Source organism: Urocampus carinirostris, chromosome 4 (genome assembly GCF_059441175.1).
Source record: "Urocampus carinirostris isolate Australia breed hairy pipefish chromosome 4, RoL_Ucar_1.0, whole genome shotgun sequence".
In the NCBI taxonomy this organism is placed as follows: domain Eukaryota; kingdom Metazoa; phylum Chordata; class Actinopteri; order Syngnathiformes; family Syngnathidae; genus Urocampus; species Urocampus carinirostris.
The window spans coordinates 42,894,788-42,956,158 of NC_142352.1; the positions used below are offsets into that span (position 1 = coordinate 42,894,788).

The 61,371-nt window shown below is 39.1% G+C and overlaps 1 protein-coding gene across 1 annotated transcript; it reads right to left on the reverse strand.

Annotated features, from left to right (window-relative positions):
* Window positions 1–304: 304 nt before the first annotated feature.
* On the reverse strand, window positions 305–31,376 carry syt9a (synaptotagmin IXa). Its single transcript, XM_088334629.1, has 7 exons — window positions 30,937–31,376; window positions 20,025–20,523; window positions 17,685–18,240; window positions 11,640–11,760; window positions 11,384–11,555; window positions 11,124–11,253; window positions 305–4,278 (listed from the first exon to the last, which is right to left on the reverse strand). Exons 1-7 carry the CDS (start codon window positions 31,082–31,084, stop codon window positions 4,210–4,212), a joined length of 1,695 nt encoding a protein of 564 aa, XP_088190755.1. The 5' UTR covers window positions 31,085–31,376; the 3' UTR covers window positions 305–4,209.
* Between the last annotated feature and the right edge of the window lie 29,995 nt (window positions 31,377–61,371).

The window sequence follows — 61,371 nt, forward strand, 5'->3', positions numbered from 1 at the left end:
GATTGATAAACAGTATGATAACAGTCACAAATAAACCCTGTACTTGTATTCCCCCATTTCTATTGATTACATACATAATGATGTAATTATCATTAGATCTCACAATGTCATGCAAATAAAGTTACATAAATCAAGTATTGAATACTTTTTGCCAAATCTAAAATAGTGTGGTATCTATTGATAGTGTTTTAATGTAACTAAAAATATGTCAAGTGTGTCTCTATTCACGCTAATTTCTGATCATAATTGACTGTAATTGAGTGGAGCATCAGTGATTTAAAAAAAAAGAAGAAAAGTCCTCTGATTGCAATTACAATGCTTTATTCTAACAGCTCTCCTTTAAACAAGTAAAACAGAACAGCACGAGCCTAAAAAGACCATCCGCAGAGGCACAGTAGAGAAACGTGGCAATCGGTTTATATAAATAAAAGAACAATTGTCCGTGAACTGGAAGGGAAAAAAAATGACTTTATGATGTTCTGTCATATGTAGTTATCTTTAAATTCATCACAGTGGGGGAAAAAAAATCCATTCCGACAAGAGGATCACCTTCAACCATATCATGTTTGCATGCAAAAGAGAACAAACACAAGCCCCTTCCATAGATAAAACATCTTGACAACCTGTTTGATTGTGCTCATAGCATACGTACTGAAGTCCAACTGAAGACTTTTACAATGCGTATGTTTTGATGCAGTTCCATGTTTTAGGCTTTAAATTAGTCTTTGAAGACCTAACTTGTTTTCAATAGCAGACGTCCCAAAGACCCGTATATTCATTTGGAATATACTGGACTGTCCCAGAAAATTAGAATATTGTGATAAAGTTCTTTATTTTCTGTAATGCAATTAAAAAAACAAAAATGTCATACATTCTGGATTCATTACACATCAACTGAACTATTTCAAGCCTTTTATTATTTTAATATTGCTGAATTTGGCTTACAGCTTAAGAAAACTCAAAAATCCTATCTCAAAATATTAGAATATCATGAAAAAGTATACAAGTAGGCTATTCAACTAATCACCTGAGTCATCTAATTAACTCGAAACACCTTGCGAGGGTTTCCTGAGCCTTAAAAACACTCAGCTTGGTTCAGTAAACTAAATCACAAGTATGGGGAAGACTGCTGTCCAGAGGACCATCATTGATACCCTCCATCAGGAGGGTAAGACACAAAAGGAAAATTCTCAAAGAGCAGGCTGTTCACAGAGTGCAGTTTCAAAGCATATCCACAAAAAGTCTGTTGGAAGGGAAAAATGTGGCCGGAAATGCTGCACAACCAAGAGAGATGACCGCAGCCTTAACAAAATTGTGACGAAGAGCCGCTTCCAGAATTTGGGGGAGCTTCAAAGACAGTGGGCTGAAGCTGGAGTCCAGGTATCAAAAGCCACAGTTCACAGACGTGTCCGGGAAATGGGCTACAATAGCCGTATTCCCATGGTCAAGCCACTTCTGAACTCAAGACAACGGAAGAAGCGTCTGACTTGGGCTATGGAGAAGAAGCACTGGACAGTTGCAGAGTGGTCCAAAGTCCTCTTTTCAGACGAAAGCAAGTTTTGAATTTCATTTGGGAGTCAAGGCGCCAGAGTCTGGAGAAAGGCTGGAGAGGAGCAAAATCCAAGTTGCTTGAAATCCAGTGTGAAGTTCCCACAGTCAGCAATGGTTTGGGGAGCCATGTCAGCTGCTGGTGTTGGTCCACTGTGTTTCATCATGTCCAGAGTAAATGCAACTGTGTACCAAGAGATTTTAGAGCACTACATGCTTCCATCTGCTGAAAAGCTCTATGGAGATGAGGATTTTATTTTCCAGCATGATCTGGCACCTGCCCACAGTGCCAAAACCACCAGTAACTGGTGCACTGACCATGGCATCACTGTCCTTGATTGGCCTGCTAATTCCCCTGACCTGAACCCCATCGAGAATTTGTGGGGTATAGTTAAGAAGAAGATGAAAGACACCAGACCTACAAATGCAAATGAGCTGAAGGCCGCTATCGAAGCATCCTGGGCATCAATAACACCTCAGCAATGCCACAGGCTGATTGCCTCCATGCCACGCCGGATTGATGCAGTAATCCGTGCAAAAGGATTCCCAACCAAGTACTGAGTGCATCAATGGACATTTTCAAATGTTTGATTTAGTTTTGCTGTTATAAAATTATTTTTTTACTTGGTTTGAGGAAGTATTCTAATATTTTGAGATAGGATTTTTGAGTTTTTTTCAGCTGTAAGCCAAAATCAGCAATATTCAAATAATAAAAGGCTTGAAATAGTTCAGTTGATGTGTAATGAATCCAGAATGTATGACATTTTTGTTTTTTTAATTGCATTACAGAAAATAAAGAACTTTATCACAATATTCTAATTTTCTGAGACAGTCCAGTATACTTATGCTCCTACAACCTGACTAATGTTGACAAATATTTTAAACAAATTAGATGTGACCTTTAATGGGCTGAAGATACTAATAAAAATGGAATAATTATTTTCATATTTGTGTGAGATTGAAGCATAGCACCACAAGTACTGAAGAATCATACTTGGTTCTGCTGATGGCAGATGTATGGTGAGGCCTCCTACAGATCAAAGTAAGTTTCAAACTACTACAAAGGTAAACTGATAATTTTCTTCATACATAAACACTTGTGTTTTAATCTTGTGACACTCAAATGTGGATTTTGGCTCCGACCTTCCATCTCCGGCCAAAAATGTTTTTGTTTGCTAGTATTAAAAAACTAAAATATAAAAAAAAACCTAGAGAACATTTTGAAAGCGGAAGTCAATCAAAGGATGATTTTCCCAATAGTCTAAAGCAGTTTTCTAGTTATCCTGTTTGTGGATATGAAAATAAAAAACACCAAGACCTACTGTCACGGTTGCCGTGGCGACAAGTCTGCCGCGCCCCCGAACTCAAGCTGGAGCAGATCAGCTGATTGCTGGTCTGCTACTTAAGGCTGGGTTGTGGGTTTGGCGAGCGCTGGCTCATTATATACACATTCCCCGGTCTGTTATGCCTTGTCCTGTTGAGTTCGTGCCGGAGGAACTCTGTATTGTTCTGTTTTGTCCCGGAGTATTGGGCGACTTTTATTTTGTTAAATAAAACTTATGGATCGTCACGCAATTGAGTTCTCCCTTCCTGCCTCCTGCCTCCGTTCTGGTCCGGTCACCCCTTCCACTCCACCCCGCCTCGTGACACCTACATTGTTTTTAACTCTCTCTATGGGCAGCTATTTTGAAAGTTGACAAAAAGCAAAGATAAAGGTATCAGATAATGACTAATAATGGCCCCGTTTCAGAAAGAAGGTGATTTGCAATTGGTTGTTACCTGGTCCTTGGGCAACTGTGTTGTCAATGGATATTTCTTCCAAAGGAATATTTCACAGACGTACCAATTAGAATAGACTAAAACCCATAGAGAGTATTATTGTTTAAAAAAAATCCTTTGGATTGGCTTCACCCTCAATTGATCAATTAAAAGACGATTTGCGCTTAAAACATTAGAAGTTTTCTTAAACTTTTTGGTTGAATATTACCAGTTGTTTCATTATTTTGAGTTTAATCTAGGCCCAATACAAGTGAGTATAATGTATATTAGAGTTATGACAAGGGATAAAAAAGCATCAGTGTCGTCAAAAAAGTATGCTGGTAACTTGGATGAGAGATGACTATTTTTTAAATTTATTTAGACTTATTGACAATATTCATTAGTTTTTTTTTTCTTCACTGACAACACGTTCTTGAAAAAAAACAACTCCCACTGCACATTGACAAACAGAACAACACATAATAGGCCCAAAGTAGAGGCAAAAAGAAAAAAACAAAGGGACTCAACCCAACCAACAAGCAAGACTTTCATGCACCAATCACCACCAAATGAGAAAAGAGAAAGGCAAGTTTGACTCGTTGTGAAGAACAGTGTGCGTTTCTGACTCACCTCAGAATGAGACAAAGACAATGCAAAAAGACAGACTTGTGTAAACCCAGGAAGACAGATTTCAAATGTTTTCATATACTAATTTTTTCATTATTAAAAAAAATAAAAGAAGACATCCATCACTATGATCATTCAACATGCAAGTGATCCAGTTGTATCTCTCCATCTGAGATCACCTTGAATGGCTGCACTAATCGCTCCATTGTGCATGTGCCGTAATCCACAGTAGTACTACAATGAACCAACAATGTTACGTAAAATGTTCTTTGGGGGTTATGGAGATGGAAGGGCCTTCAGAGAGTTGCAGGATCCCCCCTGGCTACTACCTGTGGTTCCCTGGTACTGCAAAAAAAGAAAAAAACATGTTGTTTTGTGATATTCACAGGCACAGGCAAACTCTAAAACAAGGTTCACCATTCAATGGATTCCTTTGGACTGCATTGATTTGGGTTATTGACAAACCAATGCACAGCAAAAATACGTGAATATGTAATTATTTGTTTACAGCAATGAGCAATAATTAAGAACTGCAGTATCTTGTGGTTTTAAACCCCAAAATCTAGATATTTGACGCTATACAGCAGAGGTGGGCGACTATTTAGTGATGGGGCTTTTTGGGATTAATTATTATCTATTGTTTTTTTAATGAAAAAATATAAATGCAGAAATCTAGATGTTATATGTATTCACATTTGTTTTTAAATAGATTACTTTCATCAAAACTATTTTTAAACGCACACAATTAAAGCAAATGAATATAATACGTCCGTTTAAGCACGAATTTTGATATTCAGTTTTGTAGTAATACTGTAGTTCTATTTTTGTAGTATTTCTGCAGTCAGATGTTTGTATTATTACTGCAGTAATCTCATGCTAGTACTGCATTTTATGTTTGATGTATTTTTTAAGTGTTTCTGCAGTAGTATTTTTGTAGTATTTCCATAGCACTATGTTTGAAGTATTTCTGTAGTATTTTTTAGGATTTTCAATGTACATTTTTTTAATATATTTGTAGTTTTCTGTAGTATTACTGTCTTTGTTTTTGTTGTTTTATGTCTATCATAATATCTCTAGTATCTATGTAGTCCTATTTTTTGTAGTATTTCTGTAGAATTTTTCCGACCATTTTAATAGTAGTATGTTTGTAATATCTCTTTATTCTTTTAGTATTACTATTGTTGTTTCACCATATATATATATATATATATATATATATATATATATATATATATCATCTCATTAGCTACACCGCGTATCCTCAGTAGGGTCGCGGGGGTGCTGGAGCCCATCTCAGCAATCATCGGGCAGAGGGCAGGGGACACCCTGAACCGGTTGCCAGCTAATCGCAGGGCACACGGGGACAGACAACTCATTCGCTCATTTACACCTAGGGACAATTTGGACCGACCAATTCACCTGAAATGCATGTTTTTGGAATGTGGGAGGAAACCAGGATGCCCGGAGGAAACCCACGCAAGCACGGGGAGAACATACAAACTCCGCACAGGAAGTCTGGAGCTGGATTTGAACCCATATATATATATATATATATATATATATATATATATATATCTATATATATATATATATATATATATATTACCCGGTAGGTTTTTAGCGGATCCAGGAAGAGACTGAGGCAGGAGAGAAAACATTAGGGGTGCAGCAGGTACACCCCACTGTGACTAGGCTACATACAACTCTCACAAGCAACCCCAGCTGAGCCTAGATAGATAAAAAGATAGATAGATAGATGGATAGATAGATAGACACTTTATTGATCCCTGTAGGGAAATTCACACTTCCAGCAGTATCCTTGTGTTGAAAAATAAAATAATAAAATAAAGATATAGAATACAACTTTTGTGAAACTGCTGCATTCGTGACTCTTCTATGTTAGTCATCACGGAGACCTGACTTAGTCCGAAGATCACTGATGCTAGTGTCCAGCTAGCCAGCCGCTCACTACAATTTCTTACACTGAAAGGAAAAGACCTCCAATTTTATTGTACTTTTGTATAATGACGATATAGACCATTCTTTTAACTACAAATCTGAATTCTGTGTTTTTATTTAGAGATCTGTATTCGATGATTTGTAAATCCGTACATATTATATTTTACTGATATCTAATAAATAGATCTATTACGTGAGTTTTGACTATCACAGTACTTTTTTGGTAGGGATTACTGTATATTCTAATATGTTAACTACGCTTTACTGTGATTTTAAACAAAAGGTGATTTTAAAAGAAAATTGTGAATTATTTGTAACTCTTATTTTCAAATTAACATTCAACTATGTGACCTGACTATGGGAAGTTGATTGTATTTAGGGTGGAAGAAAATCCTTCTCGTCTCGCCTTAGGCCAAATCACGACATGGCATTGTCTTCTTCTTTGCCTCTCGTTAGTTTCCCCCTGCGCTTTTAAAATAAGAATGTTGATAACAATTTCAAATGACGTAACTAGTACAAGCCAGCAAGAAAGCAGGGACTGTTTTTGAGGAGAGCAAAACACGAGAAGCTTTTAATGATGTTGCGAGGCGAGCATGCTATTCACTAGTCCCCTCAGATCAGTCACTCTTTTGTTATATTGGACTTATTTTGGTCGATTGTCCCAAAGAAATAAAGCCTCTTTTTCTTAGTTATATCAAGACCATCTTTTTCTTTTTGATTTTTTAAAACCAAATATTCGAAGTAATGCTATTATGTGGAAGATAGTCTTTTCCACTTTTTTTTTTCAAATTTTGTGATTTCACTGCTCATTTTGCTGGGCCCCTTTATGAAAGAACCATTTAGCGGTTGCATATTTCAAGGACGTTTGCGAGATCTAATACAATCTGTATTGCTTTAAGATAAGTGAAAGTTTCCGTTTTTCAAACTTGGCACTTACTGCACCCTTAAAACAGGACATACCCAATAGTTTGTCAATTTGCCTCATTTTTTGGGGTATTTTTACATAAACACCATACTTATTTAATACAGTCTAAATAAAATAACACAGACAGTCTAGTATAATATTAACTTTTTTTTCTTTTTACCAAAAATACTTGGTTTTGCACAATTATCCCGTACATATATTTTTGGAGACCAATGTTTATATTGAAGGAATGTGGGGCTAAAATGTGACAGTTTTGGTTTTACAGGTATTCAGCACAATGCCAGCAATATTTTTACAGTACAACTTTCTATATTTACTAGATTTTTTTTTATCTTTAAAGATTGCCATCGAAAAATAAAACGAACACAGAAAAACAGACAAATATACACCAAAAAAAAAACTTGCTGATGCCAATATTCACATACATTATTATAAATGCTACAGTATATCCCTATTATCTGCATACATACATGTGGTGTCTTAACCCTAGCCTACAATAGTTAAGTGCACCTGATAGACAATGAGTAACTAGGCGCATTATGACGTTGAGGGATGGGTATTGCGAAGATTAGTGTATAAAATCTGTGATTATTGTAATTATTATAATTATTGATATCTGACTTATGTAATAAGTATATCCACAAGATTTTGTTATATTAGACATAAGAGGAAAGGAGGGTTTGTAAAATGTATTTAATAGGGAAGATAAAGGGGTAGGAAAAATAAGCATCTCCTTCTGACTACCCCTTTTCGAACATGTTATGTGACATTATTATGTTGTTGACTCATTGTTTTTATTTTAATGTTCGAAATAAAAGTTTTCATTCATTCATGAGTAACTAAAACATCGACCAATTTTTTTGTTGCAATTCAGCAAAGCAAAGCATCCATTTCCATTGCCTTACTGCCATCAGTATTGCCCTCAGAAACAATTTTGTATCTTAGTCACAGGGATTTGCTGTATCAGCTTTAGGTTCCCTTTTTTTAAATATCTGTTTTTTTATAACTCAGTCCAAACATATCTTAATACATTGGTGAGTTAGCCATCCTAGTTAAGTAATAAAATGCATGCCTATCTTTTTTGTCTGCACTTGTGTCCACTTGATACCACTTAGAGTGACAATAGAATCTGACCAGCTGCATACCCTTTCTCATTTAGGAAGTTAATGAGGTGATGAATTCTTTCACTGCCTCTTTGCCTTCAGACAAAAGACTTCCTACATTTTGCAGATAGTTTATCTGACATAGACTCTAGAATTAAAGGCTGGCTGGCTAAGTGATTTTTTTCCCTTGCTCCACTTTAAGCCTTCACCCCAGAGGCAACACATTGAAACCTGTCTTGCCAGGGGTTAAACTCCAAAGTACGTCCACTGAGCCCAAGCCTCAATTACATTGACCTATTCTGCACATTGCAGGAATAGACTCACTTGTCTTTGCAATGGGAACACCAGAATCCTAATTTCAGCCTTCGTACGGGTGCTTGAAATCCTTGAAAATGCTTGAATCTTAATGTTGTGTTTTCAAGGATTAAAAGGCGCATGAATTTTCGGTAAAGTGCTTGTAAAGGCTTAAAATAGTTGCCATGTTTCTTAACGAGTCTGCTTAAAAAATGACGCCTACATTACTCTCTTGTGATTAACTGGAGCTTGCATTAGTCTGTACGCTATGTCCTATGAAGCATTATTGCCTTCTATTTGTCGCATGATACGTGTATGCTACACCTAAACAGTGTACTATAAATTATGGATTAGTGGACCGATTACACATAAATTACGGACAATTATTATTGGCTATACAAAAAAAAAATAGGTAGCGTCTCCCAGTGGCAAATTATAATGGGAATACCTTCCTGAAAATGTAGGCTACTTACTACCGCCATTTTTACCCAACACCTGTACGGGAAGAAATTTGGCTCAAAAACACATATATTCACGATTTACTCAATATCTAAAAATCACCAGTTTACAAATTGCACATGTATATTGTTGGTATATCTGTGGCTCTGAACAATACCAGAAATTGGAAAATTTGAATTTGGCCATGACATAGGTGTAAAAAAAAACCTTCATTTTCTTGTGGTGCTATGCTTCAATGTAAATTTGATCATCAATAAACCCTGGGCTTTAAAATGAAAAAGAAAAGCGTGTTATCATTGAAAATGTCATTGTTGTCTAGTCAAAATGTCACTTTTGTGCTGAAAAGAGCACTCAGTATACTGCTGCTCCACATTGCTTCAATGATAATGACAATGATACATAATTGCTGGAGGAATACCTCTCAAACAGTGTCAGTCTTAACTAAGCACTATTGCAATTATTACACACCAGCTAATTGAAGAAAGGTAGACAAAATATAACGATTTGTCCCAACTGAGGAGCATTGATGTTTTTTTCTGAGATTGACAAGATTAATAATAGACAGGGTTGGGTAGGGTTACTTTAACTTGATTACTTTCAATTACTTTTGGTTTACTCCAATACCAAATATGTTAATAAAAGACAAAAGAAACTAAATACAAAGAAAATTATGACTCACGACACGTGGTAAGCTTTCTCTCCTGGCTTTGATCTCTTTGATCTCCGGCAAAACTAACATAAAATGCGACGGAAACAAAATGAAAATAAATCCAAACAGGTAACCCTACCCAACCCTGATAATAAATTGCATAAAATTCACTAATAAAGGTCAGGAAATGTTAGCGTCAATACAAAGCAATTAAATGTCAGATAGAAAATGGATGATGTCCGTAACTGAACTTTGTCCGACTGGATGATTAATGATTTGTGGCTGAGACCACATATCCTTTCACGATGTGGCATTTATTTGCTTGGACAGTCATAGCTCTATAGAGAGATGAATGTGAAATATGTCCTCCATTATGATATCTTGACAGTTTTCTCGTGTTGTATTTTCCAGAATATCAAACCTACTTCAGTCCTAGCATCATCTTCTTTTACATGACACTGTAGCTTTCTCTTTTTGCCATAAAATAGCATTATAATCCAGTTGGTTGTTAACTCTATCATACTTTTTCACTGAAAAGAAAAAACCCAAGCGTATCCACACTAAAAGCAAGCGTCAATTGTTATTAAGATGCAAACTATTATATTTTTCCTGACTAAAAACTAGCATCATTTTCTTCGGCTCCAGAAGCTGATACTGCTTTGTTTTCTTCCATGCCAAAAATTATTTTCTTTTTTTTTTGCTTATAATGCACCATTGCATAGTTTTGTGTTGGAAATTAGTCTCTTTCACTTTGATGAAAACTAGGTAATCCTCTTAAGTGCCCTCCATCAGGTTTTTATCAACATTAAAAAATAGCATTATTCTATCAGTCGTCAGTTGGCCACATCTGGTGTTTCTATGAAGACAACTACATTTGTTTTTGAATTTTATATTATATTGTATAAAAAGCATCTATCATTTCGTTTTTTAAGCGAAAGGTGACATATTTTTTTTACTGAAAACTAGATTGTCTTCTGTCCGTAAAGTTCTACATTGAAAATTAGCTTTTTTTGCCTTGCCAAAAAAGTTTGGTCTTTTTTCTATGCCAGGGGTTGTCACAGTTTTACAGCATACGAATTACTCAAAAATGAGAAAGTTAAAATGATCTACCTATCACAAAAATACTGCAAAACATCCAACTATTTAAGAATGCTTTAAGGATTCATTTCACATTCTTTGATTAAACCAAAAACTAACTGAAACGGATAGAGATTTAGGTCCAGTAGCCATTAAAAAGCAAATTTGTAATTTGTGTAATTGAATGCTGTCAATATTTCTCAATGTAACGCTAAATAAACCGTACAATTACAAAGTGCTGAATTGTTTCTTATGATCTACCAGTACTACTTCTAGGATCTACTGGTAGATTAAGATCAATGTAATCAGCTCTCCTGTTCTTCTACCTTATATTTTTAATTTATCCATGCTGAACACAAACATTGTCTTCTTCTGCACCGATTTTTACACTAGTCATATACTTTTATGCTAAAATTGGCATTGTTTCTTCTTGGAATCAAACTAGCATTGCTTTTCTGTACTTTAAAAAATGTCCTCTTCTGCACTAATGAATGTCGCGGAGTCTTGTTTTATTATTTAGCTGCTTTGTTAGACAGGCTGCAAAAAAAATAATTATACTCCTGTGTGAGTTACTATATTTGTTTTCGACCTAATTATGGATTTTGAGCAGAGTGCAATTTTTACTCCAAACTGAATCATTTTGTGGTCAAGAACATATTAAAATATTTGTCAGTTTTGCTACTTGCACAAACATATAACATTCAAATCATTTTCAAATTCTCACCTCCACAAGGGGATGCCAGTGGGCGACAGGTTTTCGGGGGTACGTGAGCATTTCGCTCCAGTGGTCCCGACCGAGGTTATCTGCGTCATTGCCAACCCGGCACACTCCGATGACCTCATTATGACCGACTCTGTGCACACAGGAGAAAAGACAAAGACGAGAAGGTCTGTTCACCAGCTGCCATGATGTTTAAAATGTTGAAAGGTTCTCAACAAGAAAACCAGGTCAACATGAAGTGTGGTAGAAGAAAAAAGCCTCACCGATCATAATCCATCACAGCAATCAACAGGCTGATCTGCTCGATGTTCTCCGGGGGAACGTCAAAAACAATGGCCTCGTTATAGACCGGGTTCAAAGTGTTCCTCTTAGTGGAAGTTTTTCTCTTCTTCAGTCTGCGACCGTCGCACATGAGCGAAACCTTCACGTAGGGATCTGGAGGGTAGGTGGAGACGGAAGTCATTAAGAAGATTCACGACACGTGGCAGGTCAACTAAACAAAATGCGACTTGTGATTACCAGAGGCGCCTGTAATGTCCATGGCTTTCAGATTGCGTGCCTTAATCATGGTGATGGTCAGTCTTCCGGCAGTGGGTAGGTAACAGAGGGAAAACATGAGATCACCCAGGTCCACGTTATCCTAAAACAAAAAAGAATGATTAGGGCATTCTTCGTTATTCTCCCTAAATGGAGACTTACAGTATGCTAGCAAATAGTGGCAGGCGATATTGGGTATTTTAGAATTGATCTAATCCAAGTAAACACATGGTAGTATCTATCAATACCGTTCTGATACAGAAACGTTTTGCTTGGAAAATTCATGATGATTGAATATTTGAACTTTACCCTTTGAGTTGATTCATATTTATGAAAAAGCACAGATTTTGGGCAATACATTGTTTCATTTTGTTTTTTAGATAACTACAACTCACACGTTTGCAGTATAAAAACATAAATAGCGTTATCTCATTACAACTGTTTCAGAACAAAAGTCAAGACAGTCAAATAAAAAAAATCCTCTATGTGAGCAAAATACAAATACAACAATGTCAATACATCAACTGCTTTTTGTTGCACAGTAGTTTCATAATAAAGTTAGAAAGTGCAAATAGTGTAAAGATAATATTTAAAAAACTTTGTCAGTAAAGAAAAGAAAATAATTCCAATACAACAAATGCAACAGAGCAAAAGTTAAAAAAAAATCTGCAATGTACGCAAGAAGCCCCTTTGTCATTTACAGATTTTTGTTAAGGAACAGTAACACATTTACATTTTTAGTTGCAGTCCTCGCTCTGTAGCGTGATTTTCTTTTATGTGTTTGTGTAAATTTGCCACAGCAGCAGACTACTTTACAACAAAACTGTCACTGTCAGAGAAGCGGTGCTTTGAAGAAATTGGTGGAGGGTTGAAGTATCAATCCAGGGACAATAGTATTGATTATATCGATATTCGGATCAATCTGCCCATACCTACTAGCGGACCCAACAGTGGAAGGACACATATCAATCACTCTTAAAAATAACTGGAATGTGCTCCCAACCTTTTAACTTGGTTTTAAGTCTTTTACAGGAGTTTTGTTTGTGACACGGTTGTATAATTCTGCAGTAGGATTGCACTTGAAATTTAGAAAGGTTTCCCAGGAAGTATCATGACTCAAACTTGGGAACTGGTATGCCGGCTAAGTCAGGTGTGGCTAGGTGTTTGAAGAATAGCCAAGACGTGAATGTCGTTATTTCACATTTATATGCAAAAATAATGCATTTATTTCTAGTATGCAACAAATAAGTGGGAGTAAATGCACCTAGTGTTAAATAGCAACCCTTTTTGTAATCCTTTTATGAGATGGCGCCACAGTTTTATTAAGCACACCGGATTAGGTATATATTTGTTTGAAAATGCTGAACCATTTGTTTGCAAGTATTGAATTGCTGACAAAAGGCTTTATGGTGATTACATTTTTCAATCCCCGGGCTGAGCTTTTACCAATATTTTGAGTTCTGGGCTAAAGAAGTTGTGTTTAAAGTATTAATTGTACATATCTATGATCCGGTTGTTTCAAAACAACGTGTTGTGTTTCCTTTGTAGTTAACAGGTTGTTTTTAGAGTTTTCCTTAACTTTCTTCACTTTCTGTCATTAATGAGATAAAATTGTTAATTTCAGGGTGAATGTTTTCATCATATGAATAAAACAGTTAAGTGATTCTTAATATTTTTTAAACCACGTCGTGCCCTGTGCGAGGAATTTTTTTTTTTTATCAGCACCTCTTACCCCACATAAAGGCTCCTAAATGTGTTTAGTAAGTAAAGATTTCAAAAAATAAAAATAAAATATTCGTGCACTGAAAAAAAAACCTTCAGAATGAATTGTCTGCCTTTGGGGTTTCACACCAGCTGGATTTAGGACCAAATGCCGGAATGGTTTAAGAATGAGAATTAAAGTAAAAAAAAAACAGAGAAGCAAAGCAAAACTTAAGAAAAAGAACAAAAATAACTGAATTGACACGAAACAAAGTGGGAGTGCCACGACAATTAATGACCTGACAAAGACAAAGATCATATTGGGGAACTAAATAAACAACATTTTACACAACTGGACAACACGCAATAGGCTAAGTGAGCTGATTGGCTCGGACAGAGGAAAACAATAATACGTAAGTGGACAGAAAAACTAGACAAGACAAAAGGCAGTAATGATACAAGGAAGCAGATTTTTCGTTAAGAAAAATAAAATAGAAAAATAAATCAGTAACCTAATTTCCAATAAAGATTTAATATGATTCAAAAGCCATGCCAAGCTGGGTTGAATGATTAAACTAAGACCTGACTGTTTTATTAATAAATATTCGGTAATTTTGTAAAAGGATTTTATTATTATTAATATTAATGAAACAATTTTGTTCAGAATACTGTTATAGATTATTTGAAAGATTCAAGACTGTCTTTATTGTTATAAAAATAAAAATGCCTATACATTTTTTCTCCACAGCCCTGGTGTAAGATATTGATATAATATGTTTAAAGCTATTATAAAATACAAAATATAATCAAATATGTACATATAAGAAGGTCTAGACTAGTGAGTACATACTTTCTGTGTTATCGTATACAGTATGTTCATATGTGTGGCCTGATTTCAACAAAACGTGTTGTGCTGTAGTGCACAGCCTATAGCTTTTTCTCCTGCAGTTAATCAACTCATGGACTTTAAAAAAAACTGTTCCTCAGTCTGATCGTAACGGCGTGGATGTTCCTGTACCTCTTTCCTGATGGAAGAGGTACAGTCTGTGGCCTATTTGGCTGGGATCAATGGTGATGGCCTTTAAATGTATTTTAAATTTCACATACTTAACGGAGTGACTGTACCTTCAGTTACTGCTGATGCACATTCTTATTTTTTGAAGCAAAGTCATGATAACAAATAAGATCAACATATAATTTCATACTGTCATCCCTACCAATCACATGCCCCTGACATGTGACATAGTTTTGTACTGCTGATTTAAAATCAATTTGTGGGAAATAGCCAGCCCCATAAAAAAAAACATCAATTTGCATTTTGTACACAAATCAATATTGTCACAATCAATACTAACTCAAGTCTTTCAAATGCACTGACAAGAAAACATTTCCAATCATCTTCGTGGAAGTTTATACTATTGACGCTCCATTGACCAAACAATAGGTTAATGTCAATCACACACCAAATTGCAGCAGGGATAAAGGTCAACAGCTATCTCAAAGTCATTTAAGTAAATTGAAGATGACAAATCTTCAATAGTTGACACTGATGACCAACTGCGCCCACTATAGAATTACTCAACTTTACAGCGCTGACAGTGTACATGTAAACACAAAGGCATATGATGTTGACTGTCCAGGTAATGATTGCAGGCTCTCATATACAAACCATTTGTGAAGCTAGCTCAAATGAGACAGAAAACGTTCAAATAAAATCTAGATCCAGAATTCAACCACTTGACACATAATCCTTGATATCAGCATCAAGAGCCAAGCTCAATATGGGATGTTAGCAAATGCTTAAATAACACTGCCTTGAGCACACAGTTCGTTTCAAATGCTTTGCCATTATGTTTGAATTCGTAAACAGGAAAATAAGGCATCCCAATGAGACGGAATTACACGGTTACATTTGGATGTGCTGGGAAAAAAATATTGGGATCCAGCAGAGGGAGCAGATCATTATACCGGCATGTTATCGTTTTTTGTTTTTGTTTTTTTTCCCTCATTTAAGCAAGCAAAAATATTTCGTAGGCCCTTCCAATCTATCAACAGCTCCATGTGCGAATGCAAAAAACGTTCAATACCTCTTGGAGACATTATAGTCAGGCGCTGCAGAGTTGTGATTGCTTCTGCTAAAGGTTGTAATTTCAGCAAATGAGATCGTGCAAATACATGAAACGATTGTACTCCTTTTTCTTTGAGTGAGACAAAGCACAACAGGCCTGGTTTGGCACTTATCGACATTTTCACAGAACCTACTTGGTGTCTTTATGTTCAAGGTATTTAATTTGTAAATTCTACAAAGAATATAATAAATACATCTGACAACTCTTGCTCCAAGGTATTTAATTTGTAAATTCTACAAAGAATATAATAAAATACTACTGACAACTCTTGCTGCAAACCCTAATTGCTGTTGAATGAAAATAACTGTGCCATTAAAACAAAATAAAAATATTGTATGCATATTGAAGCCTATTGCAGGCCTGTTACACTGACTGTTACCATTGCTGACAGGCTAAAGTACTTCTAAATCCATCTAAAGCCAACTTTCAAAAGGTTTACTTTACTTTTTCATATTTACTGGGTGTCTAGAATTCGAAACAGGGTATTTTGCTCTTGTAGAACATGAATTAAGAAGCAATTGTTAACAGATTGTGTTCATAGTTGGGGATGCCATTTGGAGTCTTGTTGTCAAGTGAAGATTTATTCACAAACACTCAGGCTTCAGTTTAAGACAGATCGGGGCTCCTTTTCAGAAAGCAAGTAAACTGTTCTTAGTTAGCTCAGCAATTTATGATGGCATCCTCATCCAACAGAATTCTCAAATAGTCATCCGCAAAGTTGTATGAAAAAGGGAGATTAGCCTGGGTCGTCCAGAACCACTTCCGGTGGCGTGTCTTGGGCAAGAACATCATGTAATAATAATATTATTGTTTGAAGAAAATGGACGTTTTTGTCTCTTTTGAAATGTAACACACTGAAATTTTGTCAGAGACTTCAATAATCACTGCATCTGCATTGAGTAATCTGAGTTGAAACACACAGAAATAGAAAGTTTTAATTCTCGTCTATTTATTTATTTTTTGCAATCAAATTCCTGCAGTTGAGTGTAGCATGGGCAACTGAGCTGGAAAAATGTGAAACAATAGCCTGAAGCCTTACCTGGTACCTAGTCAAATTTTACACTTTTTTCCAAGAGTAGGTCTAGGTGTTGCCAATGGTGGCCATTTAGAGATGACCAGTTTACAGGAGTAAAACCTTTGTAACTGTGCATTTTACCTCGGCCAATATTCTAGACATTTTTAAATAATTGTCTTTCTGTGTCTTTATTACTATTGTGCACACTTATATAATGCTGCGTTGCGCACACTTATTTTGGGGTCCAATTTGATCACACTCCGTGATCTGCATATCAATTGTTACGGAATTTCCATGGCTAACCATTGTGTCAATCATCATTCAATTGTATGTCTTGGAGTAAGAAAAAATCTACAGTTGGATTCACTGGACGGTCCTAGCTGAAAGAGGGTGTCGCCATATGCAGGCAATACACAAAGAGGTAAGTATTAGTTTCAGGAGCGAGCAGCAGCAAGTCAACTGCAGGAGAGAGATTGGGAAAGGTGAGATGGCACAACATTCATTTGGACAGGTAACTTAAAATTAGTTTTATCTGGTTATATCAGTATCAGAAATATTTTATTAACACTCCACTTATTGAAACATGAATATTTTGTTTGTTTGTTTGTACATGATTCAATTGTTTGTTTGTTTGTAAATGATTCAAATTGAATCTTTTCTTCCGGCGCCGTCACGAATGGCAGCCACTCCAGCAGCTCCCGTGTTATTTTCGATTGTTCTCGATTGTTCTCAGCTCAGGGATGCTGCTGGAAATGTGAATTTCCCTTCGGGGATGAACAAAGTATCTATCTATCTATCTATCTATCTATCTATCTAGTTGAACGATTCCATGTTTGCAAAGAATTATTTCATAAGCTGACTAAGTCCAGGGGACTTATTGGTGAACTATCTACAGTTATCTTGTTTTGACTGATCAGGATGTTTCTATGATGAGCATTTCATGAATCCTAATAATGTAGGCTTTTCAATGATATGTGGCATGACGTATTTCAGTAATTGGTGACATCTGAAACAGTCACATACGTTCGCAACGTTAAGGGGTTAAATGATTTTTCTGAGCAATCCCAGAAAGAGGACACGTGCTTAGAAAATATATTTAATGGGTCCATAGATTTTTTTTAAGCAATAGAGTAAAAATTAAATTCGTAACACCACTTCATTTTTAAAGGTCCAATTACTCACCGTGGAGACATATTTGATTTCCCTGCAGAGTTTTGTCTCCCGTGGGAAATCTGCCAAGTCCAGGAAGTTGTCCACAACCACTTGGCCGATAATGTCATGCCGCGAAAACCGATCGAAGTCGTAGACGCTGAAGTGCAGCTTTCGTGTTGGCAGCTCAGAGTAGGCCACGGGAAACAGGAAAACCTCATCAAACACTGGGTTCAGGGTCTTGCGGTGTACCTTGGTCTGGTGCTTGGTCATCCGGTCAGGCAGCAGGTAGATTTTAACGTAAGGGTCAGAAGTTCCAGAGAAATCCTTGGCTGGGAGGTCTTCGGCTTTATGGATCTTTACAATCAATTGCTCCAGGTCACAGTCAAACCTGAGGATGAAATGGAGGCACCCACATCCGCTGCCTCTGTGGCTCCCGTCGTCCCCTTCCAGAGAGCGCTGCTTGTAGAGCTCAGGTTTGAGGCGTCCCAGACCCAGGCCCATTCCGGTCAGGGAATCCTGCCTTTGGAACTGGGCCACGTTAAAGTCAGGATTTGATAAGTTCATGTGCCGGCGGATCGAGCCTTGCCTGTGCAGGGAGGGCGTTAGCAACAGACATGAATACAATTAGGGATGGTCGATACCATTTTTCCACACAAATAGAGATGTGTCATGAGTAGTCATGAGTAGTCATCAGTACAAATACCACAAACTGATATAATTGGTACTTGAAATTTCATCTCCTCTACAAAATAACACTTTAAAATAAATAGAATTTTCTTTACTCTTTCAGAGCGATTGGCAGCACAACAGTCAGGATGCGTGTTGAGTGTTATTGACAGTCATGTTTCTTCAAGTAACTTTTATGACTTGAAAAAGTGGTACAATGCCTTACGATGCCATCTGCTGTGAAAAAAGTCAGTTCCATGCTTTACTACATAGGTGGGCAACCTGGTCCTCGGGGGTGCATGTCCTGCATGTTTCGGTGGTTTACCTTCTCCAACTCATCCATTTCAAATCATTGGCTCATTGGCAAGCTGTGTATGAACTTAATAATGATCCTGGTGATTAAAATGACTTGTTTTGGAGCATGGTAGCTCCAAAAACATGAGAAGAAAGACAAGTGACTCTCGAGTACCTGGTTTACCAACCCATGCTTTACTGAGGAATACTGGCCATAAGATGCCAGTGGTGATGTTCTTTTGGGGTGATTTAATTTGAGACAATTATAAAAGTAGACAAAAGTAGAAAATACAAGGAGTTTAAGAGTTGGGGACTGTTTCAATGGAAGTAAAATTCCCTGAGTTCAAGCAGTACCCTCTTGGACATTTGTGCAGGGTTGGGTAGGGTTACTTTATCTTGATTACTTTCAATTACTTTTGGATTACTCCAATACCAAATATGCTAAAAAAAGACAAAATAAACGAAACATGAATAAAATTATGACTCACAACACGTGGTAAGCTTTCTCTCCTGGCTTTGATCTCCGGCAAAACTAACATAAAATGCGACAGACACAAAATGAAAATAAATCCAAACAGCTTGCCAACATCATTTTTGCCGTTCCGTGTATTCCGTTACTCCCCAAGGCTGCACAAAATTTAGTAATTTTATTCATATTTAGTTTCTTTTGTAACATATTTGGTATTGGAGTAATCCAAAAGTAATTGAAAGTAATCAAGTTAAAGTAACCCTACCCAACCCTGCATTTGTGATGTGATTAGTGAGCAAAAGAACATTGTGTGCAACCTGAACTTGACGTCAGATGTTGAGGAGTCTTCCAAATCATATTAAAATGATATCAGTTATATTTCTTGGATGTACACAACATGAGACCCTCTAGAAAAAATTTAGGTTACAGCTAACTTACAATAAATATATTGTTTCACAACTAGCTTGTTTTCTCTTATTCATTTTCTTTTTGAAAATGAAGGTCAAGTTCTTTATTTTGTTGTCCTAGTGGTTATTTAAGCCTAAAATAATATTATTTAGGCTTTGAAATCAGACCAAATGATTACAGACCCTAACCCTAAGTGTTTTTTAGTGAGCAGACGCCTTAAATGCAAAAACTGGAAATGCTCAATATACTGTAGTACTGCATTATACTGTATGTACAGCATAGTCATGCTTGAATTTCATTTTGAATGATCGAAATCAAGGGTACGAAACTCAAGTACTCATTTTATGAGTAAGCTCTGCAAAAGCTTGATAGCACTGTAATCATGTATGTTGGTGAAGAGAAAATTCGAAACCCCTCGAGGAACCCTCAATGCCCACAACCTATCTACATGATCAAACCCAACTTAAGAACATGTGGAGAATGTATTATTATGTTTTCAAATTGGTAAGAATAGATCTGATAAGAAGACTGACCCAATTTCCGCAATCGATTGCCCTGAGGACGAAGGTTCCGTCGTCTGTCTTTGAATACGAGGAATGGCGTGCACCCCGTTTTCTCGACTTTTTTCCTTTGCGTCTAGCTGAATGTCAGGAGAAGTGTGACTGATCTTCATGGCCGCCTCAGGTGCAGCCAGGACGACGGGAGGCGGTGAAACTGGTGTCAGCGGCGCCTCCACAGATACAACCGACGTGACGGGTGTTGGCTCCTTTGCAATGGAGCATTGCGACGATTCACGGCGGGCGTGAGCCGGGGGGTCCACCGCTGTGTACACCGGCTGCCTCGGGACAGGCTGCGAGGGCAGTGGGCTCATGGCGGGGTTGAGGTGACCACCATGGGGCTCCTTGGTTGTGGGGGAGAGGCCACGCTCCCTCCATGGGATCCAGCAGAGTTTCCAGGAAACAAAAAGGGAGACCCCAAAGAGAGCCAAGCCACAGGCCGTCACCACCAGAGACAGCAGACTCACTGACACATCTGGAGGAGAGAAAAACAACACAACTATTTTAGTTTTTACAAGCAAAACGGCCGGGTGTTGCTGGGTCCATAGAAGATTGGATTTGGTCGCTTGGAAAAGGCGGTGGGTGTGAGATTCAGTAATCCATTTGGCCGTCAGTTAGCTTTGGAAAAAGCAGAGCACCATAAGCAGATGTTTATCTATTTTGTTGGTCTTTATTGGGGGTGCCTTGACAAAAAAACAAGCTAATGACACATGCGGAGGCCTAAAGTACACCCGTGTCCATTGTCAGGGAAATCGGTTCAGCCGTACAAACACACTTATATACACAAATCGAGATTTATAAATTAACTTAGCTAGATTTAGATATTTATATCCATATGTATATATATATATATATATATATATATATATATATATATATATATATATATATATATATATATATATATATATATATATATATAATAATGTGTTGAAATGCAATTTATTTTCATTTTACAATAATATATAAAAAATAATAAATACGTAAACTTAGTAAAATTATTTGCCTACAGGAAAATAGCATTCTATTTGAAGTAATTATTATATTTCTAATTTTACTATTTTACCATATATTTCTCCATTGTATTTAAGTTAAGTTTTATATAGTACCTTGTATTTATTCTCACAAATGTACCTTTAAAACTGTTTTAAAAAATTTAAACAAAAAATATTGAAAAGTATTTCAAAAGCATTGGTTCTAAAGATATTCGTTGTTTGCACTTTGTGTTTGAATTTTTGTTTCAAATAAATTGTATTAGTATATTAATATGGTCCCAACATTTTTTTGTGTGTTTTTTGCTTTTTTTTTCCCCTTTTATTTTATTTGCTATTGTATGTGTTTGTCTTGCTGTCGGTCACCCCTCTTGAGAGATATGACCAAGGTAGATGGATTGATAGATAGATATTAATACAAAATTTGAAATTACATATGGACTTGCTAAAACAAAAAAAAAAACCTTTGCAGCATTCCATTGTGTGGTTCCAATTTTTATAATTCTTACTCCTTTGGCTGTTCTAAAACCATGTCCTCTCTCACTGGGACTGTCAAGAATTGGCGTTTAATTATTCTCTTTTGAAACAAATAAAGTGCTTAATATTATCTTATTACAATTTTAATCTTCATGTGCAGGGGCTCAACTGTTGCTCAGCAACAACTGTTGAGAAGAAGAGAAGAAACCAGCGTGGCTATTAATGAATATGATGCCTATATCTAATAATACTAAGGGAAAACAGAAAGCAATTCTTAGCTGGCAATTGTCCCGACCATCTCTATTGTCCTCAAGCTTGTGCGTCCTCATGCGCTCTTTCTTAGCTGCTGTAATAAAATCAGTCCGCTCACTTTTTCTGACAAGGCCTATTATTGGCCGGTTTTGCCTCGTTCCTGTGTGGGGGCAGTCAGGCCGAATTGAACTCGGGTCAGGCCTCAATTCCGCCGCAAGCTCTCAGTTAATAAAGTCACTACGTTTTATAGGGTATTAGTTTTAGAACAGATTTTGTCTGGGAACAATAATAAGCTACTGAAAGGATGATTAATCATAATGTCTTTAGTTTACCTAGTTCTAAGCAGCAATGAGGTCAACTCCACTTGCACTGGTAGACGTCTTTTATTTTTCTTTTGTGAATAAAAGTGCCTGTAAGGACCAAACTTGTCTGAATTGAATATTTTTGCAGCTCATTCACTGGTCCTGACAGTCTCTTAGTATATACTTTAACAATTGTTTTTTTTTCCATAAAGGAGATCATGTACACACTGGCACTCTTGCTCTTGCATGATAGATAGATAGATAGATAGATAGATAGATAGATAGATAGATAGATACTTTATTCATCCCCGTAGGGAAATTCACACTTCCAGCAGTCTACCCCGTTGTCTATTTACAGCTTAACATGATGCCCTAGGGGTGCTTGTAGCGGAGTGGATGACGTCACGGTAGTCCAAAAGTTCGACATCCCTGCGGCAGATGGAAATATTTTCTTTGTGAAAATCCAGGGATACACCACTTCATGTTAGCAAGTCCGCCTCCTCTCCGATTCCCCCCGGATTTCGTGTCTCTGTATAGCGGCGTTGAAGCCGGATAGCTCCGGGTAGCTCCGGGTGGCTACACGTTAGCGTCCGGAATGCTAAACGTGAGCCATGTTTCCGCAAAACACAGCAACTGCGCTCCCTGTGCGCTTCGATGTTTTCCACCAGCACTCGATGATCTTATTTGGTCGTGAGTTCACATTTGCCATGATTACGGATGGTACCGAAGACTTATAACACCGCTAGCCGCTTAGCTAGCTCCGGCTCTTCTTCCACGATAGGCCCCTTCATCACGCCGGCACGAGAATTCTTCAGGGCAAGGAGTTGATTCCTTGAATAAACGCATTTTCGTGCGCTAAAACCCATGTCCATAGGATAGAAGTAATCCATAGTGTAGTTGTCAAAACGGGAAGAAAAAACACCGAAGATAGGGGCAGACAATAAAACAATAGGGCAGCTGCTGGAAAAGGCTCGTGGCAGCGCCGCGTTGATCGTTATATGATAGTTCCTCCATGTGGTGATAACTGGCTTCATGACGATTAACTCGTTGAATGACAGATGTATCCCTCAAATGGGGAGAGCCGATGCCAGACATTTTTTTGCCATGTTGATTCATTTTTGAAGGTCAACAAAAAAAAAGTTCCCTAGCTATACAAGCAAAAGTAAGCTTTAACTCTGATCTGATGCTTTTATTATTGCTTCTTAAACAACAGTTGAACATTGACAAGTATCTTGAAAATACTCATTTCCAAGACAACTACTGAGAAAAAGTGCTTTTGATAAACGGATGCATTTCAAGCAGAACTTTCACTTTAGTGCCTTTTTTGTCTTTTTTCTCTTTTTAGTCTCTTTTTTTGTATTTGTGATACTGCCAATATCTAAACAATGCTTTCCATAAACAAAAGGGTACTTTGCTTGCAAATTAATATTTCATTGTTGGGGTCACACAGCTGTTTGCGTCTGTATCGCGGGTAAAATTTTGTGTTTTTTTTTGCCCGTGGTTGCCTGCGATGGAAAATGCGCAAAATTGGCCAACCCGCTGTTCATCGGTGGTATGCCCGCAAAACAGACGCCGGCGACTGTTTCGCTTCCTCATCGCGTCATTTTCGCGTCATTTTCTCGTGTGGACCACGGGTATAAAAGCTGCCGAGCCGGCGTTATGCCGAGAAATGCATCCCTGCCGAGATTTGCATCCTCTCGCTACTACAACCACTTTTACCTCGTTTTATCTCACTTTTATATCACTTTTAGGGAATTTAATGGCGAACATATAACCAAAACCACTTCCTCTTGCATTTGTTGGGAATGTAATACAACTTAAACCATTCCGTCTTTGTATTTGTTGTGAATGTAATCGAACGGTAATGCACGCCGTATACAAATCACTTTTGAGCAGGTAACATGTTTATTTTGCCTTTTTCTATTCAAATCGCTCGTATTGAAACTGTTATGCACTCTACCATAAAGCTTAATTCTGCATAATAAGCTTTACGGTAGAGTGCATAACAGTTCTCAAAAGTGATTTATATACGGTGTGCATTACCGTTCGATTACGTTCACAACAAAAACAAAGACGGAATGTTTTATGTTGTATTACATTCCCAACAAACGCAAGACGAAGTGGATTTGGTTATATGTTCGCCATTACATTCCCTAAAAGTGAGATAAAACGAGGTAAAAGTGGTTGTAGTAGCGAGGGGATGCAAATCTCGGCAGGGATGCATTTCTCGGCATAACACCAGGCTGTAGAAATCATAACCGCTCAAGACACAGTCCCGTGAAGATCAAGATTTCAAGCTATGGCACCGAAGAAGCCAATATGTTATTATTGTAATAGTTTTTCATTTTTATTTTCTTATCTTGTTATGAAATGAAAAGAAATGTCAAGAAATAAAAATGGATTAAGACGAGGTCACTACGCTGACGGGGATCCATGTTCACCCCCTTGACGTCTCAAGCACAACTGACGTGTGATCGGCAAATTGCGCTGTATATACGCGGAGAAAGGCGTTTGACCGTCACACGCGTAACACGCTAATTTCACGTAATAACACCGCGATACAGGCGCAAAACATGCTATGACCGTGCTCCACCCACGATTACGCGCTGAAATTTCGCGCCCTACCCATGTGTAACCACGCCCTGGCCGCGGCCAGAGCACGTCGTTCTGCGTCATTTCTGTGTCATTACCTCGTGTGGCGCCCGCGGTTACACGTGGTCTAAAGTTTTGAGCAGCGCAAAACTTTTTCGCGTGTGAATTTCCGACCGCGTGTAAAGCACTGCTGTATCTCGTCTATATGGCGATCTCAAAGCGTCCAACATCGTCTGCTTCACGGGCAGAAATTTCTGGCCGTGATTCAGCCTCGAAACGCCCGTGAAAGGCTTGGTGGCCGAGCCCTAAAGTTTTGAACAGCGCAAAACTTTTTGGCGCTGCCAACCGCGTGTGAATTTCCGACCGCGTGTAAAGCACTGCTGTATCTCGTCTGTATGGCGATCTCAAAGCGTCCAACAGCGTCTGCTTCACAGGCAGAAATTTCTGGCCGTGATTCAGACGCAAACGGCTGTGTGACCGAGCCCTTAGAACACTAAACTAATGCATGAAAGATACATGAACTTTGCAAGAACTTTTCCTCTGGTCATGCACAAAACGTCATCCCTCTTAGCCCCTACAATGAAAGATAAAAGAAGCACTTTTTTATTGATGATTTTATTCAAAAGGAGCACCGCATAGACTTTATTTATAAGTTAAGGGAAGACCGTAAAAAAATTATCTACTGCAGTTTATATATTGCTTTTTCGCTCTGCCAATCAAATGATGAATACGATGTAGGTTCATTTTTTTTCTAATCTGACTGTGCTTTGCCGCTCACGAATCTCATTGCAAGTCACTGTCAGAATGAATGAATGAATGAATGAATGAATGAATGAACGAACGAACGAAAGAACGAATGAACGAACAAACGAACGAACAAATCAATGAATGAATAAATGAATGAATGAAAACTTAGTGCGCTCAGTCATAAAAGGTAATCAAATTTTATTCAATAGACAATCAGATGTAATTAGTGCTAGCATGCGACTCACATTTAACAGAGGTTTGAAAATGGCTTATTTAAACCACCACTTTATAATTCTTATTCAATCCCCCTTCTAGTTTATTAATCTAAAAGACTCTTGTTGCCAAGCAGAGCTGTGTGGACTTTTCGATCCACACTCACAGATGGATATCCATGGATAAGGTAATTTCAGCCTGCAAAATCACAGCGAGCCAGTGAGAAAAAGACTTGTGTGTAGGCTCCGTCAGATAGCTTCACACGCCAACTGACAGAGTCGACTCCATGCTCCGAGATCCTGTGAATATCGAGCCGAAGATGCAGACAAATGGAGAGACCTGCCGTGTGAAGACAACATAATGTGGGCAGGCTGCCAGAGAGCAGCATACAAGTTTTTTTTTTTTTTTAATTCTATCGGCATCTGGAAGGCATCAGAAACTGTGTAACAACAACCAGAGTGAAGCAATTTTAGAGCACGGGGCCTCAAAGATGCGGCAGTGTGGGAGGCAACTTCGTGCTGAAAATGCCTCCCTCTTGAGATCTTCGTATTTGTCGGAAGGTTCCCTTAGCGTGATGCACTTTCTGACTGAAGTGAGTGCTGTGTACCTTTCGGATGCTAATTAGATTAATTCATAAAACAGTGTTAAATCAATGAGGCATTTACATAGGGCGGCATTTAGGGATGGGCGGAACTGGGGAATTTAGTATCGATACAATCCAAGTAGTTACATGGTAATATTGATGCCAATCCAATACCGATACTTTTCGCTTGGAAATAACATGATCGTTGAATAATTGAACCCTTTCATTCGATGCACAATATTTTAAAATAAAGCAAATAGTGTAAAAAAGAAAATTTCAAAACTTTTAACAGCATACAAATCAAAATAGTCACAACAGCTGTTAAGGAGCAGAGTTAAGAGAAACAAACCAAAAAATCAGCAAGTCAATGAAAAAGCTTTCTTTTTTGTACAGGAACAGTAGCATATTTATATTTTTGGTTGCAGCGTGTTGCTATCTGTAGGGTAAACTTTTCTCATGTATTTCTGTAAATTTGCCGCAGTAGCAAAACACTTTACAACACAAATTACCCCTGCTATAATCAATTTCTGTTGTTAAAAAAAAAAAAAAATCCATACCTGCACTTCCCCTTTGCCTCTGTCATATTTAGCTTCTGATGAAGGTGCATGCGAAGATCCCCCCCCAAAAAAAAAAAACCTCAATCTGTTTTTTGATGAACCATTCCATTGTAGCTTTTGCTTCATGTTTTGGATCATTGCCTTGTTGGAAGACAAATATCAGTCCCAGTTTCAGGTATTTTGCGGACTCCATCAGGTTTTCTTCCAGAATGGTCCTGTATTTGGCTCCTTCCATCTTCCCATCAATTTTAACCATCTTCATTGTCCCTGCTGAAGAAACGCAGGCCCAAACCATGATGCTGCCACCACCATGTTTGACTGTGGGGATGGTGTGTGGAGGATGATGAGCTGTGCCGTTTTTACGCCAAACAACGTCTTGCATTGTTGCCAAAAAGTTCAATTTCGGTCTCATCTGACCAGAGCACCTTCTTCCACATGCTTGGTGTGTCTCACAGGTGTCTTGTAACAAACTTTAAACAACACATTTTATGGATATCTTTAAGAAATGGCGTCCTTCTTGCCACTCTTCCCTAAAGACCAGAATTGAGCAGTATACGACTGATTGTTATCCTATGGACGGATTCTCCTACCTCAGCGGTTGCCCTCTGCAGTTCATCCAAAATGATCATGGGCCTCTTGGCTGCATCTCTGATCAGTTTTCTCCTTGTATTAGCTGATAGTTTAGGGGGACAGCCCGATCTTGGTAGATTTGCAGTGGTCTGATACTCCTTCCATTTCAATATTATTGCTTGCACAGTGCTCCCTGGGATTTTTGAAGCTTGGGAAATATTCTTGTATCCAAATCCAGCTTTAAACTTCTTCACAACAGTATTTTGGACCTGTCTGGTCTGTTCCTCGTTCTTCATGATGCTCTCTGCGCTTTAAACAGACCTCTGAGACTATCACAGTGCAGGTGCATTTATACAGAGACTTAATTACACAAAGATGAATTCCATTTATCATCGTTAGTCATTTAAATCAACATTGAATCATTCAGACATCCACACTGATCTTTGCTGAACTGAAAGTAAAGGGGCTGAATATTTTTGCACACCCACTTTTTTTGCTCATTTTAAAGGGACAACGTGTACCATTTGACTCCGATATGTCGCTCTGTTGTGTGGCGCACCAAATAATGAGTGCTACAAAGCACAAAGGAGATTGAAAGTGACCAAGTCGCACCATTTTTCTTCTCATTTTTTTGCCCAGCCTTTCACAAGGTTTTTAGCTTTTTGGGATACCCTTAGCAACAAGATGGCAGAGATTTTTGTAAGCTCTCTTTTGGTGATTTTCTTAAAACAAACAAACACGTTTTTATGTAAGTCATGTTTTTTTTTATTATTCCAAGAAAAGTATTTCTTAATTCAATATATTGTTATTAGAGAAAGAAGATACAAATTTGGGGCGGCAGTATCTAAGAATGTAAAGCGCTTGTCTAGGGATCAAGAGGTAGCAGATTCGATTCCCGGCTCCTTGTTATATGTTGAAGTGTCCTTGGGCAAGACACTGAATCCCTAATACCCCCGATAAGAAGGTAGTTTCCTTGCATGGCTGACGCTGCTATCGATGTGTGAGTGTGTGAACGGGTGAGTGTGAAGCACATTGTAAAGCGCTTTGGGAGGTCTTTATTGACTTGAAGAGCACTATATAAATGCAGACCAAATTATTTTAATACCAATCGCCAACTATTGTGTACTAATCACTATGAAATCCTGATAGTACATAATATCTATTAAGTCTGTGCCTCCAAAAATTACTTACAGTTTTAAGCCGTACCGTGTACCATGAAATACACTACAACACTTCACTACAAACCCAAACATTTATAAATTTTAATTTATTGAACTACTTTATACTGTTTTATTATTCATTAATATATTAATTAATTTATGTATTTATTTATTTATTTTGATAAAATACTGACAAGGGGTGAAGTAGAGCAAAGAGGTTAAACAGGAGGGAAGTCAATCAGGCAAAGAGCTGCAGCTGGCGCCAAACGGGCGGGGCCAAATGAGGGCAAGGGGCAACTGTGACAGTATTTATTCTTTTTTTTGTATCCAGAACAAAATGGAAATTTCTTAATGAACTCCTTAACTGTTAGCAACCGAAATTAAGCACAAAGCACCCATATTGTTACAATTGTTATTCATTTCCCAATGTTATATGACTCCTTAGTGTAACAATGTCTCATGTGTACATGGGCTGTGGTCTGATGCCAGGAGACCCTAAACATATAAAAGTTTCATAATAATATACTTCTAAAGATAAAATGATGGATAAAGATAACACATCCACAAGCAAAACTGCAGCAAATTCTGATCCAAACTGAAGCATTGAAAAAGTTACTTGGGAAATAAATATTCAATGTTAAAGAATTCAGGTCAACACTGGACTTGTCAAAAACGAGCAATTAACACCAAAAGTGTTTTTTTTTCCCTTCACGCACTCGCGCTCCCTTTCTTTCTTCCGTGTGCACGCGCGCACACTCCCAATGGATTTGGTGTTCCAAGCATGCAACTCATGTTTTCACGTGACTGCATGTGTGAGTCTATGCTGAGAACATTCACACTACTCTTTTTTTCGCCTTCTTTGCCACACGTTTTAGCAAGTTTGGAGATGTATTTTGATAAACCTAATTTGATTAGACGAATGCAGACGCAAAAATGAATCTGCCTTTTATAAAAAGCGGGACAGTAATGCTTAGATCTGCCACTTTTTATGACCTGTTCTAGGATTCGAATGATTCCATTAAAGCACAAAAATCACCCAAAGCAATATTCATAAGTGATCCTTTTACATATGTAAGCCCTGTTAAAAAGCACGTTAGAAATACTGTAAATATTATACATCATAGAAATCATAGCAACTGTACATAGCCCTTCTTTTGTCATTGCTTGCTGCGGACAGAACACACACCCCAGGGTAGATGACATACAGAACCTGCAATTATAATAGCAATTGATTGTAAGACATTGCTTGGAATTGGAAAACCAAATATTTCATTTTCTTTGTTTTAAATCCACCCAGTGAGATTCAGAAAGGTTGAAAACCCTGATCAAGACGAGTTTTAGTGAGTTTGTTACAGTTGATAGTTGTGGTTTTAAAAGGTTGGTCTAAGAAAACAAATATAAGATCTCCTTGTAATGTTGGATGTCTCTGTTGATCATATCTTATATTGTTATTTGACTTGCCTATTTTCTGTGTACGTTTATGTGAGTTATTAATCACAACCTTTTCATTATTTCAGTCATTATATTTCCTTGTAATGGTAGTCTGTGAAGCCCCTTGAGGCTTTTTGTGAACCATGGGCTGTACAAATGAATGTGTCTTGACTTGACTTAACCAACTGGGAGTACAAGTTATAACCCCCTTTCTAGACACATAGTCGGACAGCTAGATTTTGTCAAAGTTTAAGCTTTAAAAAAAAGACTGTATATATTTTCTGGCCTTTCTCAAAAGACAAGTTTTTTCTTTTAAAGGAAAGTTCCTCGATTACTTGGGCGAGTGGTGAGTGGTGAGCTACCCAGGCCAGACACTAATATAATTCATTATAAGGCTCCGCATTAAGGTCACGGTAGAAATAGGAGTATTCCATGGTCTTGACCATGCGGAACTTCGAGAAACCGGCAATAATTATGATTATTGTGATGCCCTGAATTGGAGAAGATATCAAATGTTTTTTTCTTTGCTTATATGATAAACCTTGATGCCATGCCGTTGAATCATCATTTTAATTTGAACTGTATTATTGTGTGACATTAATTTTCAACACAAAAATAGATTTTGGTTGATTCTAAAATGCAACCAATAGTAGGTTATCAACTGAAATTAGAGTAGACGGTAGTCGTACACTGAACTAAAAATAAAACAGAGTGATTAAACTAATATTAACCCAACTAAAAATTTACATTAAACACCTTAACCAAGTAAGAGTGTTGATGTTCGACATTTTATATAAAATGTTGTAAATTGCCTCATCCGTGGTTCATTATATTCCCTAATTTGGTTCAAATTAATTTTGACTCTGGTGCTTCTTCTATTAATTGCACCACTCAGCAAACCTACAGAATTAGTCCATTGGCTTTTTTTACTTCTCCATAACTGCATAAGTGCTACAAATACAGGTGACAGAATATTCACTATCGACAGCGTGGAAATTGAGCTGCTTCTCACCTGAGTCCGTGTAGCGTGGCCTGGCCAAATCTCGGAAATAATAAATAAAATCCAGGCAGTTTTCGCTCTGCACTTCGCCTTTGGAACAAAGATCCGAGAGGAGTTCAAGTGCTTTTTGACAAATCTGGTCATCTCTGTCTCCAGGCATTTCCCAACAGCATCCTTAAAAAATCATGGAGGCTCTCCCGGGGACCACCAACGCCACCAGAGCGGTCCGTTTGCCTTACACTCAGTTTTTCTGTGCGGTGCTCATCTGGTGGCACGCCTACCCGCGCGCGACGCAGGATCACAAATGTAACCTCCCACACTAAAAGCCAAAGTCAGGCAAAAAGCGATCAGTGTTCCCTGCAGGTGCACTCAAACGCATCTCACGGGCGACGCACGCTAGAAAAGCCACCGGTTGATTCGGTTAATCCGCGCGTGTACACTGCAGCGCGACGCAGCGCTCTGTCCAGGGTGCTGGAATGTGCGCGCGCCTCCGCTAGCCACGGTACACTAAGAAGTGCGTGGTGCGTTCAATATTCAGGAAAGTAGAGCAGTGTGTCAACATGCTGCTTGTCACGATGACATGACATATTTGATTTATGGCCTCTGCAGATTTTCTGTGTTTGTAGACGCTCACTTGTTCTTTTAATCTCGGAAAGTGTGTAACCTAGAATAGAATAAAATAAAATAAAATAAAATAAAATATATCTTTATTATTGTTACAAAAGTTGTGACGACGAAATTGGACGTGGCTCTCCAGTTACTCATATAGACTGTATAAAATAAAAGAGCACTAAATATTTACACAAGAAAGTGTGAGCATGTGAAAGCAGAATATATTTACATTGGGTTTTTACTTACAGTGGATCGTAGGAGTGCAATATGCAGTAGTGAAAATAGGCAACATTTTGCAAGGTAAGCATAGACATGAATAAAATTTGACATCTGTATGAGGTAGTGTGTTTGCACTGGTATTCCATCTTAAAGAGCGTTTGTGGAGAGTTTCAGTTTTTTTGTGCAGTAAGTATTCTGGGTGGTGATGGCTCTTGGGAAGAATCTGTCTCTGAATCTGTTTGCTTTTTTGTTTTGTGTGACCTGTAGCGTCTGCCGGCAGGCGGCGGGTCAAAGAGGTAGTAGCCGGGGAGAGAGGAGTCCTTGATGATGTTTTCTACTCTGTTGAGGTAGCGAGAGCAGGCAATGTCCTCCAAACTGAGCAGAGAGCAACCAACGATTATCTGGGCTGTGTTGATTACCCTCTGAAGTATTTTCCTGTCTGCTCTCGTGCACCCAGCATACCACACCGTGATGCAGAATGCTCTCCACAGTGGCTCTGTAGAAGGAAACCAGAATCTTCTGTTCGAGATTGTTTTTTCTGAGCACTCTCGGGAAATGGAGCCGCTGTCGGGCCTTCCCTACCACAGCTCTGGTGTTTGCAGACCAGGAGAGGTCGTCGAAGATGTCAATTTGAAAGAGTGGACTCTCTCTAGACAGTCCCCATTGATAATGAGTGGTGCTGGATCCTTGCTTTTCCTCCTAAAGTCCAGTATGACTTCCTTTGTTTTTGTGGTGTTCAATAGGAGGTTGTTTTTCAAACACCACATTGTCAGTGACTCCAACTTATCCCTGTGCGTCGCCTCATCCACTTCAGAGATGAGGCCGACCATGGTAGTATCGTCGGCAAACTTAACAATTGTGTTTGTGAGGTGGGTCGGTGAACGGTCGGAGGTGTACAGGGTGAAAAGCAGGGGGCTCAGTACACATCCTTGGGGGGAGCCGGTGCTCAGTGTTAGGGTGGGAGAGTTGTGGTGGCTGAATTTCACAGACTGTGGGTGGTTTGAGAGGAAGTCCATTACCCAGTGGCAGATGGAAAAAGAGAGTCCTAAGTGAGAGCGTTTCTCCACTAGGATATCCGGGATAATGGTATTGAAGGCTGAGCTGAAGTCCAGGAAGAGCATTCTGACGTAGCTTTCCCAGTGCTCCAGGTGGCTCGGCGTGGTGTGAAGTGCGGTGTTTATGGTGTCATCAGTGGAGCGGTTTGCCCTGTAGGCAAACTGATGGGGGTCCAGTCTGGGTAGTAGGGAGTCATTCATGTCCTTGGACCCTAACCTCACAAAACACTTCATGACCACAGGCGTAGTCGTTGTGGCTTTCCACTGCTGGCTTCTGGGGAATGGAAATGATGTTGGAGGTTTTGAAGCAAGGTGAGATGAAAGCCTGTGACAGGGACTGGTTAAAGATGTTGGTGAAGACCACAGCCAGACGTTCAGCACAGTCCCTGAGTACTGTGACTTCAAAGTAAGGGACTCAAGTAGAAGTAGAAAGTAGTCATACACATAATTACTTAAGTAAAAGTAAACAAGTACATGGAGAAAAATAACTCAAGTACTGAGTAACTGTAGCAATGTATTAAAAAAAAACACACTATTCAATCATATCAGCAAGTAATCAAAATCCATTCAATCAACAACAAATGGCATTAAATTTAAAAATGGATTGAAATAATCAAGGTAAATTCAAATATTTTGAAAAATGATAAAGTTATAAAAGTATAAGTAAATAAACAAAAACAAAAAGAATAAGCACAAGTGGCGGACCTAAAGCAACAGTCCTCAATTTTATCAGGCTCTGCAAGCAAAAACAACAGGCTTGGCAACCCAAAATGTTAAAAGACCCGTGTTGGACCAAAAAAAAGAAAAAACAATGACCCACAACAAAATGAAAAATTACATGTGTTTCCAGGTCGCATTTATTCGTATACCCCTTAATCAAGAAATGTCTTAATGTCAGAACCAGAACATACGGTAGACCCAAACGTGTAAGGTTTCACACCAATCTTTATTGTGGAAGCAAAGAAGTAGAACAAAGAAGAAAACAAACGCCTGCAATTCGGCAATCGCTGGGCAGGAGAAGCAGGAAGCCCACGAGATCGGAGCGTGGTCGGAAGGCGGAAACGAGTCGAGCAGCCGGGACGGGAGATCGGAGCATGGTCTGTGGACGGAAACCAGTCGGGCAGCCGGGAGATCGGAGCGTGGTCAGAGATCGGAACAAGTACGGTAATCAGAGACGATCGGGAAGCCAGGGACAGGGGATTGATACAGGATACCGGATACAGGCTACAGGATACAGGATACAGGATACAGGATACAGGACAAGTTGGGAACAGAACGGGAGCCAGAGTCATAAATCCTTGCCTTGCAAGTGCGAAGGTTCGCTGACGAATTGACAAGGGTGAACGAGAGTACTAAGTTTAAATAGGATGGGAACCAATCAGGAAACGAACAGCAGCTGGCGCCAAACGAGCAGGCACAGGTGAGGGCAATGGGCAAATCGTGCCACTCAAAGGACTGAACAGGTAACGATTACACCATCCCCTGATCTTAAACAAACATGCGGGCAAAGAAAAACTAAAAAGAAAAATAACTTTAGATGAGGAAAATAAGAAACCTTGAGAAAGGTGGTAATCCCCCTTCCAAGATGACCAGGGTGCAATATATTTTGCACTGGGTACTTATATAAGCCTCATACTGAACACAACACATGCTTTGTATATCTATATTAGCCTATTGTGACTAAAGTGAATGACTTGACTACTCTGATGAATTACGGAAATTGTAATTGTTTTGATAAAATTAAAAAAATGCAAATCCTATTTGTCTTGTCTTTTTTGGGGGATTTGAAAAATCCTTTTCCTTTTTCCTAGCCAACAAAAAGAGTGCGATAAAAAGATCATGCCTTTATGAAAATAAAAATGCAACCTTTGAAAAGGAAAAGTACAGAAAATCATGTAAATACAGTTTAAGTTTGATTTCTGTTTACCGTATTTTCCGCACTATAAGGCGCAACTAAAAGTCTTAATTTTTTTCAAAAGCTGACCATGCACCTTATAATACAGTGCGCCTTATTTATGGAACAAAATTAATTTGCAGTCTTGCAAGTAACTTGCAGCCGCCGACTAGATTTTCCCCCGAACGCCAAGTAGTCCGCGGTGTATGCTGGGATTTATTTACCGGCGTTTCATTGGCTAACCAATGTGTCAATCATCATTTGAATCGATCACTATTGGCTAAAGTTATTCGGAGCCTCGGATAGGCTAGAGGGCCGAAACAAACCCTGCAATTGGCCGAAAAAGATGTGTCAATCATCCGTTAAATCGATCGCTATTGGCTGAAGTTATTCGGAGCCTCGGATTGGCTAGAAGGCCAAAACAAACACTGCAATTGGCCGAAAAAGATGTGTCAATCATCCGTTGAATCGATCGCTATTGGCTGAAGTTATTCGGAGCCTCGGATTGGCTAGATGGCTAAAACAAACCCTGCAATTGGCCGAGTTTAGCAATGGCGTAGCAAGCTTAGCAAGCTTGCTAGAGTACGCCATAAAGAAATATGTTTCATTAGTCTGTATTTGTACAAATTTTACTCTCCTGGATTTACTTCACTCACGGTTGTAAGAAGACCATGATTGCGTATCATTATTGAACGTGAGAACTTAGGTGAGCTATGCGGCTTTATATTTTCCCGGTATCTTGTTTTAGAACGATCTTGATGTTGCTGTGATGAGTTGAGTGAATTCAACTCAATTCCAAGTGTTTATTGTCATATGCACAGTAAAGTTGCGAGTGAAAAAGAAAATAAAAACTAAGAAATGTTTGGCATTTCTTGAAATCCAAGACTTTAACCTTCCGAATGATATTTGAAATGATGCATTTAAGTGACATCGTACGGACACCGCATCCGCACGTGTCTACGACACGTATTTGCTTCTTTGCAAGCTTTGGGAATGTTAAGGGGGTAATCAGTTTGACTGAACCATCTGACTGTTTTGTGGACGTTCCCGTTGTAGCGCCTTATAATCCGGTGCGCCTTATCTATGGAAGATATAGGACCAAAAACTATTTTTTGGGGGTGCGCCCTATAACCCTGTGCGCCCTATAGTGCGAAAAATACGGTAGTTATTTTTCTCTTTTTACCGTTCGACCACCATTTGCTTTGAAACAGCCAATTGCTTAGTATGTTGTGCTTCCCCTTTATTGGGCCGGTTTTTGGGCTCAACAGTGGCTCTCACTAAGCGGACACAGAGAGAAAAAAAGCAAGCGAAAGACTCGGAGGACTGCGCGTATATTACGCGGAGAAGTTTTTCAGTAACAAGTCCGATGTAGGATACTGTAGTGGAGTAAAAGTACCGTATCTTTGGTCACATTGTGTCCCCGTAGTTAGTATTATTTCTTTATGCTTTTTTTTAGCGCTAGTGTAAGTTTCACCCCAAAATACAGCAACATTTATTTGTCAAATAAAACACACTGTCCCTTGAATCGCAATCAACAAGTAGTTATGAAACCAATGAAACAGAATGCGTCAACCGGAAATGCTGGCAAATAAGGTGCCTAACATAGAGTTTAAAATGAAAACCTTTCAAGCTGAAGTGATGGAAAATAATCATTTTTTATTTGTTTTTTTGTTTTAAATTGTGAATCAGAAACACAGCAATTAGCATGTTAAATACAATTTAAATAAATTTAATACTAAATAAATTGCAGCACGGCGGCGCAGTGGTTAGCGCGTGTGCGGCACAGTTCTAAGGTCTCGGGAACATCCTGTGTGGGTTCAAATCCAGCTACCGGACTTCCTGTGCGGAGTTTGTATGTTCTCCCCGTGCTTGCGTGGGTTTCCTCCGGGCACTTCGGTTTCCTCCCACATTCCAAAAACATGCATTTCAGGTGAATTGGCCGGTCCAAATTGTCCCTAGGTGTGAATGAGCAAGTGAGTTGTCTGTCCCCGTGTGCCCTGCGATTGGCTGGCAACCAGTTCAGGGTGTCCCCTGCCCACTGCCCGATGATTGCTGGGATGGGCTCCAGCACCCCCGCGACCCTACTGAGGATAAGCGGTGCAGCTAATGAGATGAGATGAGAGATGAGACTAAATAAATTATTTTTGCAAGAAGTGTTCATATTTAGCCAAGTGCTACCTCAATATGCATAAAAGAAGGTTATTCATATTGTTTCTAAATGTTGCATTCAAAGTGACAAGCTGTGTTGGAATTTCAGTTGCCCTGTAAGTGACACTGCATTTTCTAAATTGAACTAAATTCTGGTAAAATGAAACATACCAGGCTGCCAGTAGTCTTTGGGCCACTAAATTGAAAAGGCCTTTATGTATGCTACATGATGGTTAGTAAACAACATAACCTTAGGAAATGTCAACATCAGTCACAACTAGTTAGCATAATTGTGGTCATGATGTTGATGGTTACTATTACTGAGAGTAATACTGATTGTAATTCCATTATCCAGGTGTGCCTAACGCTCTGTGTCTAAGATTTGCAGAGAAAAAAAAATCTGGCACGCAATGTAATGGTTAATTTATTCAACTATGTATGAATTATGTATTGGTTTATGTTTAACTGAATGGGCATGACTAAGAGAGTTAGGATTCTATCAAGCCCCTGTTAATTGTATCCCTCCATTTCTCTTATCGAGCCTGCTTTTTGTTTCTCTCTGAGTTAATCGGATTGTCAAGTGATGTGATCATCTTGAACTCTACTGCTAGCTGTTGCTTCTCTCACAAGTAACTGGGATCCATTTAAGGATGTTGAGTTAAAACCCTGAATATTTTAACCCTTAGATTAAAAAAAAACACTAGGTTTTCCATTTAAAAAAACACATACTCAACAACAATCTGGTTTTACGTCTTATATTAACGCTTTTATCCCCTAAAAACACCTACAGATTTTTTTAAAAAGTACTATTTTTTCTAATTTAAACAATAACAAACAATATCGACTGAAAAATGTTACAGACGCTTCCCTACTTACAAACAAGACGATTGTTCGTAAGTTGCTTCAGTGCTATATTTTGTATGTTTATTGTTTGTATAAGTATGTTTATGGCTTGTTTAAGTAACCTGTATTACTTTGTACTAAAAAATAAACATTTCCTAGAATAATATGCTCTATAGAGATAAATAAAAATGAGTTTAACTTACTTTTGGAAGATGCGCTTCAAGAGTTCCTCTTCCGTGGTAAAAAGTGGTCGAAAAAAAGTGTTCAATTTTCCCAACCGCATTAGGCTTTCTTTTCACTTTCATTTCAAAAGAAACAGCTCTCCTCTTCTTTACACTTTACACAAACCATATTGAATGGATGCACGTCATATTAAACAAAAAAAAATCAAAGTTCTTAGGGCGGTAGAGGTTCAGCGCACATATTATGTTTACACACGAACGAGGTATTAGAAGCCTGTTTTCTTCTTCGAGGTGGATGCTGGGTGACCTCTTAGAGCGCCACTACACGCCAGTAGCGCCGGAAAGAAGCACGACAGTAATGTCCTGTAATCGGAAAAAAGTGCACACAATACAAAATCTAACTTACAGTGATGCCCGGATATTTTTCGACATCCCGAAAAAAATGTCCGTATATACCGTTTTACGTAAGTCGAATGGTCGTAAGTAGGGGAGCATCTGTATTTTACTCTACGGACGATAAAGTGGGACTAAGCATTTGTGCATGAATTAACCGCATGAACTATCGCATTACATTTCTGTTTTGGTAAAAGTTTGCCGCTTCCCGTTTTAACCAAGCGCGTGTTGATTGTTTGTTTGAATACTCTCGGTAAAGATGGTTTTTCGCGTAGAACAAGTGCATTAGAAAATCTACCACTTTTTAAAGTGAAAAGTTTGGTATGCATGCAAAGCAGTGTAACACGGAGAAAGGGGAGTAACTTACGGTTTCACAAAGAGAGAAATCTTGAGATCCTACAAGTTACCATAGTAACAACATCTTCAAAACTATCCTGCTCGGTAGCAAGTTTTTACTCAATGAACTTCACGTTTTTCTTTGTGTCTACCCCCTTTCGGTCAGCCATGAGATTTACATCCTCATTTACTCAGCCAGCGAACCTATGCATAGCGTCACATAGTTTTACCATCTCACAGGCATAGGTGTGTAGGAACTGTGTTGTGTTGTAATATTGTAATGTGTCACTGGATACATAGTGATAATTGTATGGGTTTATTCTGTTATATCATTTTTTATTATTTTAATCATCATATCATTTTGTTGTTCGTTTTAATCATTTAGTGGTGATAAATGCACCTTTTGATTATCCATATATTTGTTCACTTATTTACTTCTTGTTTTATTGACTTGACGTCAAGTATGTATCCATTCATCTCGTCATTATACAGTCTCTGCATTGTTCTAAGTGGTGTTCTAATTCAATGCTGGAGAGGAGCCTTTGAGTGTTTACTTGAGTCTTATCTTTTTGAGGTCTAGTGGTCTGTTTGGAAGCTGGGATTTTTAGAATTTTCCACTGACCTCCACCACAAGACCAAAAGACTATATTTTTATTTTTCTCTATTTGTATTTATTGTAAACATGGCTGCTTTAATCCAGCCTTTGTTTTGAAAGTCTCATTTCGCAACCTGGATGTTAAACAAAGATGTATAAGAAGAATAGTCAGTCTTCCTTCGGGTGTTGGTGGGTTTGTGAGCAATGACAATGATTTGAGTATTTTTCCAATGGCATTCGTATGTGAGTTTTTGTTGCAACGTGATCAACTTTGATCTAAGATGAGGGGCAAGCTTGGCATGCTTAGGTGTGTGAGAGACGTGGCTCCGTATGCTGAATGTTTTTTTTAATTGTATCTGTCCTCTAGGGGTTCATGAAATGAAATGATCTGCATTTATATAGCGCTTTTCAAGTCAATGACTTCCCAAAGCGCTTTACAGTGTGCTTCACATTTCCCAATAGCAGCCTTGTATTGCAGCCATGTAAGACGCTAACCTTCTTATTGGGGGTATTAAGGTTTCAGTGTCTTACCCAAGGACACTTCGACATGTAACACGTAAAAGCCGGGATTCGAACTGGGATCCCTTGATCCCAAGACGAGCGCTCTACCTCCTGAGCTACTGCCGCCCCGTCATGTAGGTGGAGGGTGGATAGAATAGAATATAATTTACTTTTATTGTCATTCTTTGTAACCATGCACACAGAACGAGATGTCGATACACCTTACCAGTACAGTTAAACTGTAGCGAGCCGATGCAGGCGCAGCCATTTTAGACCCAACTGTGTTGGGAGTCATTAGGTGACCAAACCCCCAAATTCCAACCCCTAACACCGAGCGCCAAGCAGGGAGGCAATGAGTACCAATGTTGTAAGTCTTAGGTATGACTCGGCCGAGGCTTGAACCAGCGACCTCCCAGTCTCGGAGCGGGCGCCCTACAATCTAGGCTACCGAGCTGGTATATGTCGTGAATTTTGAGCAGACCCAAATCATTTGTGAGCAGGATCGTGAAAAAACAAGATCACATTGTACACAATTTTTGTTTATTAAATTTATACATTCATTCTCTTTCTTTCTTTCTTTCTTCCCTTCTTTCTTTCTTTCTTTCTTTCTTTCTTTCTTTCTTTCTTTCTTTCTTTCTTTCTTTCTTTCTTTCTTTCAACAAGTCCCCCTGCCACACCATTGCCCTGGTGACACGTTGAATTGGAGTTCCATCCATGTAGGATGTTTGGCCAAGTCATACTACAAGTGAAATACATCCTAAAATTAACACAGTGAAATGTTTTGTATGCTGAACATCCTTTCATGGAATGATGAAAAATGATTCAATAAACTTGGTGAATTTGGGTGCTTATATTGAGGATTGAAAAATACGGTTGTGTCATGAAAACAAAGTTGTTTTGTCCCAAATTCCTTCGCTGACACTGAAAAAAATAAAATAAAATCACTGGTGATGACAAAAAAACAAAACAATAAATTTAAGGGTTACAAATGTTAGTCCATCAAAAAAAGTTATTCTTCATTTCGCCAGGCTTCTCTTTTTCGTCATGCATTCTCTAAGTAGGAGTTTGTTCACAAATGATCCGGCAAGCGCACCACAAAGCATTGACTCGGTTTGAAAAGGCCATTGTGAAAGATGCCTGCAGACACTCTTGGCAGCTGATGACTTGCGTCTCTGTAATCGTCTCTTCCCTGACTCGGTCTTGTTGCTCCATGTAGGATTAAAGGAGTTCCATCGCAGTCTATTTTATCTCTAACTGGAGGCAAGTTTATCACTTTGTACAATTGGGAGCAGCACAATAGTTCATTGGTGAGTTTTGTGCGCTAAAAGCAAGGAGTTTCCAATGTTGTGGGTTCTCTGTTGCAGCCCTAAAATAGTATAGAAAATGTAAGGCTTACTTCGATGCTCTATATGCTTGGTGGCCTGCCAAGCTTTTTTTCCCAGTTCACCCCAGCATACTACTTTTTTTTCACATCAGCCCTTTTCATATAAACTTTAGCCAGGAAGCTTATACATCCTTCTCCAGGGCCATTTTGTCAACCTTGCCCAATGGAATCTATAGTCAATACTATGTCCTGCATTTGCTACCTTCTCATTAGGGCCCCGACAAGTGAGACATTTCACGAATGTACTGTATTCAGGCAATAAAAGAAAACTGTGAATAGGCAAGAACGTGATCATTTGTAGATAAATCAATGCAATTAACATCATTATAATTATGAAATGAACCTTGAAAAAATTAGTCCTGTCAGGTGGAATCACGTATCTCAAAAAACTTAAAAATAGAAAAAATTAAACTCGTATGCTATTTGCATTCGCCACTTAGATTTTCCCATTTATTTTGCAGTTTCTGTGTTGAAAAATAGTCTATGATAAAATACGAATTGTCAGGACCAGAACAAATGGTAGACCCAAGTTTATTGAGATATAGAGGAAAAACACACGGCAACAATCCGGTGCTCGCTGGACGCGGGAAGCAAGCCGCTCACGGGATCGGAGCATGTTCCGAATGCAGAGTGGATCTTCTGGAGCGGGAGATCGTAGCGTAGTTCGAAGGAAAAACAGTTAGTTAGAAAGGACGGGAGATGAGAACGTGGTCAAAGTTGAAAAAAACGGGTCGTAGCAGGAGAAAAACCTGGGAAATCAGGAATGGGCGAGTGGGATACGGGTGACAAAACAGGACGTACGAGAGTCAGAGTCAAAAATGCTTGCCTAGTGAAAACAGAGGTTTGCTGACGGACTGACAACAGGCGATAAAAGGACTGAGCTTAAATTGGAGGGGGAACCAATCAGGTAACCAGTGGCAGCTGGCGCCAAATGAGCGGGCACAGGTGAGTGCAATGAGTAATCAAGACAACAAATATTGTTGGTAATGTTAATACATGCACAGTATTTATGGGATTCTTAAGGAAACTAAAACATACTATGGATTTAAAACGGAAAATAGTTTCCACTGCACTCCAAAGTCAAAATTTTAAAAGTCAGTCTAATTGTATACCAATCGGTTACCAAAAACGTGATGCTATCTTCTTGTGGAGAAATCAACTATAAAGCTGTAGACTAGAGCGCCTTTCAATAAAGCAATATAGCTGATATGGTGAAGCCAAAATCTTCCTATTAAGATCAGCGAACTGACCTAACAACCTTTTTTGCAAGAGAGGGATATGCATCGAATGCAAAAGAGCTACATATATATATATATATATATATATATATATATATATATATATATATATATATATATATATATATATATATATATATATATATATATATATATATATATATATATATATATAGTACTCATCTTGTGAGTATGCAATTGTGCGTGAGATACACAGTTTATTATTTACAGTAGTATCATCCCCCACATGCACGGTGTGGTCATCTTGGTTATTTATCCATTTACATTTATTCTAAGCTTTTAAAGTAAAAGTAATGGCATTTGTATTGATGAAAAAATACACAAAAAAAGATTAAAAACAAACTGTGGGGACGTTTCTTTGATTTTCACATTATTTAGTTCCTTTTGCATGAAGAAAGGCTTCGAGTGTGATTGACAGGTCTTAAAAAAAAACTGTGATGAGTTTGTGTGTGCGTCCGTTCATGTGTGTGAAAGGGTGCTTGAGAGGGTGTGAAAGAGAGAGGGAAACCGCAGGAGTGATTATATTGAGGGAGGAAAAAAAACGATAACACACAGTGTGTGTGTGTGAACTCCAAGTCGGTGGAAGAATACGCATGGGAAAAATTGATTTTGAATAGCAAAGAGAGAGGTCACTCAAGAAAGGATTTTCGTGGTGGATGATCTCAACTATCTTTCTAAGATGTGGAATTTAGTTTGGAAAATGATGTAGTAGAATCAACATTTAAATAGCATTTGCATTGCGTCCGACATTGCAGATACCCTCAGATATACCTTCACTTGGGAAGATTTGTGCCGGACAAAACTTCCCATGAAAAGAGCAGCTGCTAAAGTGGCCTCACAAAGGAGCAAACAGGTATTTGAAGCTGACGGCGCCTCTGGGGCCCTGCAAACATCAATCCTTGAGTGTACGTGTACGTGTTTGTGTGTGTATTGGGCATGGGGGTGTTGTTGTCTTAGGTAAGCTGGGAACGGTGCTCACCCGCAGGAAAGGCAATCTTGCTCACTGATGATGCAGTTCAATTTCAGACCACTCGTAAATACCGAGCCCTGAAAACGTCACGCCGGAAAGCAACATTTGAAGGGAGGGCAATAAAGGCGAAAGCAACTGTTGAGCGGGAATGTAGGATGATGTTATTAAGATAATCAGCTGGCGGGTGGAAAATGCCGGGGGGCCAAAGTGGACCCAGTGGGCCAATTGTGGAAAAATAAAAAAACACTGCTGGGAAATAACACACAGTGGAAGCAATTGGAGTGGCACCACAATGGTCACATTTGTGTCATATTAAGTCAGCTGTGATTCATAAATGTTTGCTTGCTGAGGGAGTTAAAAGATTCCTAGAAGAGTTTGTTTTAAAGATTCAACCAATCACCCATACACACCCATATGCTTTAGTATTTACTAGAATTACTTTATCTATAGGATGATTAATACATTAAATATTTATATGAAAACAGATGAAAACAAGCATACGCTGCTGGTGTGCTTCTGTAAAGCCATAAAAGAGAGCATTTAATCCTGTGGCATTACGGTGTGGTAGGCTGGGAACATGGCAGCAGATAGACAAACCTTCAAAATAGTCATCAAAACAGCCTAGATAATCATCGGCTGCTGTCTGCCCAGTGTGGGGGTCATTGCGAGCTTGCATAGCCAACATCACATGGGACTTTTCTCACCCTGGCTACCACCTCTTTGACCTGCAGTTCTCTGGCAGACACTACAGGTCTTTTAAAACAAGGATTTATATTTTCCTACATTATCTCTCAACCCTTGCTTTGGAAATAGATAGATAGATAGATAGATAGATAGATAGATAGATAGATAGATAGATAGATAGATAGATAGATAGATAGATAGATAGATAGATAGATAGATAGATAGATAGATAGATAGATAGATAGATAGATAGATAGATAGATAGATAGATAGATAGATAGATAGATAGATAGATAGATAGATAGATAGATAGATAGATAGATAGATAGATACTTTATTCATCCCCGCAGGGAAATTCACATTTCCAGCAGCATCCCTGCGCTAAGAACAATACAATGATAAAGCAAAAAGAATACAATATACAAACACCCAATGTGACGTGCTAATACCCACTGTAGCGTGTTACATAGAGTATCTAGATAGTGCTACACAGAATACATATTGCAATAAAATTTGGTAATATGCAATGTAGGGGGTGTGGTTTAATGAGGGTCTTTACTCTGCCGGGTGGAGTTAAAGAGCCTCATGGCATGAGGAAGAAAAGATCTCTTCGGTCTGTCTGTGGTACAAGACAGTGACAGCAGTCTGTCGCTGAAACTGCTCTTCTGTCTGGATTTAATGCTGTGTAGTGGATGTGATGAATTATCCATAAATGACCGCAGCTTTTTTGGCGCCCGTCTCTCAGCTACTGTTGTCAGGCTGTCCAACTCTGTGCCCACAACAGAGCTCGCTTTCCTCGCCAGTTTATTGAGACGAGAGGCATCCTTCTTCATGACGCTGCCTCCCCAACACGCTGCCGCATAGAAGAGGGCGCTTGCCACAACAGTCTCATAGAATATTTTCAGAAGCTTTGTGCAGATGTTGAAGGAGGCCAGCCTTCTGAGGAAGTAAAGTCGGCTTTGACCTTTCCTACATAGAGCTTCTGTGTTGGCAGTCCAGTTCAGTTTGTTGTCCAGCTGCACACCCAGGTATTTGTAGGTCTGGACAAATTCTACACATTCTCCTTTGATGGTTACAGGAACCGGGTGATTTCTAGTTCTCCTGACGTCCACCACCATCTCCCTGGTCTTGGTGGTGTTCAGGTGCAGGTGGTTTGCGTCGCTCCATTGGACAAAGTCCTGAATCAATTTCCTGTACTCCTCCTCATTCCCACTTCTGATACATCCCACGATCGCCGTGTCATCAGCAAACTTTTGCACATGGCAGGACTCAGAGTTGTACTGAAAGTCCGATGTATACAGAGTGAATAGGAACGGAGAGAGCACGGTCCCCTGCGGAGATCCTGTGCTGCTAACCACAGTGTCCGATGTACAGCCCCCCTGTTTCACATACTGGGGTCTGTCTGTCAGGTAGTCCGTAATCCATTCTACAAGGTGTGAGCTAACACCCATCTCTGTCAGTTTCCTACTCAGTAGCAGAGGCTGTATGGTATTGAAGTCACTGGAGAAGTCCAAAAATGTAATCCTCACAGCCCCCTTAGCCCTATCCAGGTGAGAAAGGGATCGGTGTAGCATGTGGACTAAAGCATCCTCCACTCCCACCTTCTCCTGGTAAGCAAATTGCAGACGATCGGTGGCGTGACGGACCTGTAGCCTCAGGTGGTGCAGCAGCAACCGCTCCATGGTTTTTATTACATGTGATGTCAGGGCGACCGGCCTGAAGTCGTTGAGTTCTTCAGGTATTGATTTATTTGGGACTGGGATGATGCAGGATGTTTTCCACAGGTGAGGGACTCTCCCCTGTTCAAGGCACAGGTTGAAGATGCGCTGTAGAGGGTCTCCCAGCTCCAACGCACAGGCCTTCAGCAGTCGGGGGGATACTCCCTCTGGACCAGCTGCCTTGCTGGTTTGCAGCCTCCTCAGCTCTCCACACACCTGGGCTGCAGTTATCTTGAGTGGGGGGATGTCCTCCGTGCTAGTGACCAGAGGGGGAGGGACAGCTGCAGTACTCTGGGGTGAGGATGAGTTGGTGTGGTCAAACCTGTTGAAAAAGTTGTTTAACTGGTTGACTCTCCCCACATCTACGTCCACAGCCACACCCTGCTTGGCGCTGCAGCCAGTAATGGTTTTCATTTCAAATATGTTACTCTTAATGTGGTTGTACTATTTTCATTGCAGTAATGTCCTGGTGTACCTAAAAATTAGGCCAGTCTCTTGTCAATTTCTACCTATTTATCCTAACGTTATATCATTCCGTGTTTTATTTTTCTTGATGGAGGAGCAGAGTGGTTTCAGGAAAGGAAGAGGATGTGTGGATAAGGTGTTTGCAGTACAACAGATGTGTGAGAAATATTTTGCAAAAGGAAAGGATGTTTATTTGGCTTTCGTGGACTCGGAGAAGGTATATGACAGAGTTGATAGAGAGGCGCTGTGGCAGGTGACGGAATGTATGGAGTGGGTTGAAAGTTGTGGGAAACATTGAAGAGATTTTATGTGAACAGCAGAGCATGTGTAAGAGTAGCGAGTGAGACAAGTGACTGGTTCCCTGTGTTGACTGGTGTGAGACAGGGGGTGTGTGATGTCGCCATGGCTGTTTAATGTGTACATGGATTGTGTGGTGAGAGAGGTGAATGGAAAATTATTTGGCAGAGGTGTAAAGAAGAAGGATAACATTGGAACGATGTGGCAAGTAAGTCAGTTGTTGTTTGTAGATGACACAGCGCTTGCGGCTGATTCTGAGGAAACAGTGAGTAGGTTGGTAATGGAGTTAGGAAGAGTGTGTGATAGGCTTAAGTTTTGTGTGAATGTAGGGAAGAGTAAGGTGATGAAGTGTTCACGTAATGGAGTGGGCATGGTGTTGGAAATAAGGTTGCATGGACAGTGGCTGGAAGAAGTTGAAAGCTTTAGGTACTTGGGTTGTTATGTGGCTGCAGTTGGTGGAATGCAGTGCGAGGTATTGCCCGGAATGAATAAAAGAAGCAAGGTATTGGGTGTTCTGAGGAGAGTGATAAGCAACGAGTATGAGTATGGATGTTAAGAGGGGACTGTATTAGAGTGTGATTGTACCGACTGTGTTGTACGGTGCAGATTTGGAACCTGAATGCAGATTTCAGAAGGAAATTAAATGTTTTTGAAATGAAGTATTTGAGGAGTATGTTAGGAGTGACAAAATTGGAAAGATTGAGAAATTGTCCGAGACAGAACTGGAGTAGTAGTGGAACTGAGCAAGCGTGTGGATAAGATACTACTTGGTTGGTTTGGACACATGGAGAAGATGGATGAGAAGCAAATGTTGAAGAAGATCTACAGAGCAGAAGTAAATGAAGGGAGACAAAGAAGAAAGCCGCTATTGATGTGGATGGATAGTGTTATGAGTGCACTGCAGGAAAGATGTCTAAATATAGTGGAAGCTAGAACTCTTGTTGGTGATAGCAAGGATTCGAGAGGTGTTGTAAAAGGATAGTGGAATGTTTAAACATCTTTTAAGGGCCCATCCCTGTATGATGCGACAGGGGGTAAACCGGTGAAAGCTGTCTGGCCCTGCTGTTGAACAGAAGAGTGTGTTGTGTCACCCTGACCCAAGAGACATGGCCACTTTCCTGTGTCCCGTTTCATCTGGAGGGACGAAAGCATGACCAACTTGGGTGGCGAGGTGTTTAACTTGTTTGATGTTTGGGGATTTGGGTTGTCCATGATCCAAACATTTTTGTGTGTGTTTTTTGCTACTTTTTCCATTTTTTTTTTACATTTTCTTTGTTTTTATACGTGTTTGTCTTGCTGTCAGTCACCCATTTCGAGGGATATAACCAGGGTAGAAAGATAGTAGATAACTCTTTTATTCCATGTTAATCCGAGAGTGCCACGTCTAACCTCCTTATAAACAATTTTCTCTATTTAACAACATTAACAATAAAACAAAGCCATTTTGGGGTTAGGATATGTCCTGCAACTTTGTGTCTTAAGCCCACCAAAAAAGGATCAAAGTTTTTCTACTCTTACTAATAATTTATTCTAATTGCAAATTGTATAATTAGTGTCATTATCTGTTCTCTGATGAAAATGTGCTTCTCATATGCTGAAAACTAGATTATTGTACCCAGGGTACTAGAATCATACTTTACGTCATAAACTATCTTTAGGTTTAATGGTGAAAAGAAAGAAAGTTTTTACCCAATGGCTGCAAACTTATGTCATCATCTTCTATGTCTAAAACTATGCTTTTATTCTACGCTGTGAAAACTAGCTTCTACCTCTAGCCGTAAAATATAATGATCTTCTACATTAAAAATTATTGAGGGTGAGGGTATAGATTATTTTTTAATGTCAAAAACTAATCCTATCATCTTTTTTGAAAACTAGATTATTTTTTTCTAATCCGTAAAATAGCTACATATTTTTCTATATTGAAAACTTGTTATATCTTCTGAGCTGCAAAACGTCATCGTCCTCTACATCAACACACATATAATTTTCTACCTCCAAACCGTGCTTCTTCTTAAACACTAAACTCCAAACTTCTTCAACTCTAAAAAAGATGTTTGTCTTTGCTGTAAACTAGCGTTATCAACTAGCCTCTTCTAACTTGAAAACCAAGATATTCTTACACAGTGTAAACTGTCAAGTGTCAAGTCAAGTCATGTTTATTCGTATAGCCCTTAATCACAAAGAGTCTCAAACGGCTGCACAGACCACAGATTATTGCAAACCACAGAAAATTATTCCACCATCCCCTGATCTAAAACCTACTCGAGGGCAAGGAAAAACTCAAAAACTTCAAAATGACGAAAATGAAGAAACCTTGAGAGGGGATTGCACTTGAGGTAATTCTCCTTCCAGGGTGACCAGGCTACATATGATGTTGCAATGACAAATAATAAACATGTTGTCAACATAAAATAAAGGTTTTTCATATGCTATAGAATAGAAATGTGTTTTAAGGTTAGATTTAAACATTTCCACTGAGGTTGCAGATCAAATCTCAGAGGGAAGAGCATTCCACAACACCGGGCACAGAATGGAAAAGCTCTCGAACCTGCGGATCTCTTCTTGGCTCCGGGGTTACTAGTAGACCAACATTTTCCGAGCGGAGGGAATTTAAAGTCTTTTCTTTTCTAGTCCTTTGCCTATTGTGAGCTATTTCAGAGCTATGTATAGAATTATTTTAATGTATATAGTATAAACTGCAATGCTACATTATTAAATACGCTTTCGTTCTGCATGATGAATTTCTTTTCTCGCTCATTTAGGATACAAAATACATTCCACAGTGGACGGTTTGGCAGTTAGCAGCAGAGCCAATCGATGAATTGGAATTGAGCCCATTATGTGTCCATTCCGCAATGAGCTATTATTTGCAGCATATGCTAGCTGACATGTTTTTTCAAAACATGACTATAGAGTAAACAATGCATAGCTGATGTTGGCCTCAATCCCTGGAATGCAACATGAGGAGCTAATATATGTTTTTCCATTTCAGATTGAAAAAGTCTAATGACTTTTGGTATTGTGCGAGATTGATCTTGCCACCCATCATCTCAGCCCGAGTGACTGGCAGTCGACAAGCATCGCAGGGAATGAGATGTGTTGCTCTGCGAGAGTCTGTAGTACGCTGCAGAAAAAGGTTAGCACCTGCTAAACCTGCTGGGCCCCAGGGAAGACGCTCTTAGAGGGGATTTAGGAGGCGGCAAAAAAAAAGCAGAACGGATATTTACACACCAATTCAATGTGGATTTGTTAGTCATTCATACCAAGCCAAAGAGCAAAATGGCCTAACAAAATCTATGTTGTGGCCTCATTCGTGCAAAGATGCTTTGGTGAATATTCACTCACTGTTATGTCAGCTCTGTCATGATTATTTTCAAGACACCCCCAAAGAAATGTGACTTGTATACGGTTGTGCTAACGCAAGGGTCAGGAAAGTATGGATGGCAAATCAGGTGTGGCTCTTATAATGAGTAAATCTAGCTGGAAAACAGAATTCACTTTTTTAACACATTCAAGCAGCATGTAGCGTTTTCCTTCCTTACAAACTGGTAAGAATAAATATTATTAGGATTTTTTTTCATGTCTCTTAACCAATGAGATGTGTCGGAATACACATGCGTGGTTTTGTAAATATTTCTTGTATCGTTACTCAAGCGTATAAATTGCGCAAGGTATTAAAACATGACGAATAATTATAAATAATAATAAAATGCACTTGAAGATAAATGTAGTTTCAAAGATTCGTGTCTTTAAACGGAATGAGCAATAGATTCCAAAAGTTAGAACTGTGACCACCTAACATAGCTGAAGGTAAATACATCCATGTTTAGTGACATTTTTACGGAAAAACTCACTCATCTAGTGTTTTGAAACAATCACTCACGGCAAAAATGAAGGTCAAATCAACAAACACGCTTAAGTAGATAGGGAAGGGAGACAAATTGTTGCTATGGGATACAGGCTTGAGCATTATTATTCAATATATTTTATGGAATAATCAAATGTCAAGCAGTGAAATGAACTTCACTGAAGCTTTTGTCTGGAGATCAGTTTTGTTAATTTAGTCTTAAAATATATCGTGTGGCTCTTACTAAAAAAAAATGTCTTCCCATAAATATTTTGCTTTTTTATGGCTCTTTGAGTGTGATTGATGATTCTGTGAACTATGCCGTGGTGGCCTAGAATGCTAAATTAATTATTTCCATTAATATATTGCAATTAAACACCAAAAACCCTCAGATAGAGATGCAAAGTGATGCACTCAATTTTCTTGCCTCAAGGATAGGTGATTGTGAGACCAGTTATACTGTTTTGGTGCGCACGTAAGCCTCAAACAATAAAATTAGTATTACCAAGCTAACAGCAAGTAAAGCCATCCAGCAATTGTTTTCTTGTTTAATGGACTTCATTATAATGGAAAATAACATATATATTGAAGCTTTTATTCAAAAGGAGATGTAATTTGACTCTAAGTTAAGGTTAACAAGCAATGCAACACTATATTCAGGCTAATAATAATTGTATTGTGTTAAAACCTTTGATACAAACGTTCTTTGAACATTTCTTATAAGGGTTAAAACCTTTCTTATAAGAGTTCAAACATTTTTGTGAGAGTTACAACTTTTTTTTAAGATTCAGAACATTTATTAAGTTCTGAAAATCCCTTGTATAATAGGTTTGTTAGACTTAAGTAAGAGGACTGATTTGGAATGATCTTATAATGTATCGATAATATTCACAATATAATGTGAAACTTCAGCCAATTCCTATCATTGTTATAGGGTAAATGAAAAATAACATCAACAGTGAATAAATATTTGTTATTATATTTTTAATTGTATATTTCCATAAGGGCAGCCTAACCGGTCTCTCCTGACTACATGTATTTGTATCCAGGCATGGGTAAATTGTCACGATGACTCATTACATTCACCTGTGCCCGCTTGTTTGGTGGCAGCTGCTGCTGGTTACCTGATTGGTTCCCCGTCCTACTTAAGTTCAGTCCTTTCACTCGCCTGTTGTCAATCCGTCAGCAAACCTCTGTTTAGAGAAGGCAAGCATTTTGACTCTGTCTCCCATCGGTCCCGTTTTGTCACCCGTATCCCACTTGTCTGTTCCTGATTTCCCCGTTTGTCTCCTGTTCCTGATTTCCCCGTTTGTCTCCGACTTTGACCCGTTTCTTGACCCCGACCAGGTTTTGATCTCCCGTCCCGGGTAATGACCCCTTTTTTGACCCCGACCACATTCTGATCTCCCGTCCCGGCAAACAACCTGTTTTTCCGTCTAACTACGCTACCAATTCCCGCTCCGGAAGATCCACTTCCGCATTGGGAACACGTTCCGATCCCGTGAGCGGCTTGCTTCCTGCGTCCAGTGAGCACCGGATCGTTGGCCCTGCCTTTCCTCTATATTTCAATAAACTTGTGAGTAACGTTACGCATCTGTGTCCTACTTCTGTTCTGGTGGTGACATAAATATCAATGATATATTTGTCAATACTAATATTGGCCTACTTAGAGGTACTACCTCATATTTGTTGCAGTTCTTATTCTGGTCAATGCAATGCTTAATTCATCTTAATTCATTCATACATCTTAGCTTTGTGTTCCACGAAACATTTTTTTTCTTTCATAAAGCCGCTATTGATCAAGTAATAAGTTTCAACTTGTTGTCCCAATGTGCATATTTCCATCATTTCTTTGCACAGACTTAGCTGGCCAGCTGCATAATATGAAAAAAGGCAGAACTCCAGAAGAAGACACCGGGGAATGCACGAATCAGCGTTCTGTTTCGTTTATAAACGTTTGCAAAATGCAAGGCGTCCCTCTTGCGTTAGCTGTTAGTGTGTGCTGTGTTCGTATGGTTCGTATTTGCAAACCTGCACCAGGGGACCACGGGCCTCATGTTTGAAACATAACTATCGCGTTGACAGTCAACAAATATAATCTTTCCTGGTGCTGTTATTGCATGAATGTCCTTAGGGTTTGGAACGGTGTCGAGACAGACAACACGGCCAGCTTTGTTAAATTCCCTGCAGACGGTGGCGTGATAGTATAGTAACACGCAAGTTTAGCCCAATCCAATGGAGTCATAAATATTTTAGCTTTGAATCATCTTGTTGAATCATCATACAGTTTTCTGCTTGATTTGAGATACATTTTTATTCTAGTGGTAAGAAATAAACTGAAGAGAGATGCTGTACTCAGGATATTCAGTAAGTCATGTAATCTGCATTCTAAAATCATTAATCCAATAACAGTGCATTTCTTCTCACTTTTTGGGCCAAGGCACACATTTTAATTCATTCAATGCCAGACATTTCTCTAAAAATGGGAAGATCCAGTCTCAGACAATAGTTGCCAACCTCTTGTCTCCAATTGGATAACATTTCCCAATTTGACAGTATCACACTAGTGTGCCTTGAGACAGTGGTTGAGAAGCAAAAATCTTTTAATAGTAATCCATGAATAAAATTTTTTTTATAAAAACAATAGCTTGTTTTTTTTTCACAACACTATTGCATCAAACAGTCCAATACAGCACTCACACACTGCCGTGCATGGTGTGTTGCCACGGTAACAATGCAGCAAGCACCTCTTGCCTTTGGTTACGGCTGTCGACGTCCAAATCCATTCTTAGGCGAGCTGAATGATTTCGGTCTCGTTTAGCCGACGCTTAATGTGGCTCTCCACCAAAGTGGCTGACTCAAAATGGTTCTGCGTTGTGGTGTCTGACAAAACTCCAGATTGGCCCCAAGAATAGAATAGAATAGAATAGAATAAAATAGTCTTTACAGTGATCCCTTGCTGTATCTTTATTCTGTCACAAGCCAGAAACGGAGACAGGACCCAGTAGCGTTCGTTTACTCAGTTTTATTGATAAAGAGAGAGAGCAGTGCTTGCTTCCACATTCCGATGATCGACGGCCCAGAGTAGCAGGTGGCTGGAACGCGGAAGTGGCACTTCCATGTCGAGTGAGGGTAATTGTAGACAGCAGGGATACTGGTCACTAGCCGGGACGGGAGAGCAAGGGCAGTATCAAGTTCAGAAAATATGTCGGCAACAGGTATTAGGCGAGAAACGGGGCAAAACAGGTCGGAAGGTATGACCTTGCCTAGCTGGGAGCATAGGTTCGCAAACGGTCTGACTGCTTCCTCTTGGAAGCCGGGGGTTTAAAAAGAGAATCTGAACCAATCAGCACTCCAGCACGACCAGTTCAGGGTGTCCCCTGTTGGCGCCAACGGGGCAGCCGCAGGTGTCCCGAATCAGCGATCATACCATATTCACTTGGCAGATTTTATTGTGCATTGTGTTCTGCATTCTGATTGGCTATAGTGTCTCTTCGCCCCTTTTTCGCCTGTGTCCGGCTGTTCCTCAATTACGTGGCGGTCCTTTTCGTACACAAACCGCCTCAGAACCTACATTACATATGCCCAAATACTTTTTAATTTCAAGTTTCTCTAAAAGCCTTCATGTCAGCCTGGCATGTCAGCCACAGAAGCACCAATGGGAGATTGAGGAGGATGCTTTCTATCGCCAACAAAAGTGAAACTCTCAACCCGGTTCTTTGGTGCTCTCTAGTGGCTCAGTGGTGCTTTTTCCAAATTTTTTATCACAGAATAATGTATTGTTTCTGTAGGAGGAGAAATACTGGCAAATTTTTGACATTTTCCAATTAATAAATATGAATACAGTATGTGTTTCCTTCCTTATAAGGCTTGAACAAAGCTTTAATATTTTAAATTTTTCAACATTTTGTGTCGCTGACCCGTGCAAATGCAGTTTTCCATATTGTCCACATCAAGGGTCTCCAATGTTGTGCCAGCAGAAGCCAGAGTGCCCCGTACGGACAGGTTAAGTGCCCACGAAGCAGTTCTGAAAATACTAATTTTCTGTTTCATTATTTATCTTATTATTATTATTGGTTGACTGAGTCTCTTTAACCCTATTGGGAATAACATGGTAATAACATAGTAATAACATGATACGTTGTTACCTTCAATTTTTTGGGCTTCTTGGAAAAAAACAATTTAAAGTATTGATATTTATTTTCAAGCAATTAATTAAGATACAAAAATGTTTATTTGTATTGATTTAGTTTAAAAGAAATAGTAATAATAATAATAATACATTGTACTTCAAAGTGCCTTTTCGGACACACAAAGTTGCTGTACATATAGTAGGACACAGCAAGAAAGCAAGAATAAATCAAGAGTAAAACAAGAAATTATTGCAAATATCTTAAACCCAATGTATGAGTTTCATAAAAACAAATAAGTAATTAATGTTCAATTTTTTTAGCTAGCTATCCGGACAACTTTTTGTCTATTTAGCTACCTATCTTCCCACCTTTTTGCTATTTAGCATGCTATCTAGCTAACATTTTACCCATTTGACTAGTTATCAAGCTAAACTTTGGCCTTCTTTCTAACTAACTATCTGGCTTTTTTTGTAACTTTCTATCTGGCTATTTAGTTGGCTTTTTGAACTTTTTTAGCTATCTAGTTACCTTTTAGTTTCATCACCTGTTTACCTTTTACGCTAACTATCAAGCTACCTTTTTATCTATTTGAAAAGCCATCTAGCTAATATGCTGGGTACCCCTCACGCTAATTAATAACAAAACATTGCTCACCACTTCGAGACCCGGTCCACATGATGACGATAAAAAATAAAAAAAATGTGAAAAGTTTTTCGTTAAAAAAAAAAAAAAAAAAAGTTTAAAAAGTTCAGGATTTTTATTTGTTAAACATGTATTTGAGCCCCAAAATTGGGTTAGTTCTTTGGTTTTGATACAAAAAACAGCATTATATGAAGAATTTAAGGTTTTGACTTTGCGGGTTTTGGCTATCTTTTTGGAATGTAACCCCTGCAAAAAAGGGATTACAGACGCTATTCGACCTACAAAAAAACGGTAGATAGGAAAACATTTTTCGGGATGTCGAAAAAAAATCCGGACATTGCAGTAAGTTAAGATTTTGTATTGTGCGCACCTTTTTCCGAGTACAGAACATTACTGTAATGCTTCTTTCCGCCGCTACCGGCGAGTTGTGGCGCTGTGATGGGTCACCTAGTATCCACCCTGAAGAAGGAATCCACTTCCTCTTCCTAGTTCATGTGTAAACATTCTAAACTGTATCTCCAGCTTGCTAAGAACGTTGACATTTTTATTGTTTAATATCTCGTGCATCCATTCAATATTGTTGTTGTAAAGTGTAAAGAAGAGGCAAGCCGTTTCAGTTGAAATGAAAGTGGAATAAGAAAGCTAGATGCGGTTGAGAAAATGGTTGAATCACTTTTTTGGCCACTTTTACCACGGAGGAGGATCTCCTAAAGCGCATCTTCCAAAAGTAAGTTAAACTCAACTTTATTTATCTTTATAAATATTAATATTTTACCAAACGTTTAATTTTAAGTACAAAACAATACAGGTTACTTATACAAGCCTTCAACATACTTATATAAAACACCCATTCCATACAAACTATAGCACTGAAGAAAGGTACGAACCAATTCAACTTAAAAACGATCGCTCTATCTCGTTCGTAAGTAGGGCAGCGTCTGTACTGTATTGTCATAAAACATAAAACATTGTCTGCAATGAGATTAGACACGGCACTCAAGGGTTAACACGTAGTAAATCTTTAAAGAGAAAAATAGGATCAAAGACTGTCAGATTAAATCGGCAAAAATATATTCAACGTAGTCCTAATTTATAATAATAATGCAATGAAAGAGTATGGTTTCGTAACAAGAGTATTTCAATAACATAAGCTCCAACAATAAGTCCCAATTACATCGCAAGATACATATTTTCACAGTTTAGCGCGCTTGTTTAGGTTGGTGATGCCCTTGGGGAAGGGATTGTCTCCGAGCCTTGGTCCTTCTTGTGGGACCTGAAGCGCCCGGCGTTTTAGCTTTTCTGTCACATTGCAAAGGGATAAATGTGTCTCATAGAGGACAGGAAGTGCGCTTTGTGATTTGGACTGTCAGCTCGATCTGCTGGAAGGGTCGAAGCGGAGACTTGCGTCAAAGAAGCTAATTAAGCATTTCTGTGTTTGCGCTATTGGACTTTTAAGATAACAGTGTTTTGTCGCAGGGGGCGGAGCAAGTCACCACAAACACTGCCGTGTAAGTTTCGACATATACATGTACATGTGCTGCAGCACATCAACAACCTTAGCCCTCAAGTCGTGTGTTATCTACTTGTAAGTAATAGGAGCATATTTTCCAAATGCGTAGCAATGTATTTGAACGCTCGCTGTACTCTGCCAAGACGGTCGGTGTCTAAATAATTCATCCCAGGGGCTTAAGCGAAATGTGTGCTGTAATGGCGTCATTTGTGACTCCATTATGCTTCGCTCATGCTTCACTCATGCTGCACTTACATCCCCTTTTGACAACATGGATGATTTCATGTAAGGAAATTATTTTTTGTACAACAGTGTGCCTAGATTAGTTAAGAGTCTTAGTGATGGGCGTGTACCAATACCAATTAGCGGTGTCATTGCCAGGACTCGGGTCACCAACACGTGGAACCACATGAGGCTTTTTAACGCTCCCTAGAGGCTCCCTAGAGGCTACCTAGCACTTAAAAAAAAAAAAAATCTATTACCGGAAAAATGATGTAGTTTCTGTAGGTCGACAAACATACTTCAGATATCAATTTTCCAATCACTTTAGATCAGGGGTGTCAAACTCATTTCAACTCGGGGGCCACACGATAGAGCAAACATTCAGTCGGGGGCCGGACTAGTAGATTAAAGAGAAAGAAAAAGAGATAAAGAAATAAGAGAAAGAGGGAGGGAAAAGGAGAGAGGGTGGGACAAAGAAAGAAAAAGAGAGAGAGGAAGAGAGCGTGAGAAACAAAAGATAAAAAGTCGTGAGAGAGGGGGAAAAGAAAGAAGAGGAAGAAAGAAATCCAAAGAGAAATATAAAGACAGAAGGAGAGAAAAGAGAAAAGAAAGTGCGAAGGGTATGAAGAGTGAAAGAGAAAAGAGAGAAAATGAAAAAAGGAAGTTAGAGCAAAAGAGGTTAAAAGACAGAGGGAGAAAAGGACAAAGAGCATCAAAGGAAGAGAAAAAGAGACACAGAGAGTGAAAGAGACAGAGTGGGAGAAAAGGGGTGGAAAAGAGAGAGAGAGAGAGAGAGGGGGCCACACGATAGAACAAACATTCTGTCGGGGGCCTTGACTAGTAGATTAAAGAGAAAGAGAGATAAAGAAATAAGAGAAAGAGGGAGGGGAAAGGAGAGAGGATGAGACAAAGAAAGAAAAAGAGAGAGAGGAAGAGAGTGTGAGAAACAAAAGATAAAATGTTGTGGGAGAGGGGTAAAAGAAAGAAGAGGAAGAAAGAAATCTAAAGAGAAATAGAAAGCAGAAGGAGAGAAAAGAGAAAAGAAAGCGCGAAGGGTATGAAGAGAGAAAGAGAGAAAAGGAAAAAAGGAAGTTAGAGCAAAAGAGGTTAAAAGACCCAGAGAGTGAAAGAGACAGAGTGGGAGAAAAGGTGTGGAAAAGAGAGAGAGAGAGAGAAATAAATACGAGGACAGTGTCTTTGTTCGAGGCACCTGGCTTTGGCAACATCAAGTTGACATATTTCAACCTTCAGCTTGTTTTTCTCTTGCGCTTCTCTGAGCGTTGTCTCGCGGGCCAGATTCAATCCCTTAGCGGGCCTGATCCGGCCCACGGGCCGCCTGTTTGACTGTGCTTTAGATATATACAAGTGTATGTCACAGTCCTTCACTCAAGTTTGGTTTACCCTTAGACTTAAGTAAGAGGACTGATTTGGTGTTCTTCAACTAGTGTTCCCTGAAATCTTTTTGGGAGAAAAAAAAAAAACAAAAAAAAAACATTGTTCAGTATCTTTGCCTTTTTCCAGGGATCAGCTGACTAATTGTGCCATTCATCGTTACCAGTATGTGGCAGCAGATTACGTTCTTTCTATACACATAATCTGTTCATGAGGTAGTACAGGGAACTTATTTTTAATCACTTATTTAGTCAATGAAGCTGCGTAAGATTGAATTGGAAAGATAATAAAATAAATCAAATGAATGAAAGTTTAAGTTTAATTTCTGCACAGTTACTTTTCTTTTTTAACCCTTGGGGTCCATGCCAGATCAGACATACGCACACTGGTCCTTTAAAAGGGCGGCGCTTGAGCCACACAGCCTGGCTCTCATAGCTTCTCACCCAGGGGACACGGTGGAGGAGAAAAGAAGAGAAAAAAACAAGCAAAAAAGCGTACTTGAGCATGCTTACTTAGGGGCCGGTCACACAGCCGTTTGCGGCTGAATCACGGCTAAAATTTTCCGTTTTTTTTTTTGCCCGTGGTTGCCCGCGATGGAAAATGCGCAAAATTGGCCAAACCGCTGTTCATCGGTGGTATGCCCGCAAAACAGACGCCGGCGACTGTTCCGCTTCCTCATCGCGTCATTTCACCGTCATTTTCTCGTGTGGACCACGGGTATAAAAGCTCCCGAGCCGGTGTTGTGCCCAAATCCGACTCCTACGCAAACACCCCCCACCGCTCGCGTGAACGCGCATTCTGCTGCTATCGCTTTTGTTGGAAGCGTGCATTGACGTTGGTGACTTTTTCATCCGCGTTAACAAACGCATTTTGTAGAATACGATCGCACTTTATTGTTAAAATAAACGTGTTATATAGACTAGGATCTCCTAATTGTTATAATTAGCTTGCTTTATTGTTTTAATAAGCGTTTTATATAGAATACGATCGCTTTTGTTGGAAGCGCAGCAGAATGCGCGTTCATGCGAGGGGGGGAGGGTTTTATATACGGTGTGCATTACCGTTCGATTACGTTCACAACAAAAACAAAGACGGAATGGTTTAAGTTGTATTACATTCCCAACAAATGCAAGACGAAGTGGTTTTGGTTATATGTTCGCCATTACATTCCCTAAAAGTGAGATAAAACGAGGTAAAAGTGGTTGTAGTAGCGAGGGGATGCAAATCTCGGCAGGGCTGTATTTCTCGGCATAACACCGGGCTGTAGAAATCACAACCGCTCAAGACACAGTCCCGTGAAGATCAAGATTTCAAGCTGTGGCACCGAAGAAGCCAATATGTTATTATTGTAATAGTTTTTCATTTTTATTTTATTATCTTGTTATGAAATGAAAAGAAATGTCAAGAAATAAAAATGGATTAAGACGAGGTCACTACGGTGACGGGGATCCATGTTCACCCCCTTGACGTCTCGAGCACAACTGACGTGTGCTCGGCAAATCGCGCTGTATATACGCGGAGAAAGGCGTTTGACCGTCACACGCGTAACACGCTAATTTCACGTAATAACACCGCGATACAGGCGCAGAACATGCTATTACCGTGCTCCACCCACGATTACCCGCTGAAATTTCCCGTCCTACCCATGCGTAACCACGCCCTGGCCGCGGCCAGAGCACGTCGTTCCGCGTCATTTCCGCGTCATTACCTCGTGTGCCGCCCGCGGTTAACACGTGCTCAAAGTTCTGAGCAGCTCAAAACTTTTTCGCGCGGCCAACCGCGTGTGAATTTCCGACAGCGATTAAAGCACTGCTGTATCTCGTCTATATGGCGGTCTCAAAGCGTCAAACAGCGCCCAACAGCGTCTGCTTGCCGGCCAGAAATTTCTGGCCGTGGTTCAGCCTCGAAACGCCGTGAAAGGCTGTGTACCCGCGCTCTAAAGTATTGAGAGGCGCAAAACTTTTTCGCGCTGCCACCCGCGCGCGAATTTCCGACTGCGTGTTAAGCACTGCTGTATCTCGTCTGTATGGCGATCTCAAAGCATCCAATAGCGTCCGCCTCACAGGTAGAAATTTCTGGCCGTGATTCAGCCGCAAATGGCTGTGTGACCGGCCCCTAAGTTAAGTAAGGAGTTCAATGTTTCTTCTTCATAAAAATAAAGTAAAAAGTATAGTGATACAAAAAAAAAACCCACAGAAGTACAAAATGTCCCAAAACTTACTGTAGTATATCTAACGGAGTAAATGTAACACGTTACTACTCACCTCTGCACAGTTACATAGAAAACAAGCTAAATCAATTCAGGAGAAATTAACTGACTTTGAAGAAGTAGCACTTAATATAGTCTGAGATAAAGACAAGGCTGCAAATGAAAATGGGAAGGCACCGTGGGGGTTGGGGTTAGTCCTCATGAGAGCTTCAATCCGGTCTATTAGCTTGCATAAACGGGCCCTTCCTCCACTGAGCTCACATTTACTGGTCAGTTGGACCAACCTAATATCAAGCACAGGTCCCTCCCACTTCTATTAATCACCCTGCAAAAAAAAGAAAAAAAGAAAAAAATGGATTTGTACATTAACGACCAGACTAGATTTTTGCAAGGGCGGAAAAAGCGAATGGAGCACTACAAGGCACAGTGGTGGGGGGAAAAATAGTTGTGTTAAAGGGACAGCATGTAATTTTTAGTGCCTCAAAGTGGTACAAAATAACTTTCATTCTGTAAAAAAAAAAAGTTAAAAACAACAACATAGATTTGTATTTCTTTTACATAGTCGAATCCTTACTCAAGTCACCGCCATGTTTTTCTGCAGTTTTTTTACATGAAAATAACCACCGGTATACATTTATGATTGATGGATTCATGAAATTAACAGTCCCTTAAACTATTGAAAGAAAATGCAGATAATAGACCCTTTTTAAATTTCATTTTTTACATGACAACAATGATCAATAAGTATGTTTTTTTTTTTTTTGCTATCAATGCTATAGTTTTGTTTTTGTTTTTTAATAGCTTACTTTTGAAAGCACAAAAATTACTCCCTTGATTTTATTATCACTCAATGTAACAAAATATTTTAAACCAGCAGATGAGTTGCCTTGTTATTTTTTATATTTGCTGATTGGGTTTGAGAAGTCCCCAGACC

Bases quoted from the DNA above. Each gene is read 5' to 3' on its own strand.
- syt9a (XM_088334629.1), bottom strand. From the start codon at position 31,084: ATGCCTGGAGACAGAGATGACCAGATTTGTCAAAAAGCACTTGAACTC. The intron at 18,241-20,024 runs GTCAGTCTTCTT...CTCCCTGCACAG, and splicing joins CAATCGATTGCGGAAATTGG to GCAAGGCTCGATCCGCCGGC. The intron at 4,279-11,123 runs GTGAGAATTTGA...CTTTTTTTGCAG, and splicing joins ACTGGCATCCCCTTGTGGAG to TACCAGGGAACCACAGGTAG.